Source organism: Neovison vison, chromosome 11, assembly GCF_020171115.1.
Source record: "Neovison vison isolate M4711 chromosome 11, ASM_NN_V1, whole genome shotgun sequence".
NCBI lineage: Eukaryota > Metazoa > Chordata > Mammalia > Carnivora > Mustelidae > Neogale > Neogale vison.
Window position 1 is genome coordinate 200,550,894 of NC_058101.1, and position 72,089 is coordinate 200,622,982.

The following is a 72,089-nucleotide window of genomic DNA, read 5'->3' on the forward strand; positions in this document are numbered from 1 at the left end:
CAGGCTCCAGGATTACTTAAGTCAGTAGCCGAAAGTCATCAGGGGATTTCTCTTTGCTTTGGTCTTGGCCATCTTCAGCAAGCTTCATCCTCAGACTGGTTCTCCTGTAGCTTGATCACAGACCATAGGTGCACATTTGTATATTTACATTCCAGAAAGAGAATAGAGAGAAGCCCACCTACTAACATGGATGAAAGGTCAAAGCTGTCCATTTTATTAGGCAAACTTAGACACAAAAGGTATCCTGGACTAATAAAAATAATGGGCAAAAAAATCAAGGTGGTGTCAAACAAAATTTACCCGAGGTTGGGTCAGGTGGGCGGTTGAACCAAGTTAGTTTCTATCAGGGAAGACGAGGGAGGGACAGTAGGTTGTGTAGGCAACCAGGAGGGCCCCCTCATGACCACACAGCAGAAGAGCTCACAACCGTTAGCAGCTAAAGGGGAATGATACACAGCAACTTGGTAACATTGTGCTTTTGTGTTTGGTTCTTTTAACTACTGTTCTGTGCGATTTGATCATGTTTCTATGCTAACAGAGCAGGTGAGGGAGGAAAACATCGACAGTAGAAAAAAAGACCCCAAGATCAAAGGAATAAAACCACGGAGACAACAGGCGCCAATGGGACTAACAGCACAAGACAGAGAGATGGGGGAACTGGTGGGTAGACCTGTTTGAGGTTTGGGGAAAAGCTGGGGAAACTGTATTCCTGAAGCTGAGAGTATCTTGACTCCCAGGGGCCTTTATATCTCCTGCAAAGTAGGAAAGGGCAGAGGGCATTTGGTAAGAATGACAGGTAAGTGAGCGTCATTGGGAGTTTGTAAGAGAAGTTCTCTTTTTTGCTTCTCCTTATAATTCTTTTTCGGGTTCTAAGTCAGAGCTTCTGTGTGGTGTCCTTCGCCCTCCTGAGGTGCTCTTTGACCCACCCTGTCTCATGCCTGAGCTCTCAGGTCACTTGGGTGCTATCCGTTTTAATCCCCTGCCCTTCTCTGTCTGCTTCTGCGCCTCTGACCACCCTAATTTCCTGCCCTTTGTCTCCCTTGCTTTTCCTCTGGTGCTTTCCACTCACATATATATTTCTCCACTGTCTTCTGCCATGACCTTCAACCCCGCTGTCTGAGAGAAAGCTAAAGATCCCACTTGAAGCGTATGAAAATAATCTTGTTTTATCCAAAATAGCTTATATCAAGGAAAAAGAAATACACAGAGACGGTGCTTCACAAAATAAAGCCAAAATGCCATAAGAATAATGTTTCTAATTTTTGTCGTGAATGTATTATTAGTGAGCGCTTGATGAATGTTGTATTTACATGAAAGAGTGGCAAGATATTAAACTATACAAATTAAACTATGAGGGTTAAAATTCACTTTCCAAAACTATCTCATCATAGTGTATTTGGTAATTATAGCTTTAGGTAATTGTCAAATGTTTTTATTTTTCTCATCGCTTTGTAACTTTGATTTATTCAAAATCAGTGGCAACCCATGCCAATGACGCCTTCACTTGCCAAGAAATTTGGCCACGGAACTGTAAACTACTTGTCTATTTTACATACTTTTCTTGTTTCATTTGTGCAAATACTACTGTTCAGTACATGACAGCAAGAGCTTGATTTTCGGTTATAGAGTGTTTTTGAAATAGACAAAAGGCTAAATTTTGGAGTGGGCCAATTTTGCTTTCCTTTTATAGGAAATGGATATAGACTTTTCTCCTTTCAGTAGTAGCATGACCTACATAAATTGTGTGTGGCTGTGATTTTCTCATTTTCTCCCACAAGAGGGAGAAATATCCCCTCCCCCGCTGCCCTCCTGCTGCCACAAAAGGGGAAAAAGTGATCACAGGAGCTTTGAATACAATTTTTGTTGAGCTTGGTTTTTTTCTTCACCTTAGGTGACCAGATCGATAGACAGTCCCGCAGCTGAGAAAGAGAAAAAAAAAAATCAGATGACTGGAATACAGCCAGAGGCAGTTCCTCTAGTGCAGCAAGGGTCCATTCTGATATTACAAAATTTAAAATAAATGCTATATAAGCAGACATTCATATCTCAATAAATTTACAAAGGGAAAACGCAGACATTAAAATGAGTCATAAGAATACTAATGTTAGAATCACTCTTCTAAAGTATCCAATATAATGAAACAGACTTTCCAAGGCTATCAGGGGTTTCCCACCTTTCAGAATCATGGGTCTTTACAGACAACAATTAATATACGATAACCACAATGTAGCCAACGCTACTCACTGGGCCGTGGGCTAAGATGGCTGCTCACACGGTAACATTTACAGGGAGCAGTTTGGGTGCCTGGGGATCTAATGGAACAACCAGCCTGAAAACCAGCTGTGCTTTCCGGGCAGTCTTCCCTCCCTGTCTCCACAAGGGATGTAGCTCCTGAAACTTGACTGGCTCTCAGAAAGGATGATGGGACTCATAGGTCAAAACTCATTTTCCGTTCCAGGGAATGTATCCGCTCAGACCTCTGTTCGCTCTGCTGAGCTCTCGTCCTGGGTAAGGCATCATAGAAATCAGCAAGCCACAAAAACTCAGCAAGGTGGGGGGTTTAGACTTTGCTCCCGGGCCCAGAATATGCTTCTGTATCTTAGTGACATGACTTGAACTAGTTCTACACCATTCAACTAAGTTCTTATCTTTTCTGGAAAATCTTACTTGACATCACTTGTCTGTCCTTCAGGAATGCGGAGACAAGTGTCTTTCTTGTGTGTCTTTCTGTTCTAATTTCTACTGCAATTTGTAAGGTAAATGACAAAGATAGTAGCTATACCAGTCAACATGGACTGTTTATTTTCTGAGATAAGCCCTTCCCCAGCTGCCTCAATACCACAGAATGTCCCAGGACTAATAAGCAGCTTTATCAAGGAGACTTCGGGTTATACCTTTCATGACCTCATCAATATCTAGAGAAAAATGGTTGACCAAGCTTTCTTATTCTTTGCAAATTGAAGTCAAACTCTACCTTCCTATTAATCTAAGGGTCTATGAGAATGATGCCATCTTACCTTTTTTGTCTGTTAAGCTCATTTACTTTAAAATAATTTTCCCAGTTTACTCAACTATTTTAATGAATCTTTATATTCCTCACCCAAGTATTTAAGGGCTCCGAGAAAGATGATCATAGTTGCCGAATACCAATTACATGAATTGAGTTATTCAAAACTCACAACTACCACTTCCATACATACTACCATCTTCATTTTATGTAAGAGGAAACTGAAGCACAGCGAGAAAAAATACCCCATTCAGAATTTACAACACAAAGTGATTGTGAATAGGACTGACAGACAGGCCATCTGATTCCTCAGGCTTCCTCTGCTTCCCCCACTCTACAAAACTCTGGGTAGATTTAAATGTCCTTCAGTGACGAACTTCAGTTGCATGCTGTGTCCAGACTTACCACATAAAGTAGGCAGCGACCAGTCCCATGACTTGCTGACCAATCCCCACAGTTCTGCACGCAGGGATTACTCCATAAACATCAATGACTTATGAGTGATGGTCAACAGTTTTTGTCCAACTTGCATGGATTTGTGTGGACAAAAATTCTAGAAAAGGAAAGGTGACACTTCCCAGAAATTCTTTAAGAATGTAACTCCAGTAATTTTTATGTATCAGTAAGAAAAGATTCTTTCTTCTTGTAAGGATTCAAATTTGAAGACAATTGAGCAGCTAGTCAAAAGTCTACGATAAGGAATTCTAAAATTCTATAGCAAAACCTAACTTTGCAAGCACTGGAAATTATATGTCTGTGCTCCCTATAAGGGGAAATATATGGCTTTCATGGATATATGATAAAGGTATTCCAAATTAGCATTGCAGAGGCACACATACCTACAATGAATGACTTAATAGTTACTAAAGCATAAAAGGAGCCCATTTTCCAATTTTGCCCATATTAAGTATTAAAACTTCTTTATTATATATGCATATAATATAGAGTATATTCTGTTTCAAAGGATAAGTCTATTTAAAATGTATACCCATTGTTACTGTAATGATCTTAAGTGGACAGTTATAGTGTTTTTTTAATCATAAAAATGATTTTAAAAATAACTTTACAATATGCAGTAATCACATGGTTTGAAATGTTGTTAATAAGCAATTGAAGTATCTTTGGTATTCAGATGCCAAATCCATTTGCTGAAGATATGCCCATCTTAGTGTTTTAACTTTTTTTTTTTTAATATCTTATTTATTTATTTGACAAAGAGAGAGAGAGATCACAAGTAGGCAGAGAGGCAGGCAGAGAGAGGGGGAAAGCAGGCTCTGTGCTGAGCAGAGAGCCCGATGTGGGGCTCGATCCCAGGATCCTGAGATCATGACCCGAGCTGAAGGCAGAGGACTCACCTGCCGAGGCGCTCAGGTGCCCCCTCAATCTTAATGTTTTAGAATACACATTATATCTACTTCATTCTTACTCTAGGAACTATGCAAAATTTATTTCTCTAAAGGTGGTGGGGATGTAAGAAGCACACATACTATCTTGAAAGAGAATAAAAAAGTTGCTGACATCTAAAAGAACAATTTTGTAAAAACTGGGGCTAACTTTTTAATCTTTAGTAATTCGAATACCTATCTTTAATCTCATGAAAATTCTAATGTGTTGTATTATATAAACACTGGATTTTTTATTGGACAAATTAGAAAAATATTGGAATTTTTGGCTTAAAACTTACAATAGACACAAATATAAATAAGTGGTAGTGGATTTTCATCACATAAATAATTTGGAAAAAAGTGCTCTCAGAAAATTTTTCTACTTAAATGTTACTCTCAACTGAATATCTAAAATTAGCCTTCTAAAAGGAACATTTCATAGTATGTATTGGAATTTTTAGGAGAAAAAGAACCCATAAATTCATGTTTAAATGACTTAAAACAATGTTAAATATCAATTCACTTTGATTCTATGATGAAAAAAATCCTAGTGTAATGAACCACTATTATTTATTTATTTCAAATGCAATTTATTAAAAATGTACTCATTGCCTTAAGGCCTTTGGGAATGCACATAAAAACAAAAAATTTATTAATTAAGTATATCAACAGCCCAACTCCTCATTAAAGAGAGTAACAGGTTTAACCAATGCCATACCATAAAGTTATAGTTCATATTTCATGTACATAGGATTTAACTATCATAGCTTATTTACCATCTAGGCTCTATGAAGACTGATAAAAAGGTTTAATTGAATTTTTATTTTTTATTTATGTTTATTTTTGTTTATGTATTTATTTCATTCTTTAGGTTAAGGAAAGCTAAGTAAGCACTTGGATCTGTTCAACTAATGAGGTGACTGTTGGGTAACATCCAATAGAAAATATGTCATGGAGCCTCTTTAGGACACAGGAAAGTCTTTTGGAGTTTCATCCACAGGCCAGATCCTGATCATGTCATGGTTTCTTAGCACAAGAGTCTAATTCTTTCTCTTCTCCCGCTATTTGCCTTGAGTTTGTTATACGTTCTATTAAAAGGCTGAAAATATGTCTCTAGAAAAGGTAAATTCTGTTAGTAGTCACTACGAATGGATACCTTTGTACTTTTTACTTAAGACATCACATGACCCCATCTGCCCTAAATATCTCCTCTGCTGGTGACACACAACACTTGAACTGTCAACTGTAAGCCCGAAAAAATAAACCCAAGGTGTAATTTCTGAAATAGGTAACTATGGGTTGTTGATATAATACACAGAAGTAAAGACAGTGAGCTAGCCTTTCCATTAGCAAAACTGTACAGATAAATTTATCAGATCAGCTGGCTTTCATGTTGGAAAGTAACAATATCCAGAGGGAACTGAATGGGAAGATTTTTGTTGTGCTGGTGGGCATGGGGCATGTGTAGAGAGAGCTTTCAGCTCTGGGCTGGTGGCTTCGAACAGTCGGAGCGCTGTCTAAAGTGGGAAAAAAAGAAGGTGCATCAGAAGGAAAGAAAAATGTTCAAGAAAAATCTCTTCCTGCTTCTTGGTTTTGCTTAAGGCTAGCTTTGACCTAATACCATATTGGTCTACTCACATACTATCTATATATTCATTCATTCATTCATTTATTCACTCACTTATTTTAAGCAGTAAAGCTCACATTGTTATTATTAAGGAATACTAATATTAATATATCGTACAATAATTTTGATAGTGCCTGAGAACCTGACAATAATTATCCAGCTAGTCTAGGTCACAAAGGCATCGCACTCACTCAGATGGGTCTGTCTACAGAAACCTGCCACTCCTTGAAGGAAGAAATGCAAATGCAGGATGCCCACAAATGGGCTTCATGAAGGTTGGGCTTGATTGGGAATAATAGCATTATAGAATCACAGAGTTTGTAGGAGTAATTTAAAGATCAATGATTCCAGAAATATATTCTGTGGACTTCCACAACATCTCTATGAAGATGTCATTGACTTGGTGGTTGAATGCTTTGCTGATTATTGAAATGTTAGGCAACTAAAGGAATGTCTCATCATCATCAGGCTCTTGCTTAGTCTCTAATGTTAACTTTTTTAGCTTAAAATATTGTTTTTTTGCTTCCTCTGATGTGCCATGCCAACCTTGTTGTTCCTCAAACATACTGAGCCTCAAGTCCTTTGCATTTGCTCATTCTCAGTCAGTGTTTAGAAAATATTTACTGAACCAAAGAATGGAAAGTACCACCACCCGATGACAACATCAGAAACTGGGGTGTGTTTTAAGCTCTATCCTCCATTTAAATGCCAACATCTAACCCATAACAAAGCCCCACTGATAATTTTTCTAAAAGAACACTCCACCTCTTCTCACTGTCCCTTCCTGGATCAATACAACTGCTTCTAACTTGCTACTTCAGGGCTAACTTCAGTAAATTTGTTTGTAATAATGCAGTTAGGTGATGTCTTTAAAATACAAATCTATCCTTCCCCTAACTTAAAAGTCTGCAGTGTTCATTTCCCTGCAGTGTCTGTAGTGTTCATTTCCCATGCTTCTAACATTTTTTTTTCAGCCTTGTCTTTTCCTGACTTCTTTATCTATTCAAAGTATCTGATTAGAGGGGCACCTGGGTGGCTGAGTTGGTTAAGAGTCCAACTCTTGATTTCACCTTAGGTACATGATCTTGGGGTCCTGGATACAAGCCCTGCATGGGCTCCCCAGCTCAGCAAGGAGTCTGGTTGTGATTCTCTCTCCCTCTGACATTCCTTCCATGTATGTATTCTCTCAAATAAATAGATCTTAAATAAATAAATAAATAAGTGACTACAGATACTTCTTCCAAGAAGTCTTTACCAATCTCCCCAAACTGCCCTGGGTGCTCCGGCTACAGAACTTTTAAAAATGTACTGCATTATATTTGCTTGCTTAATTCTATCTCTGCTCCTAATAGGATTCTAAGCACTCTCAAGTCAAAGAACATGTCTGTCTTATTCATTACTGGGCCTCCAAAGCCTAGCATAAGTAAATACTCAATTTAACATAAATTGTTAAAAGAAGGAAGGGGGGGCGCCTGGTTGGCACAGTGGATTAAAGCCTCTGCCTTCGGCTCAGGTCATGATCTCAGGGTCCTGGGATCGAGCCCTGCATTGGGCTCTCTGCTCAACAGGGAGCCTGCTTCCCTCCACCCCCCGTCTCTCTGCCTGCCTCTCTGCCTACTTGTGATCTGTCAAATAAATAAATAAGATCTTGCATAAATAAATAAATAAATAAATAAAATCTTGCATGAATGAATGAATGAATGAATAAATAAATAAATAAATAAAAGAAGGAAGGGATTCGACCGTGCATCTCAGGATGTCACCTCAATCTTAGATCGGACGTGTTGGTGTTGGTGTGGTTAGGGACAGAGGGGTTATTCGTCCGAGGTCTCTTGAATGTGTCAGGAGCAGTCTTCCAATAGTGGATGGGATCTGGATGATACAATTATGCTGTTGTACAGATTAAGCGAGGACTACTTCATTCAGCAGTTCTGTGCCGAGGCCCAACTAGAGGCCAAACACTCTTCCAGGTGCTGGTCAGAGCGGGGGTGGGGGGGTGGGGGGGGAAGGGGGTTGGATCTCACTCTGAGATCTCACTCTGAGCTTACATAGTCCTTAGGGAGACAATGAACAAGTACACACAGAAACAAAACAAAATAAAGTGAAACAACAAGAAGATCATTTCTGATGAGCAAAGGTCCTCTAAGGAAACTAAGACCGGCTATAATGATGGAGTATCTGGGAGAGGAACATTTCCATGGCGAAGGGTCAGGGAAGGCTTTTCCTGCCTGCGGAAGGAATGGAAGAACGGTGTTTGCGACCGGACAGCATGGATCGACACATGCAAATTTCTTCTTATTTTTCTTCCCCACGTGCAAATGTCAAAGGGGGAAGCGGTTTGCTTAAAGACTCACGTTGGTGAGTTCCAGGGGCAGAAAAGGTGGTCTTGACTGGAACACTGAGATATGAGGCAAGGGGCCAGATTACACAGGGCTCTATAACCACCGTGAGGGAGAGTCATTATACTTGAAGCTGAATGGGAAACCGTTGGCGCATAGCCATCACTTAGAAGACCAAAGTTCATCTACACAGAGTCCAATATATCTCCTAACTAATATACTGATTCATGTGGCACACATATTTGATACTGCTTCTGTTTAGTAACTCACAAATCATTGTAATTAGGAGGCTGGTGAAAATACCACACTCTCCCCGCCCTCTTCTCTGTTTTCTTTTCTTTTATTCAGCAAGCTCCAAAGTCACTAGCCCTGGGGGGAGATAAAGGGATGAATAACCTCATTCAGCTCAAAGAAACAACAACAAAAAAATCCCCATTGAAAGGTTCATTGCAAACAGGCAAAATGGTCATTGTGTAGCGGATGGGGTTTCCTCTCTTTAGAATCCAGGCAATGACTAATGATTTTCCTCCAAAGCTCCCACTTTTAAAAGAATGAATAAGCCCCAGAGGCCTCGGAGAGATGAGTATTACTTTCCTCCGGGTAGCTCAGCTAGTGACTGAGAGGGAAAAAGAAACTGGACAATATTTCAAAGCCAAGACCTCTGAAGGTGATCATAGATACTGCACCTCTGTCCTCCTGAATTGTTTGGTATCCAAATAGTGTTTACGCCGTTCTACGTTATTTTCTGCCTTATCCGTAAACTCACTGATCTGAGGTGGGCTTGCTTGGAATATGCTTCTGGGCTGTGTCCACATCAGCAACATCCCCTTGGTCCGCAGGGGAGCCCCATCGCTGGGACCCAACCCGGGGCTCAAAGACTCCTCTGAAACTGGATGATCAGTGGTCGTATTACACAAACACCAATGGTACCAAACTTAGGTATTGATTTGCATAATTTCATTTTCTAGGGACAAATTTCAAACAACACTAACAACAACAGACTACTACAAAATAATGACTTGCCTTTCGGAAGCAAAACGGCGCACGGAACGCTAATGTGAGGTTCAACGCATTGCTTTCATTCTCTCATCTCTATTACGAAAAATGTCACGGGTTAATATATTTGTGCCCCACTGAGAATTAAAGAGGAAACAAAATGCTTAGCGTTTGTAATGAGGTCGTGCATTAATGCAGGAAGGTCATGCCGGATCACGTATCATAGATATGGCAACATTATTTTCCACGGTAGCCAAAGGGGACTCAACTCAATGATAGGCAATGCTTTGAGAAATATTTATTTCTGATGTGAAAGGAAATAGAACCAGAGCATTCTGGTTGATGGAAGCCATAAATAAGATTTTCCCACAAAGGATTAGAAAGTGAAAATACTCTTCCCACAAGCTATATCACCTCAAAGTTCAAGGACCAGGTGAAAGGATCACAGTATTTTCTGATGGTGGTGTAATACATCGCCCAGATTTCATATGTTGAAATTGACTTTAGTTCTTGGGAGAAATTCTCAGATAAGAGGAACTAAACACTGGTGTTCGAGGCATTAAAAGAAAGTTATAGACAGCTAAAAACTTTAAATGGAGTACAATGTTGTATATTATAATTCATCGGCTAAAAATTAGCACGGGCTGTTTATAAAATCAATCTTACTGAAAAGTTTGGTTTCTTATAGGTTCCAGATCTATTTCAGAAAAAAAAAACAAAAAACAAAAAACAAAACACAACTTAGTTTGAGAATTTTAGAAGTGACAACATGTAAATAAGCACCTTTAGCACTCAGGTCGAAAACTGAACATACGGGTCGCCTGGGTGGCCCAGTTGGTTAAGAACCTGCCTTCAGCTCAGGTCATGATACCAGTGTCCTGGGATCAAGTCCTATATCGGGCCCCTTGCTTAGCAGGGAACCTGCTTCTCCCTCTGCCTCTGCCTGCCACTCTGTCTGCCTGTGCTTGCTCTCGCTCCTCTCTCTCTGACAAATAAATAAATCTTTAAAAAAAAAAAAAAAGAAAGAAAAAAGAAAACTGAATATATTGCACTTAAAAGAAAATGTAACAATTTCTCTGAGTCAGTTTTGAATTGGAATCTTTATATACTATTTCACATCTTGCAAGACTCATTACTATATACTGTTTTATATAATGAAAATTTTAGCAAATAAACATAGTATATTAACTATTTAAAGAAAAGGAAGGTTAACGCAAACAGGTAATTCACAAAAGAAGACATGTAAAGGACCATTAAATATAATGTTAAATATCAACAGTAATCAAGTAACGAGTAAAGAAATTACATCAGGTCCTCTCTGTTCAATAAACTGATTAAGATTAAGAATGAATATAGTGCAGTACAGAGGTTACTAGGAATCTAAAAATGTCTCATAACTGGGTTATTTTAAATACTTATGGGCATTTGCATGTTGGCTGCCACTCTGGAAGGAGAATTATGAATATTTAGCAGTCAGTGTCTAGTAATTAATCTTCATGAAATAATGAAGAAATGTAAAAATATACATATGAAGATACAGATCAGAATACTGTCTTTAGTCATAAATGTTTGGGAACAGCTGAAGTATTCCACAAGAAAGGATTAATTTAGACACCGACATTATATTTGCATACCAAAATACTACACAGCCATTAAAATCAGTGCTATATTTTTGTGGAGGTATCAGGGCAATTTCCATTCTTGGTCCTGTTTCCTTCCAGGTAATTTAATTAGCGGACACTCCTGCCTTCTCTACATCTTGTCACATCTCGTCATGGAGAAAGGACTGAATCTGATTTGTGAATTTGGGCACAGGGAAAGGGTATGAGGACCCTGCCATTTCCTCTTGGGAGTGAACTTTCCTGCAGGTAACATAAGCGGCAGCTTACTCTTACTTAAAATTATCTAGATAGGAGTATTGGAGACGGTGGGTATGCTGTTTAAATTTGGGGTCAGTATTAAAATGCACCCTTCTTATAAACTACATCTCCCAAACTCATCTATATCAATATTAAAGATGAAATTTTGGTCCTTTTCTTGGTCTTTGTCTTATGCTGCCATTTTCAGAAATTGGGCAAGGAAGAGAAGTGCTCTATATTGCCCCCCAACACCTCAACTTAACAGAAGAATATTTAAAATCATAGAAGTGTTCGCAATGTACTGCTAAATGGGAAAAAAGAGATACAAAAACTACAGAGTATAAAACACTACACAAGATATCTTAATATTTATCTCTGTGTAGAGATTGATGAGTGCTTCATATTTAATTTTTTCTATTTTAGTTTACATGTGTTTTCAGGATTTTCTGCAATTTGTGTGATCTTTCTAAGTAGATTTGCAGTGTTGCTTTGATAAATTATTGTAGAATTCTAGAATCTTCTTCCAAAAAGGCTGTTATACACAGAAGAGAAACACGTCTGTGAGTAATGACAGCCCTGATTCTCTGTGAAGACAAGCTACTAAGTTAGATGAACTCACTAGTCCATCCTGGAACTAGGACTAGTCCCCACATGTTTGATAACTCCGAGAGAACATAATTACTAGATTTTAAATTGCTTTCTCTGACAATTCTACCACGGAAAACCTGAACACCTATGTGAGCTTTTAATTTCCTAATGTATTCGTTATCTGACTGGAGCTGTGGGACAGGATAGCTTTGTAGTCAGATTTATCCAAGGACTGTTCCCTTTGCCTATCTGGATTTTCAGAGGTTCAATGGAATGCCTCAGATTTGTGTTAAAAGGTAGAGACTCTTCTCCAAAAAGCTATTTTTCAGAAATACATTTTGTTCATTAGCTACTTGAGAGGACTTTGAATGTTAACATTTTTTTTTTCTTTCATGAATGTATGCATGAAATTTCACAGCAGGGTCATAACTCCCGCCTGTAAAATCCTAAGTAACTCCTCAGGAAAAGTTGTCCCCACCCTGCTCAGCCCAGCCTAGCTCTGTCTGGTGATATACTCTCAGAAACACACATTTGCAACAACTTTAAATTTCAATAACTCTGGGTGCCCACATGTCAGAAACAAATTATAAGCATATCAAAGCATAATTAGCAAAGTGTAAAAACAGCACATTTTAAAATCTTCAAGCTGCCACAAAACTACCGTATTTTATGATATAGTCAATCCTATTTCCCAATTTGTTGAGGAATATTTCATTTGCTGCTGCATGATTTCTTGAAATTGCATTCATAATCTTAGTCCCGTGCTCTTCCAATATGTTTCGCTATAAGGAATAAATAGCAATTTACCATGCTTGTTTCCATAATAGTCTTCTTCATAGAAAACAGGCATTTAAACTTTAAAACATAAACATATTGCACAGGAACATTTACAACGTTCCTCCCTAGAAATATGGAAGTCTAATGACGCTTCTTATTGGAATCATGGATTTTTCTATTTGTCGTGCTTATCAGGTCCCTTAACATGCTCCAGAAGAGTTTCTGACGCCCCTCTACTTTACACTATATATGGGCACCACCAATGGATAGGCATTCAAATACACATTTAATTAAAAATGTCAGCAGTTAGACTGGGTCTCTCGGCCCTTTGACCAAGTAGATTTCAGGACTAAGCACACAGCTCTTCAGCTCATGCACAGAACAACTCAAGAGCACAGCTCCAGGGGGTACCACTCACATAGGGTATATGGTGGATCATATCGCCAGAGTCATTTCTATCTCTTCCATATGTATACCAGATGCCAGATTTAGCCCAAGAGGACAAATTTTATAGGCCAAAACCAGCAGAACCAAAGTCCAGAAGAAAAAAACATGGTGTTGAGGAGAATCTTATATGCCCAGAGAGGTCTTAGAATGCTGAAGAGTGATTGAGATCCCCAACCTTCCTGACAGCAGCATATCCCAGATTTAATTTGAACAGAATTATTAGTAGACGTGCAGACATTAAATAATGCATCTGGCCAGAGGATGCAAGACAAGAAGAAAAAAAAGAACAGGCATGAACAGAAGGTTCTTCTGGGTTGGTTACAGTTATAGGTGGTCAACACTTTGTTCTTATAACAACTTTACAGAAAATTTATTTAATTAGGTAACTTAGCTTTGTGGCTTGGATAATAATGGAAATAACAAAGTTCTTATTAAGTAATGCAAAGAAAGAAAATATGAAAAGAGAAAGAGGCAGCAAATAGAACACCAAAAACAAACAAACAAACAAAAAACAAAGTTCCTATCCCTAAACCAGCAAGTGGATAGGTTTAACTGCCATTAATATGAGTACAGATTGGTCAGAGATAAGTTTTTCTCGTTCCTACTGTTTTCAATTTCAGTGACCTGAAAAAATTAAACTTCCCCAAAATAATACAAATGATTGCCTTCTCACTAATGGGGAAATGCTCATTTGTTTAATATTGCTTTGTTGAAATATTCTTAGACATTCATTTTAATATATAATCAAAAGCAGACAGCGAAGAAAGAAGCAGTAACTCTCACATTACTTCTGCATTATTTTTTGCCATGGGGCCTCACATTTGAGGTTAAAAGAGTAATAGAACACAGGATTATCATTCATTCTTGCTGAAAACAACGCTAACCAAGGATCAAAGTGTGGAAAATGAAAAAGACTGCTTGCTTAATTTAGTCTCAGTATGTTCTAAAGGCCATTCAAGTACCCAACACCTTTACAGTTTCTCCCTTTTATATCTGCATCCATTTAGGAAGATTATTCTTAAGAAAATTTAGTTAACCGAGAAACAGATGGGCATGTTGTAATTCCTTCTCTCTGCACTTTCCCCCAGGTTCTTAATGACAAATGCATTTCAGTTACTTATTACAAATAGATTGAAGGTGTCAGTACGGTTCAATTCATAGCACTCTTCCACTTTTAAAATGTTTTGGGAACTGGGCTTCTTCCCAATGCTGACAATGCACACGGTTCACTTTCTGGGGGACTATATTCCTTAGGAGTACCTTTCTTTATGTTTATTACTTCAAAAAAATGAAGGTACCATCTGCTCTTGCCTTGTAGTTGTTTAAACTGTTTAGAACCTTGGGTCATAACGAGAATAACTCTGGTGTATTTTCACATAGTTAATTTCATCTGCAAATAATTAGCTAGGCAGCCCTATCTCTCCCATCCAAGTATTAACCAGGCCCGACCCTGCTTAGCTTCCGAGATCAGACGCGATCGGGCGCGTTCAGGGTGGTATGGCCATAGACGGCAGCCCTATCTCTTAGCCCTACCATAGATGACAATGAAAACAAAATGACCTGTAGAAGCAAGATGTTTTCTAGGATAGATAAACACTTGAGACACTCCAATTGGTCTGATGAAGTGACAGAGAAATAGTTATGATTTCACACCTCAGTGTCATAAATATGCATGTGCTACAGAAGGAAAATCTTTATGATTAATTTATACCACATGATGTTAGATAAATACCTGCACTTACAGACAATCTATTTAATCTTTCTTCTGAAATAGTTTAAGACAGGGAACAGACATAGGTCAACAGGCACATTATACAGACAAGATAATTATTGGAATGACTGAAAATTCACTTCATAAGAAACAAAATTATTAAAGTAAGTTTCATAGGAGTTATACAAACGCTAACACTCTTCTTAATAGCTAAACAATGCAAATGGGCAATAATACAGCATAGAAATGTGCAAAATGTTACATCAAAAATTAAATGTACTCTAGTTTTCTTAAACCTAGGATACGTGAACACCTTAAAATTATATGCAAAATTTTGAGGATCTTGTGCATTTATACATTTCTTTTTTTTTTTTTTAAAGATTTTATTTATTTATTTGTTAGAGAGAGAGATCACAAGTAGGCAGACAGGCAGGCAGAGAGAGAGGGGGAAGCAGGCTCCCCGCCAAGCAGAGAGTCCGATGTGGGGCTTGATTCCAGAACCCCGAGATCATGACCCAAGCCGAAGGCAGAGGCTTAATCCACTGAGCCACCCAGGCGCCCCCGTTTGTACATTTCTAAGAAAGGGTCCGTCCATAGGTTTTATCAGTTTGCCAAAAGGTCTAATCTGTAAGTATATAAATACAAAGCATTCTAATAAAATATTGTTTTTATTTTAGTCAGCTGTTCTAGTTTGTTTTTTTAAAAAAAGCACTGTTTAAATACACTAGGTACAGGAAAATAGACTCATAAAACATCTGTCATTTTTTAAAAAAGGGATGGTAAACTGCAAGGCAACACAGGGGATTTAATAAAGGGAGATTGTTAAAAGTGTTCAAACTGTTAGAAAAATAGACTAAATAAAGCCAAAGCTGAACATTTGCTACATGAATACTTCTCAGCAAGAAATGCACATCGAGTTCATAACTTTGGCATAGCAGTTATTCTTGTATTTTAAACAACAGGTTTGATTATATCATGTTGTATTTATTTATTTATCTATCTGGGGGAGGGCTGGGGCAGTGGAAGGAGGAGAGAGAATCTTAAGCTGACTCTGAGCTTAGCTTGGCACTGACGTGGGGCTCAAACTCACGACCCTCAGCTCACCACTGGTCAAAAGTCAGAAGCTTAACTAACTGTGCCACCCAGGTGCCTCTGTATCATGCTGTTTTTGAAGAGTTCCTGTGGAAATATTAGGCTGGTTATTCTATTAGGCATTGTTGTATATATACAAATTACTGCATAAAGACTGTGAAATGGAGTGTCTTATTTCCTTGTTTCCAACACGGTTTCTGTGGATGTTAAGTTTGCTTCACACCCATCAGTTAAATGATTTTGCCAGCCTAGGCAGCTTCTTTCATTTTTAAAGCACTTAAGATATTTTATTACAATTATATAACTCATTTCTCTGTTCTAACACTGCCTGTTCCGGTATATACTATTGAAAGAACCAATTTGTACCCTGTAACCCAACTGGTTTTCATATGTACAGTCTAATGCCACATAGTATAGCAGAGCTTCCAATGATTTGGGAAGACTCTAACAGGAACTAGTTTGAGGGGCGCCTGAGTGGCTCAGTCAGTTACGTGTCTGCCTTCGGCTCAGATCATGATTGCGGAGTCCTGAGATGGAGCCCGCATCAGGCTCTCTGCTCAGTGGGGAGCCTGCTTCTCCCTCTGCCTGCTACTCTGCCTGCTTGCACTTTCTCTCACTCTATCTCAAATAAATAAATAAAATCTTAAGGGAAAAAAAAAGTAGTAGTTTGAGTGCAGGTTGAACCCCAAATTCCCAAATTTAAAAGAGTGTTTTCACATAGAGATTTAAATAGATATCTAGATTACAAAATGCTATGGCTCTTCAGTTTATTATAATTCTTGTTCCAATTGTTACTGAGTACCGTTTATAACTCTAAACAACCAAAAACTAAATTTCACAAAATTTTAGAACCTTAATAGTTGCTTTAAATTTCTGTAGTCCAAGAGTTTTCCAAACATGTTTCATTAAAAAATGCCCCACAGGGCGAATATAGGTGGAAGAGTATAAAAAAAGAAGGAAGTCACAAGCGGAAAGGATCTAGTTTTGTAGGTTTTATAGATCCGTCTTCCCTGTCAGCTCTTCCTTGATTGACGAGTTTCACAGTCAATAATATTTTTAAAAGCATTGCTTTGTTCCAATTTCTTATACAAATGAGGCCAAAAGAAGTCAAATAATAGGGGTGCCTGGGTGGCTCAGGGTGTTAAAGCCTCAGCCTTCTGCTCAGGTAATGATCCCAGGGTCCTGGGATCAAGCCCTGCATCGGGCTCTCTGCTTGGCAAATGAATAAATAAAATCTTAAAAAAAAAAAAAGAAGTAAAATAATATACCCAAAGTCACATGATCTAAGTAGAAGAAATTTTTCCCTATGTCAAATCAGTTAATATTAGATTCCATGTCCTTACTTATCTTTTGTGACATTTATTTATTTTCAGTTTTATATATTGACATTTATTCATTACCGGACTAAAATATTGAATCAGAAGTTAACAATATTGTTGTTCTAGTAGCTCGTACCTGTGAACTTCCGTGTAAGGCACAAACTATGAAATCCAAGGAGTCCTATGCTGGTTTACTAAATCCGGAAGAACCAAAAAAAAACCAGGGACCTCATTCAGCCATGGGGAACTGTACCCCTCCACACTCGCACAAACCTCCTTCCAAGCAGGTCTGAATTTAGACTTTCCTGCTTCCTACTATGTCCCAGAGCTTGCTGGAAGATTTTAATTTATATAAGCTGCCCAAATATTTGATGGGTTTCCTGTGAGTTTACAGAGCTTGATACTGAGGATCAAGATGGAAATGAGTAGCCATGTGCCCTATCTGGAGGAGAAAGAAGGTGTTCAGGAAACAGAAAAGTATTTCAAAAGATATGGTTCACTGCTGGCTTGCTGAATCATGCATTATGTTGTCTGGTTATTAAAAAAATGCACACATTCAGTCATACTATACCATAAGCACAGTTGCCCTAACTAATTAGGCGATGGCATTCGCTACTTGGCATTCGATACATGGCATGTATCTACTTAAAGTTCTAAACTATTCTATTCTATTCTATTTTATAGAATAAAATTTCTATTCTATTTCTATTTAACTATTCTATTCTATTTTAAACTATTCTAAACTATTTTAAGTATCTCATCACTGTGCATCTTCTTTCCAGAAAAGTGTGTGCACAGGCACATGTTTGTTTCACCCTGAAACTGGCCGTGTGGTTTTTAATCAGCACCACCTCCGAAAAGACTCAGAACTCACATCCCTGCAATGCAACACTAGCTTCTTGCAAACCTCATCTGTCTAGAGATGCCAAATACGTACAATGGAAACCACTTTGCAAGCATTGTCTCATTTATTCTTTGCAATAACCTCAAGGTAAATCCTATGTTTATCCGATCATCCAAAGGAAGAAACTGGAGTGAGAGAACTTGAGTCACTGGGGTCTGGGTGGCTCAGTCAGTTAAGCTTCCGACTCCTGATTTCAGGTCAGGTCATGATCAGCTCAGGGTCCTGGGATCCAGCCCTGCATCGCGCTCCCCCCTCAGTGTGGGGTCTGCTTGTCCCTCTCCCTCTGCTCCTCATTACCCACCCCCTTGCTTGTGGTCTCTCTCTCTCTCTTTCTCAAAAAAATAAACAAACTTGAATAACTTGTTCAATGTCAAGAACAAGAACAAGAATAACTTGTTCAACGTCACAAAGTGTGTGAGTAAATGGAGTAGGATGTGAGTCTTCGCCTGTCTGGTACGAACATATTCCTGAAACGGATGCACTTTAATGTATCAACTGTTTGAATAATGATTCTTTTGCTAATGTGTGGACACATGTAAAAGCATGTAGTCCGATACCCTCTCACACTCCACACCTCCATTCTTACGTGCGGAAGTCATATTCAGGTTATAGCATTCGTCTTGAAGGTTATCATCAGGCGGATTTGCCTAATTCTCTCTTTTTTTAAAAAATGAATTTAACCATTTTTGAGTATATAAGTCAGTGACTTTAAGTATTCACAGTGTTGTGCAATCATCATATTAGATTTCCAGGTTTTTCTCAACATTCCAAACAGAAACATCGTCCAGGTTTAACAAGAACTCGTTTTTCTCCCCTGCCTCTGGCTCTTTTAACCTTTACTCCCCTTTGGTCTCTGCGGATTTGCCCATTATAGATATCTTGCACAAGTGGAATCATGGAGTATCTCTCCTTCTGTGTCTCTGATTTTACTCAGCATACTCTTTTCAAGGTTCCTCTCTATTGCAGCCTGTAGCAGAATCCCATTCTTTTTTAAGGCTGAATCATGCCCAGTAGTATGCAGAGACCACGTGTTATGGTTCCTTTCATCTGTTCGGTGGATATCTGGGTTGTTTCCACCCTTTAACCACTGGTACTGATACTGCTATAAACACTGATGTCCAAGAATCTGTTTCCATCCCTTCTTTCATTTTTCTGAGTATGCAACTAGAAGTGGGGTTGCTGGACCATATAGAAATTCTATTTATGTTTTAAAACTTCCTTCCTTTTTATCTTTCACTCTTCTCTGAATAAGGTATAAAGTATCCCCTTCCATCGCTGAAGCCTCTGCATTCCTTCTCATTTCTAATACTATTTAGAATATTCAACTCCTCCTACTAAAAATAACTTTAACATTGTTAGTACTTGCTATGTGTTATTTAATTTTTTTTTTTTAAACTCAACTACCAAATTCGCTAAGGTGATAATTGTCATAAAGTAAATCTGTAAGACATGATGATACACTAATACTTTCTGCCTGTATGTCTTGGGTTTCCTTCAGTGTGCTGTTTTAACCGGATCATTGTTTTAGACTGAAGAAATGAGGAACCAGCCCCAAAGGCACAAGTATATCTGATTCACTAGCTCCTCTGCTGTCATTGTAGATGCTTGGAAATTGGTGGACTGAAGGAAGAGAGGCATGTCATTCAGCTGATACACAACATGCATAGAAGATGTGACAGCTTTTTTCACAAGACATTTTTGTTTTAAAGATTTTATTTATTTATTTGACAGACAGAGATCACAAGTAGGCAGAGAGGCAGGCAGAGAGAGAGAGGAGGAAGCAGGCCCCTCATTGAGCAGAGAGCCCGATGCGGGACTCAATCCCAGGACCCTGGGATCATGACCTGAGCCGAAGGCAGAGGCTTTAACCCACTGAGCCACTCAGGCGCCCCAATTTTCACAAGACATTATAAAATCACCATAATATTGTATATTTTCAGTATACATTACACTTTCAGTATACTGTTTATTGTATAGTATGTAGTGTATAGCACGGGATGCATTTTTCCTAAACAATTTGTTTCTGTTGATTCATAGGATCGCAAGCTGTAATGATAGTATACTGAAGGAAAACCTATGGTAAGCATTGTTTCAAAGACAGGATGTGAAGCAGGAGAGAGGAAGTAAAGCAACACTGTCTGAACGTCTGTTTTCTGTCTGGCACTAGAGTAAACTAGCTCATTCATATGGGTCTTCCCAGGGACCCCATAGGGATCACAACCCACAGAAGCAGGAGCAGGTCCCTATTTTGAAGGTGTGGATATGGGGTTTCAAGAGGTTAGAGGTTGGACTAGGTCAACTGCTGCCTCGGGCAATGAAGAAAAACTAGAGCTTAAGGATAAGCCAGGCCATGGCATTGATAAAATAAAATCCCAGAGAAACTGTCTCATATTACTATACATCAGTGTTTTTGTTTTTCTTATAAAATATAAGTCATCTATTGGGTTTAAGGTATGTATTTTAGGAATTTTACTTGGAAACTGAGGTGACCAGACAGATGAGTAGAGCTCAGATCTGTAAATACATTTAACTAACCCAATTAGGAGTTAATAGGGTAAGAAAGAGATTTTTGTTTTCTTTGAAAACCATTAACAGTGAGTAGGTAACACATCACCTTTTAAAATGTATGCATCAAAGTTTATAACAACTTTGATAAAGCTTTTATCCAAGACAGGACCACTTTGAATCTGGATGAAACCTATAGGTTACTTGCAATTGGGTGATTAATAATGTCTTTAAGGGGAAAAAAAAAAAAAATATATATATATATATATAAATATATATAAGTATGTATAAATATAAATATATATAAAAGTATATATCAAAATATAAATATATTTTAAAAATTTACATATGTATATAAGGAACTATATTTCCTTATACATTACATGTAATTATATATATATTTTTCCTTATTTTTAAGGAAATAAATACATATACCTATATATGTATATATATATATATATATATATATAAAATAAGTGAGAGGCACAGTCTAATTTAAAGGTTACCCTCATACTCATGTAGTCTATTTTCAATTATAGATAGATTTATTATAATTATTTAAAAATCAGTTTTGATTGTGGCAAGTTGATCTTGAAGAAATGACAAATCCTACATTCCAGAGGAAAGAAATTCCATGTGAAGAGTAAAAGGTTGAATGAGAATAATTGATTCAGAAACTGTCTTCCACCCATTGACTCTACTACCGTATTGATAACTGGAGGCAAAAATTCAGTCCACATCTTAAAGGAAACTATAGAACAAAGAAAACTCCACCAACATTAAGGTACTATAAACTACAAAGAATAACTCTAGGAATGCTCCGATTTCCATACTTCAATTTGTGAAAGTACAGAGCTGGTATTTCTCTAATTAATGTAATGTTTTTTCTTATTAAATTCAAGCTTGCACAATAATCCATTCACAATTTTGAGTGCATATAATTAATGATATAGATTTATTGTGCCGGTAAACATTTTAGGGAGCATTTCTTTGATCACTGAAGCTGAGATGTTCATCCAAAACTTTTATGAAAGAAGTAGCTAGCACACGCATCACAAATGATATATAAATGTGATAGGTACCCTCACACACATAGATGCACCTATAAATACAACTAAGGTACATCTATTTCTAATAGTTTGATGCTCCTGTTTTAAGCTAAGTAATTTTACCCTCTCTGGACCTCACCCTTCATCCACGCTCCTGGAAAGTCCTTTCTACTCATCTTCAGAGCTCAGCTCCAAGAACATTTCTTTTCTAAAAGAGATTTCACATGTTACAAAATGTCTCAAGATTCACTAAATAAGGCAACAGATTACTACTAACCAAAGTTAACATTTTGTGATGTCTGCTTCAGTTTTCTGTTGTATACAATTTTGGAAATACAGATAAGGTCAAAGTCTGCGTGTCTTTCCTCTTTCCCCTGGGATCCCCATAGGTAGGAGCACCCTGGGCTGGAGTGTGCCACAAAGACACTGTCCTTGACCTAACGATAGTCAAGGTCCTTTCAACCCTCTTCTTAACTAGACCTCAGGCTTTGGATGTCTGTGTCTGTCTTTGCATGGCCCAATTTTCACAGAACTCCCACTGAATTAGTTCAGGCAGAATCCTCTACCCCCAATCTCTGATCAAAATGTCTCAGCCCTCATTATCTCTCAGGTGATGGCCCATTACCCCAGCCTGCCGTCTGCAAGAATCCTCACAGGCTGATTTCATCAGAACGCTCTGGATGTTTCCCTTTAGTAATTTTCCATCCACTGATCGTCACCTTGTTCCTTGGCTATGAACCCTCTGCCATCCATTTTGTGGGCAGAACAGGGCCCAGTTTGTATACTGAGGTCTCTTTTCTCCTAGAACTGTAGTTTCTGAATAAAATCTGGTTTTACCACTTTAAATCCTGTCAAGCTCTGGCTTTCTTTAATGTATACCATTACCTAACATGTTTTACTGTTGTTTTATTTATGTTTTCCTCTTATATACCCAGGATCAAAAATCACTCTGGTTTGCTTTTGAAAGTTTGCATATAGTATCGGGACATTTGTATCAAAATACCCTCTTACAGAACGTGTTTTTTCCTCAAAGCACTTGTAATATTTTATAAGTATAAGTACTTATTTAATAAGTCACTAAAGTAGGTTTTTTGAAGACAGTGGCCATATTTGTTTTGCTCATTGGTTATTCGTTCTTGAAAGTATTTGGCTGAAAGAACAGTACCTAGGGAAGAAAAGGGTTCTCAGATTAATGAGACATGGATCATTTGAATTCACATTTCGTCTAAGTTTAATAGCAGTGTTTGGGAAAACAGTATTTATTTTTGAGTCTGTGGCATTTCTCTTTCAGTAAGCATTTACCAGTGATCTATCCTGTGCCCTTGATGTGGGAAACAGAAGGAGTTGAAAAGCTATTAAATTTCCTTACTATCTAGAGCCCATTGACAAGTCCTTGGCACAGGCAGAGTGACATTCCTCTAGAGACTCAGCCGCCTCCACCTTAATATTTTGCTAAGGGCAAGAGGCAATCCTAGCCTGACCGCCTCCGCTACCCCAACCAGGATCCTGTAAGTCTACTTTAACATATAAAAATTCCTTTGGAAGCTTCCTTTATCTCTAAACCCTCCAAGATACGCGTTGGCAATCACCCTGGAGCATACGGCCCACTGATATACATCTGAAGGGTCTCATGACTAAGGTTTTATTAGGCGGTAATAATTGACCTTTTCCAAACAACAGCTAGGACCCACAAGGTCCTGGAAACCTCGCTTCTGAAATTCCTTAGAGACTTACCTTATCCCTGACCCCCTCCCAACTTGCAAGTTTAAATTGGAGCACTCCTCACAACCCCAGTGCGGCCCACGGGTCCTGTCCCTGTGCTTTAATAAACCACCATTTTGCACAAAAGATGGTTGAAGAATTCTTTCTTGATCATCGGCTCAGGACCTCACCCCACAGAACCTCACTTATATTCTAAACGTCATCACCCTGACATTTTATTAAATCGTACTGAGGTCAGAGTAAAAGACATACTCTAGGCCCTCAAGTAAACACACTTTCCAGGAGCACTCAGATACTCCCCTTTGAAACCATATTTGGCAGACTTTACCTAAAAAGCATCTTTCTTAGTATCTTTTGAATTGCTTGTAACTCAGGTCTTGTCATAAGGTCATCCCCACCACACGCTTAAGAGTGACTCACATTGACAAATTACAAATCTTAATCAGTACCTTTGAAAGGACTTTTTAAGTCACTCACTCCATGACCTGCCTTTATTTTTTTAAAATGCTGGTGACAAACATCAATGCTACCTTTGTGACTCTTTGTTAAGTCACAGAAAGCTTTCCAAATGTAATGATGATTCAGATCCCCTAAAGCATCGAATAGATTTTGATTTTGATTCAAGATAATGGCCCACATAGATGTGAAATTGGACATGTATGCAGAATGACAAGAAATCAAAGATAAATTAATGAGAATGCTTATAATTACATTTATGTATATTCCCCATAATAAACTTTCGAAATGAAAATGCATATCTGATTTGCCCAAATGCTTAATGAAGGAGAAAATTCAATCTAATTACCTTCCAGTTGAATATTTACTCCTAATAAAGTATCATTTTACTTTTTCAATATTTTAAAGGATAGTTAAAATAAACATAATATGTCAAACCAGGAAAAAAAAGCAATTTTCCTCAAGACTAAGAAAATGTTTTATTCCACACACATTATAATTTGCTAAATACAAATACGTTTTAAATTGAAGGTTCAATTATGTAATCCTATAAAAATGTACTCATGAACTCCTTACAGCTCCTTTTATAGAAATCACTAGAAAAATGCCTTTTAGAAGTAATAATCTGCTTAAAAATTAAACAATATATACTTTTAATATTTTTTGATAGTTGCATGTTGTTAGTAGAAGTATATTCACTTATTTGCATCTGGTCTTTTTATTCTGTGATTATGTCACTTTAGTCAATTATAAAGGGGTGGTAAATATTCTGTTTTCAGTTATAGATTATAATTTGTTAGATCATCATTCATATGATGAATTGAATATTTTATCAAACTTCAAAGCAAATAATTTATTTATCTAACTTTTATTTTCAATTTAAATTAAGTTTGTTTTCTCCACCTATTTATTAGTCTTCAAATTCTGTAACTACCAAGAAAAATATATGAATATGTGTGTTCAGATAAAAAAAAAATAGATATATGCATCTGGGACACTGGTAAACATATTTCTCTATACAGTTTAAACCTGATCAGGAATTTATTTTTAACCCCATATGAAGACAAAGCACATACCCACAGCTGGTTTGCATATCAATTGTGAGTCATTTTTCTCTCTGCCATATGCTATCTTTTCGAGGCAATATTGATGTGATTATAGAGAGGAATGTAACAGCAGACCAGATTCAGTTATAATGCACAACTGCTGCTCCCGATCACTTGGAATATCATTCTTCCTTTTCACTTTTAATTTTAAGAAGAAAATAAATGGGGAGGGGCAGAGAGGCCAAAAAAAAAAAAAAAAAAAATTTCAACTTGAGGGTGACATTGTTTCTGAAGAAAGGAAGTGCGGATTTTAGATACCCTGGTCTCTTTCTGAGGATGGCATTCCCGGTCAAGGCTGTGAGTGCAAAGGTGTTTAGCATGAATACATTTAGACAAAATGACATTGGCTGGTATTATGGACTGTACTTTTCTGTGCTGCCAAAATTCCTATGTAGAAGCCCTGATTCCCTACAGGATGGTATTAGCAGGAGGATAACTAGGTTTATGTGAGGTCAGGAGGGCGTGGCCCACATGATGGGATTAGTGCACTTAAAAAAAATAATAATAAAGTCCGTTACTGTCAGTTAAATATCTGGTTATGGCATTTGCTAATCATCTTTTAAAAAGAGCTTTTGGAATCACAGCTGTGATTCTGAATTGTTTTTTTCTAGGGTTTCCCACGACCACAATTTTCTCTGGGTTTGTTTCCAAAGTGAGCCAGGAGAAAATTTTGTATCTTGTCTTCTTAATCAGGCAACCCCAGATCAATGGACTAAGGACAAAAACAAAGTAAACGAAGAAACCCTGTTGCACACAAGCACACACGAACACACGTTAGTAAGAACAGGAATTACTGCCATTAACACCTGCACAGCCCCTTCCTCTGAGTCAGGCACTTTATCCTCCCTGTGCAGCCCCTTCCTCTGAGTCAGGCACTTTATCCTCCCTCATTTCATGCTCAAAACAACCCTTTGAATTAGATATTACCATCCCCACCTGACAGATAAAGGAACTCAAGCATCAAAAGGTGATTAATTTGCCCAAGGTCATACACATAGGAAGTGGTAAGTCCGGCACTAAAATCTAAAAAACGATCTAGGCTGAAATTTCTCGCTTTTGAACTGACACATTTAGTTTCTAAAGGATCTAAAGAATGAAAGTTTAAAGTAGTCAAGGATAAAAATTTAAGTATGCAGAGGGTAAAAATACTTAATTGTTTATTGCTATTAGAACCAAATGTGTGCATCTATAAATAACTCTGAGCATGCAAGTTTTCTTTTTTAATTTACTCTTTTCATTAGATTTTTGATTTTTAAAGTATTTTTTGAAGTAGGAAATTTAGAAAATAAATAATGAAAAAGGAATGTAAATATTCGCTATACGTCCTTCCCCTAGTTACCGTTTCAGCTTTTTTTCCCCCCTAATAATGGAATCACATCTTTCAAAATTTGGATGAAACATTATTTACTTAAAGCATGAAGGTGAGGGCGCTTGGGTGGCTCAGTGGGTTAAGCTGCTGCCTTCGGCTCAGGTCGTGATCTCAGGGTCCTGGGATCGAGTCCCGCATCGGGCTCTCTGCTCAGCAGGGAGCCTGCTTCCCTCTCTCTCTCTGCCTGCCTCTCCATCTACTTGTGATTTCTGTCAAATAAATAAAATCTTTAAAAAAAAAAAAAGCATGCAGGTGATACATTTTTTTTCCTAATTTCATATGGAAAGCTTCATGTGAGCAAGTCCTGCCCTTTCTGACATTAAAAGCAATTTAAAGTAGTTAATCTCCCCATGAAACTATTCAGTATATGGTTTTTTGATGTGTTACAACTCTAAGTTGCATGATCTGATTCAATAAATAAGAATAAACTCACTAATGAATTAGCAACTTTCTTTTTGATAGTTTTGTATATGGTCAGGAGAATGTCTGTATTTCATTCAGGTCTTCAGTGATGGTTGCCAGAGAAAACACAGGATGCCCATTTAAATTTAAATAACAGATAAACAACAATTTTTTTTTCAGTAAAACTATGTCCTATATAATATATATTTTCATTTGCAAAATCTGGCAACCCGGGGCGCCTGGGTGGCTCAGTGGGTTAAAGCCCCTGCCTTCGGCTCAGGTCATGATCTAAGGGTCCTAGGATCGAGCCCCGCATCTGGGATCTCTGCTCAGCAGGGAGCCTGCTTCCTCCTCTCTCTCTGCCTCCTCCTCTGGCTACTTGTGATCTTTGTCTGTCAAATAAATAATAAAATTAAAAAAAAAAAAAAAGAAAGAAAGAAATCTGGTAACCCTATGTGTATACTTTATCACTAAACATATGAAGTATCTTCTTTAGACCTTTTTGCTCTGGATGCCAAGGCTTTTATTCTGTAAAGTTTCATAGTTTAACAATAGTAGCACTTTGAAAAAAATTCCAAAGGCCTAGGAATGGAGCTTCAGATTAAGATCTGATTTAAAAAATCAAGGTAACACTTTGAGTATAAGACTGGAACTGAAAAGGCAGAGCAAAGTAAAATAATGAAAATCATGGAGTTTGGTAAGTATTCTATGAGTCCAATAGCTGGTATTAGAAATAAATAAAATTATATAAATAAAATTCTATGTGCACAGAGCAGGAAAGCCTGTGAAATACAAAGAGTAAAAATGTAGTAAGTCTTCAAGAAGCCACTCCTCCTCCTTCCCTCCCTACACGTGCAACAACCCGAATGGATTCAGGTTCTTGTAGTTGGCCGGTCCTCAGCTCCTGTTCACTACTCGTGCATGGAAACTGCTACTACTAAGGCTTCCTTAAGATTTGTTAAAGACCCTCAACTCAACAACAGTCAACTGAAGCTTTTTCCCAGAAACCATGAGAAAGAACAGTAGGGGAAAATCTTTTTACACTAACTTCTGTATTAGTAATAAATTTTCCTATGTGCAAGTATTTCCAGAAATGTGTGAATAGAGAAAGGTTAGCCAGTAATTGAGGGTAGAACCATATTGTTCAGTTGGACTATATTTAATAGTATTTTCACACTTATTATTGAAACATAGGAATTTTAGAGAATAGTGGTTTAGGATACAGCACATAACCCATTTTCTACTTAAAATAGCTTCCAGAGAGGTCAGATTTAGAAATGATGCAAATTTTTCATGTCAGTTTTATTTTTAATTTCTTTTTTTAGCCTTAGCATTTAGCACCTTGACCAAAACAAAACAGGTGCCAATAAATGGCTGTTAAACACATGCTAATTCACTATTTCACCAAATGTCTTGGTTTCTAGTAGTTCCCTGAACCTGACATATACATTCCTCCATGCTCAATGAGGTGTTTCTTTTTTTGTTTTTTAATTTTTTATTAACATATAATGTTTTATTAGCCCCAGGGGTACAGGTCTGTGAATCTCCAGGTTTGCACACTTCATAGCACTCACCATAGCACATACCCTCCCCAATGTCCATAACCCCACCCTCACTATTGACCCCCCTCCCCCTGCAACTCTCAGTTTGTTTCAAGAGATTAAGAGTCTCTTTTGGTTTGTCTCCCTCCCGATCCCATCTTGTTTCATTTATTCTTTTCCTACCCCCAAAACCTCCCATGTTGCCTCTCAACTTCCTCATATCAGGGAGATCATATGATAGTTGTTTTTCTCTGATTGACTTACTTTGCTAAGTCTAATACCCTCTAGTTCCATCTACATCTTTGCAAATGGAAAGATTTCATTTCTTTTGATGGCTGCATAGTATTCCATTGTGTATATATACCACATCTTCTTTATCCACTCATCTGCTGATGGACATCTAGGTTCTTTCCATAGTTTGGCTATTGTGGACATTGCCACTATAGACGTTTGGGTGCACATGCCCCTTTGGATCACTACATTTGTATCTTTAGGGTAAATACCCAGTAGTGTGATTGCTGGGTCGTAGGGTAGCTCTATTTTCAACTTTCCGAGGAATTTCCATGCTGTTTTCCAGAGTGGTTGCACCAGCTTGCATTCCCACCAACAGTGTAGGAGGGTTCCCCTTTCTCCGCATAAAGCAATCTATACTTTTAATGCAATCGCTATCAAAATCTCATCAATTTTTTTTCAAAGAAATGGAACAAATAATCCTAAAATTTATGCGGAATCAATGAGACTTGCTCCAAAGTTAAAAATGTTAGCTGGATCCAAACTATTTTGTCCATAGCTCAAAAGAAGTTGATCCTGTTTAAACAGGTGTTTTTAAATCACCAGCAAATGGTACAGTGTCTAAAACATAGTAAGTCACCAACACCTGTCTCTAGGATGATGGCTAAATGAATGATCGAATAAATGGATATAAACACACTCCATGTTGCTCATTTAGGCTTTACTGCCCTGTGCATATGCTGGAAATTTCCTCTGATTAAGTCACAAAAGTTAGTCTATTTTCAAAGGGAAATGAGAGAGTATTGTAGGAAAAAAGAAAATGAAATGCTAAGTGGGAAGACATATTTTGAGGTAGAGTCTCTCTTCCATTCTGGATGAGAGAACTCTGGCAGATCTGTTATCTCACCTATGAGGGCATTAACAATTCCTCCTCATAGTAGATGCAAAAGTATAAACTGAGAAGAAGAACTGCCAATTGGAAACATTCAGCAATGAACTCATAGTTGAACAAATGCATATGGTTCCCAATTCTTTCACACTCAGAAGTGTCATGGTGAACCAGTACCTACAACTACTAATAAAAGAGGAGTCATAGCCATGCAATGAGGGTTAGGCTTGCTCTATCTAAAAGTTACATGGAACCAGAAAATGCAATTGAAAAATTGCCAAATATGGAGTATGTCTTATATACAGATAGCCAGGTTGTTCCACTGTCAGTAAAAAATGGGTTTTTAAGTTTTTAAAATAATTCATCGCCCAGAATTAACCCATACTCTTTAACCCAACCTCCCATGAAACTTTTACCAAGGCTGGGTTTGGATTCTGGACCACACAAGTATGGGAATGCACCAAATCATTCAAGAATGAACCCCTTGCAACCCTGCAACATTACTACTCACACAAGCCACAAAGTCAGATGCTCAATCAATTCCAGGAGGCTAGTTCTATTTCCACAATAAGGAACTGATTATCTAACTAGGCAAGAGTATACCGACTGTTCTTTAACAGTTCATTCACGGTATTTCAGAAAGCTAGCTTATCAAGCAGAGTAATTTTAATGAATATAAATTGCAGTGATCCCAAATAGAGCTTCGTCTGACTTTCTCATTTTTACTGTACGGCTAATTCCATTATTGTTCTCATTTAGGATTTCCTTTATCTATTATGGAATATTGACAAGTAATCTATTCCATGCTTATGCTACAAATTGAATATAAAATTTCCCAGAGATGAATTTAAGTCCTAGGCTTGATAGGATATGTTTGAACACTACAAGTTCTAGGTCTTTTTTTCTTCTCCATTTTTTAAAAGCTTTCAACTCCAGTGAAAGTACACAGGTCTTACGAGTGATTTGGCCACACAAAGCAGATGCCTCAGAGTTGGTAGACTTGTTTTGTGATTATTAAAATTTCCCCAGCGAGGTACAACCTCCACTTGCAAATTCTAACTTTGACACTTCATTTCTGACATATGAGGAGATGCACTTTCTGTTCAAATAAGCAAACACAACCCCAAAGAGAAAAAGCAAAAATATGTGGCAGTGGGTCCAGATTCTGGGACTCGAACTATAAAAATTATTTTTTTCTCTACAGTTAAATTGCTTGCCTACTTGATAAAACTTGAAAGAGAGCATCATTAGCATAACAGCAGCAAAATCTATTCTTGTCTTAATTTCTGCCACACAGCTTTGGCATTAGAGACTGTGATGTCAGGAAATCATGAAAGGATGTGTCAAGTTCTAAAAAAAAAAAAAATAAAAGTTCAAGGAAGTTCATAGTTTCACACAAACACAGGGAAAATTTTTCAGTCTCCAGTGTGAAGAGATTGAAGAAGTTGATAGTGTTGCCTGGACATTTGCTTTCTTTGTGTTCTCTCTCATCAGGTGAGGAAGCTGAACCCTCTTCCTTCTCAACAACCTCATATTAAACTTCCATCTCTACTTGGTCCTTTTGGACACATGCCCCAACTGGGCACTGGATGAGAAATGTCTCCAATGGAGCACACATGAGCTACAATGTAATTAGGACTTGACCTATGCTTGACCTCATTTATTACACATGGTGACTTTGCTTACATTGTTACAAGTTTTCTCCTTACCCACTCACCCCTCTCTGCCTCAATGAGGCAGAACACTCAACTTCCTTAGTCCCTCTTTGTATGGTAAACCTAACCTTGAGTCAACAATTTCGACAAATATAATTACAAAAGAACCTAGTTTCTCCTTCTTATCCTTATAAGTCATTCCTCCGTATATCTTTACAATTTTTAAAAATCTTATCAAAATCTTCACATGAAATTACAAGTACTATGTATTTAGTTAAAACCTGTTAAGATTTGGAACTCTTCCAATATATTTACAAAATAAGATGAAAGTTAAAATAAATAAATATATATATATATATATATATATATATAGTTAAACAGCCACACAGAAAGTAGAATATAAAGAATGACGGACAAAGTCTGCAAGCCTGTGCTCTGATAAAATATTTTCTTTTCATTTGGGATCAAACAGGCACACAAATATGCATATTACTTGCATACTATTACATAAATCCCTCGATTGCAATGTTATAAATATATTCATTAAATATACGTTTGATTATTTATACTTCACCTACTTAAAAATATTTGAGGCAATTATATGAAACGATAATAGCAATTTTTAAATATAATATTGTCTTTATATTAAAGTGTGAAAATATTAAAAATATATTCCGTCATATGCATATTCTGAAACATTATTTGCATATTTAATGTATTATCCATGTGGTGCTTTCTCTCTATCTCTGAGACTTGACATCTGTATGAGTTTCTGTAATTTTGGAATGTATTTTTTATTATCTTAGTGATTGTTATTTTATGAGACCATCAGGATTTTGTCTCTCCTCCTTTCTTATTCTTCTTATTAACGCCTGGGTGGGGAGGGGGTGTTGAAATGTATAATGAAATATCATCTTTCCCTTATTAGGACTGCTTTTGGAGTTTCTAGATTGTCTGTAGTTTGTTGACTTAGCCAAGGCACTATAGTTATCGCTTGGCTGGTATTTGATATGATTTGGCTTTCAACCATTGTTTGTTTGGTTGTTTGTTTAACCACTGATTTTAGGGAAGGTTTCCTTGCCTTTTTGTCCTTAGTTACTTTTCTATCCAGTTCTCAAAGTCGACAATTCCTCATTTGTAATTTGTGTTTTGCTACTTTCATTGCTTCTTCTGTGTGCATACCTAACTAGACAGGGACAACGCCAAACCCTTACAAATTCAAAACACTATAGCCTTAGTCAAAGCTTAAGGCAGGTTAGTATTCAGTCTTTAAATACTCCAATTAAAATAAGTCAATGATTTCGACCCAGTGAAATACAGTAAAGAGAAACCCTGCTACCTTGCAACTCCTCATTTTAAAAATATAGACACAGATGTCACATTTGGTTAATGTTCAGTATGTTTTCAGAATAATTTAATCCGAAAAGCATCGCTCAGACTCTCATTTCCTATGCAGGATGATCCTGTGAGGCAGATGGGGTTCCCATGAGCAAGGACCACCCAGCTACATTGATCTACTGTATTCCACTTGGTTGCTCTGTGTCTCTAGGAACCAAATCTCTCTGACCACTCAAAGCTGCACTTGGTAAACTTTCTCACCCTGCATTGTTTTTTATGTTATAATCCAGCATGACGTTGAAAAAGAGTCTCTTTTTTGTGTGTGTGTTTGTACCTGAATAAAGTATTTTAAAATTATATAAGAAAACTGGCCCACTATTTAAGTCTGCACACAACTGTCCCTATACACTCGGATTTTCCCACATATTAACTATAGGAGCAATTTTCACCCTTTGCTACTCCAGTTGGCAAAAAATAGCATACAAACTGAGTTAGAGAGCTATCAAGTACTATAGGTTCCCATGCCTTATGTTATCTACTGCTACTGGATGTGGCTATGTGAACTGACCAAAAAAAAAAAAAGTAAATATGATTGATCTTCTCTCATAATGACAGAATTCATGTAAGTGGAATAGTGGAGGTAATATCTACTGTTTAAAATTACTTTCTCAATTGAAACTTTGTGTTACAAAAGAATATCCTAATTGCATCTCTTCTTCAAATGCTTACCGGGGGGGTGGGAGGTTGGAGGGGGTTTGTGACGACACAGGTAGTGTACTTGGGATTAGATTCAATGTAAACATTTAAGTGAAACTTCAGATCTGCCACCTTTGTCAAGGTTGCATAGCTATGCATTGCTCCTCAATTCTTTTTTTTTTTTAAGATTTTATTTATTTATTTGACAGACAGATATCACAAGTAGGCAGAGAGGCAGACAGAGAGAGGGGGAAAGCAGGCTCCCTGCCGAGCAGAGAGCCGATGCGGGGCTCGAACCCAGGACCCTGGGACCATGACCTGAGCTGAAGGCAGAGGCTTTAACCGACTAAGCCACCCAGGTGCCCCTGCTCCTCAATTCTTAAGAGTCCTTAGCTCTAAGAAATATCATCCATGGTTAGTAAACAAGAAAATATAACTGCGTAAGCAGGTTTCATGATAGCTTGGCTGAGCCAAAACAAATAGATTACAGAACTTTAAAAAAAAAGAAAAATCAAATCCATTCTATAAATCAAGAATTGTCACAGTCACCTTCCGTAATTGCATGGCTCTGATGCAGGATTAACAAATATGAATCTCAATGACCTTGTATATAATCATCCCCCAATAGCCCCTCTCCTTTTATAATAGGGACTGAGTAGGAACTCTGAGATGTCAGGCACATGAATTTTTTTGCTGACCTGCATTCCTGCCTTAGCTGGATATAATAGAGACCTCAGAAGTCCCTCCAGTGCAGAGCAAGATGGCCTCTCCAGTGATCTCCACCTTCCCAGCAGCGATAGGGCAGATACCCCAGAACTCTGTCCCCTCTTTATAGGCCCCTAACTCGCCTTTCCTTCACATCACTCACAGCCTTGGCCCTCCAAAGTGACTGAGAACTAGGGGGCTCATCTCATTCTGCCCTATGCTATTCATTAGACTCTCACCAAACAAAGCCCTGGTCATCTGGTTTAATTCCCTTTGGTGAACATCATCTCTCGCCAACCTCCAATTCTGAAACTTCCCATGAGTCCTCTGAATTCACAGTATGTCACTAATGAAACACCTGCACTCTCATCTTCTCCGATCATTCTTGTCACTCTCTTGCTCTTCCCTGTAGACATGATTTCCTTTGCAGCTCTGTTGCGTTTTAGTGTGGGTTCCCTTCGGCCCCCACATACCTACATATCACTTGGTTTCTCAGGGAGCTGGTTATCTTATTTGCTCTTTTGACTCTTCCAAATCATTCTGCCTTCTTCCTTCCTGAAAAATGTCAGAGTAGACTCATGGCACCCAAATTCCATCTCTACCCTTGGTTGGGGATCATCCACCAACATTTGGCTCACTCTCCCTCCATACGTGAATTAGACATTCTGGTATCACCAGACCTCCCCCTCAACACTGGTTTTTCCATAACTCTCCATGGCTGTTATAGCTACAGAGCTGATGTGTTCCCTGATCTGTAGTGAACTTCCACAGCCCTTATCCCATCCCCTTCTCTGTTTCTCTAAGGCTTGCTCCAGCACTTTCTCTCCCATCACTTCTTCAGTATCAAGGGTCCTTTACTTATGTTTTCCTTTCCATAACTCCATTTCCATTGCCACATAAGCATCCTATTATCACTCCCATATTTGGGGGGAAAAAATCTCTTCACTTGACTTCCCTCCGGACATTGCCCCATTTTTGTCCTTCCCCTGAGGATAAAACTTCTTGGAAATGTTGTCTCGCCTAATTCTTTGTGATCTTTCTCTTTTTAGTCCCCCTCTAAGTCTTGATTTTAAGCAACAAATGTCTTGGGAAAGAGATACATCTTAAGGCAATCAACAGAATTCCATCTGACTTCATGGACTACTTATCAATTTTATAGAAGCAGTTTGTACAAATACTTGAGAAAAAGGTCTGTTTCAGGGTCAGTATAAAATAACTCTCCAATCAACAATTCTACTGAAACTGCTTTCCTGATGGTCACCAGTGACCCCTCACCTCACTAAAATCCATGGTGAATAATCTATCCTAACCTTACTTGTCCTATCATCTTTTGACCATTGGTCTTTCTTCTTTGAATCATTTTCTTGACTGGGTTTCCAGGACACCATAACTTTCCTGCCCTTCAGTCCACTTTTCTGGTCTCTTTCTCTTGTTCTCCTTTGCTCTTTCTCTGCATCTTTCCTTCTCAAGGGTTGCAATCCCCCAGTGCTCACTATGAAGATCCCTTCTGTTTTCTCTCTATTTTTAGGTATCTCATTCATTGTCAGATTTTACACAACACCTGGGACATACGGGCAGGAAGAACAATAAGACACACTCTTTAAAATACTGTAAAACTGTGTGTTGGGCACATTTCCATCCCATCTTGCTCTTATATTCTATAATGATTATTCAAACATTCATGTTCCTGATAGACAAGAGTTTTATTTTATCCATTATCCTCCCCAAGGTACACCACCAGGTTTATCTTCCTTGATCACTCCCAAATGTTGATGTTTTTCAATTCCCTCTTTCCTTCAGCATACATGACCTGAATTACTGGAAGAGACTTTTGATATAGCACTCCTCTCCTTTAAACTGTTGGGGAAATAAAGGTGTAAAAAAGTTCAAACTCTCAGTCAGCTAGGATGTATTTCCTGGCCTCTTCATTCCCCAACCCATTCTTATTCTTTTGCACTATGTTGAGTGAGCCTCAAGCTACTGTACTCTGAGACAGCAGATGACTTATCTAATATATTAATATATATGAAAATAAGCTAAAATGTTTGAGATTGAATTGATGAATTTTGCTTTCAGCAAAATTGTTCCGGGAGCTCTGCTCCTTTACCATGAATGCCCCTCTATCAGTTTCCTATAGCTGCTGTAACAAATTATCATGAAATTAAAATATATTTATTCTCTTATAATTCTGGATGCCAGAAATCTGAAATTAGTCTCCCTGGGCTAGAGCAAGGTGTTTTCAGGGCCATCCTCCCTCTAGGGGCTAGGAAAATTTATTTTTTGACTCTTCCAGCTTCTAGTGGTGGTTCCTGGCATTCCTTGGCCTGTAGCCACATCACTCTGACCTGTGCCTCCAAGATCATATTGTCTTTTCCTGTGTGTGCTTGTAAAATCTCTTTTTGCCTCCCTCTCATAAAGATACCTATGATTGTATTTAGGGTTCACTTGGAAAATCAGTGCTAAACTTCCCATCTCAAGGTCCTTAATTTTATTTATTTATTTATTTATTTATTTGACAGAGAAAGGTCACAAGAAGGCAGAGAGACAGGCAGAGACAGAGAGGAGGAAGCAGGCTCCCTTCTGAGCAGAGAGCCCGATGTGGGACTCGATCCCAGGATCTCAAGGTCCTTAATTTAATCATACCTGCAAAGTGTGTCTATCTTCTGTCTGTCTATCTATCTCTAAAGATTTTATTTATTTATTTGACAGAGAGAAATCACAAGTAGATGGAGAGTAAGGTAATATTCACAGATTTCAGTCCAGGTGTTAGGACATGGATATCTTTTGGGAACCCCTTATTCAGGCTTTCATGTCCCCTAATCTCTTATACAAAGGCCAAGAACTACCTGCAAATGCTATAAATTATGTGAAAAGAAAAATTAACTTATTTAGTAATCAGCCACCTTTGCCATAGTTTCATTTATTTCAAACTTTGGATTGCTAAGTCTCTATGATTTATATCATCTATGCTTTGTTTTGCCTATATATAATTCAAATTATAATTCATTAATGAGGAAAGAAGAAATGTGTAAAACCTACAGCTTTGAAATATACATTTGTTGTTTTTCTATTTTGTATGTATGGCTTCTTTTTCATAAGCATCAGAGCACAATTCTAAAATTTTAATGAAAATGGACAAATACCATTACTCTATTTCAACTCTACGGTCTTGTATGAAAAATAATTTGCACAGTATTTTCAATTCCGTTATTACAATTTTTGCCACAAGAATGAGGTGTCAGATTTTTATTGTCTGATATATATTGAGAATTAGAATTGCTTGCCCTACCACCCTGACCTTTATCCAGAGACTGCATTTTGATTGGCTAACCTTTCTACTTCTTCTTCCTATTTATAGCTTTACTAAACTAAGAGGAACAGGTGAAATGTCCAGTCAGTAAACAGAAAGAATAGCAGAAGGTCAAGCTGAGAGAGAAAATGGTTAAATTTCACATAGGATGTGTAACATTCCAATGCCAAGACCTCATTCTCAAGTAAAAATTTATATAAGAATGTAAAATAGCATAACTGAACCCATTCTCTAAAAATGAACAAAAGAAATGTGGCACATTTAGCCCATTCTACATAGTGTTTCAATTTCCTGAACTTCCACGAAATATCCTTGAAAGATTTCTTGAGGTCACAAAGTCAGTTTTCATTATCACTAAAATGATGCATACATATATTTGTATCTTAAGCCCTGTGTAAGGAAAGCTATTTCAGATCTGTCATCTCTTGGTTGATACAAAATCACAGATTGATTATGACTTCCTTCAGCCCTTTTCTGACAGGATGTGTTCTGATGACTCTAGGAGAAAACTACAGTTCGCAACTAATAAAGACTTAACCATTTTATTCCAAATACCTAGATAACCGAACTTTTTTTTTTTCACACTTTCTTTTGAACTTGATGTTTTATTTCACTTACAAGAACACATCCAGCAAGGGTAATTCAGATGTGCTACTTGTTTTTTTTTTTTTAAATTAGTATTCTTAATATATTTATAATTAGAAGAGAGTGCCAAAGTACTACCCAAGTTTAGAAGAAACTATCTTTTGAAAATTGGACACTAATGAAATATTCACTTTAAAACTAAATCTAAATTTGCCTTAGATTTTAAAATACAGCAATTAAGATTATGATTTTATATGTATATTTCAATAAATAAAAAAACTTCTAACAGATTTCCTTACAAATGTTGCTTTAAATGCAATTTTAAAAGAGTGAATTAAACAAATCAATTAACAAATAGTAAAGACTCCTTAAGATTTCTTCTACACCTTGATTCAGTATGCCTGATACTTTTGTCCAAGGGAAGTTACTAGAGTATAAACTAATTATGTCCTTAAGTTTTCCAATGCTTTCCCAAAACATAGACATATTCTCTCTTTGAAGAGTCTCTATTTTCTGAAAAATACGTACATAGCAAAAATATTAAAGCATAAACATATTTTGCCTTGCCACAGTTTAAATCTCATCATCCTAGCATAATAGAGCTTTTATGTACCAAAAACAATCCTTTTACAGGTAAAGAAATTTATCTCAGAGATTAGTCCCACAACTGGATAAGTATCTTCCATCAATTCGAAAGACAACTAAGATAGCAAAATTAAGTTTGAAACAGAAAAAGAAAAAACAGTGCTTCTTTCCATTATTAATACTATGCATAATTTTAAATTTTTATTCCATCAAGATAAATTTTATCAACACTTTGGCTCATAACACAAAATAATCTCTAGTATTTGGTATGCCATATATCCAGAATAGTATATAGTAGCAATATGGATATGCTATATATTTGCATAATAAAAGATATCATATGATACATACAGTGTATCATACATCTCCTGAGAGATACAGACATAGTTACGGTTAGTTGGAGGGGTGTGGATATGAGAGACTGAACAAATACTTCTGTTGTTTTTATTTATTGTGTCATATTGTTTTAAAAATACTTTAAATCTACTGGGAATAATCCACGAGAATAAGTAGAGGTTGGACATAAAGAGAAAGGAGACAATTAGAGTAGAAATTTCTTTAGAGTACAAAAGGGTTTATAACTGAGGCATATGAGAAGGATGTGGTCATGAACTGAGGGCATCGTAAAGGATGGGGAGGATCTGTATGGAAGTTTAGAAGACTGACTTTTTTCAATAAAATCATGAGTAGTGAAAGCTTATTGAAGAAACATAAGTAAAGGTAGACAGACCTGATAAAAATAGAAGAGTCCATGAGAACAGCATTCTAAGAACATAAAGCAAAATCAGAACCAGGCATCACTCAATATTTGACAAGTAAGCTAGAAGGAAAGCATGATGTAGTTAGGGAACACGACAATGGCTCTAGCTATCTGGGTGATGGAGTGACTACAGAAAATGACAGAACTCTGGGCAGGCACTGAGAAGATGGTACCTACTTTGTGGTAAGTTACCTTTCTGACCATCCAAAATTCTGCCATGGAAGTTGTGACTCTTGCCTAAAATCTAAAGTTTCAAATTTTATGATTAAAATTTATTTTTCTATTTTTATTTTTTTAAAGATTTTATTTATTTATTTGTCAGAGAGATAAGAGAGAGTACAGGCAGGCAGAGAGGCAAGGAGAGGGAGGGAGAAGCAGGCTCCCCGCAGAGCACGAAGACTGATGTGGGACTCGATCCCAGGACACTGGGATCATGACCTGAGCCGAAGGCAGCCACTTAACTGACTAAGCCACCCAGGCGCCCCTATGATTAAAATTTATCTCATGATATATTAGTGCACAATGGACAATGACCTATGTATTTTAAGGTATGAAGAGCTAGTGAAAACAGAAAAATAAAGACTAGTCTTTATTAAAGACTACATATGTACTGCACTGTAAAAATAAACAAGTGAATGAAAAACAAAAATAGGAAAAAAAAAAATGTAGGAAAGAACTAGTGAACCAAGTTCTCCAGTCTGTCTTTCACAAAAAGGAGCTGGTTACTGGAGAAAAAAGAGATTTTTAGTTATAAGGGTTCTGATTTTTAGAACTAGAAGTAATTTGACCTCCTAATCAACAAATACAAGATTATTCCAGGCAAAATGTCATCACATATTATTAGTTTTCCTTTTTTTAACTAGCATTATAGTTTAAATAGTATCCTAACATTTGTTTTAACACACTAGTGTGCCCTTAGTTACAGAATTCTAGCAGGACCACTGAAAAAAGTAATAATAATGAAACAAAACTTTAAAAGTACATTTGAAATTCTTAAGCCTTTATTTCACACAAATCAGAGCCTGAAACATGGTTTGAAAGATAATTTTCCGAGTATACTTGAAATACAATTGGGGCGCCTGGGTGGCTCAGTGGGTAAAGTGTTCAACTCTTGGTTTTGGCTTAAGTCATGATCTCAGGGTCACAAGATCGAGCCCCACATTGGGTCTTGTGCTCAGCACGGAGTCTGCTCACTCTCTCTCTCTATCCCCCCCCCACTTCCACGTGTTCTCTCTCTAAAATAAATAAAATTTAAAAAAGTAATATCATCAAATTACTAATCCTTGATTTCTATAAATATATTAGAACAATCTAATATAAAGTGGGAAAACATACTCAAATTTACATCAATATTATTTATTTACTTTTATATAGAAATATGGTCAGTATAAACCATAGAAATTTTTCTAAGATCTAGAAACCTAAGTTTTAGAAAGCTCTACATTTGATTGATTGTTGACAGCTATGTTAGTCATGGAGCCAACATGATTACTACAGTAAATTGGCATCACTCGTCCATTGACTGATTTAAAGCTGAATCACTATCATTTGTCCTGGTCTAACTTCCAAACAGCACAGTCACAAGTAGGAGAGCAAAACGATATTGACACAACATAGCCTCACTATGGTTAGACTATCTTATTCAGGACAGAAATTTCAGACTCTGGAAGGGATTATTAATAAATTCATAGTTTATATTATTAAGGAATACAAACCAGACTAATAAAGTAAAGCTGTAATGAAGGAACTGTTTCCTTAAATGGGTGAATAAAATACTTCAAGAGTTTTATATACATATGTAGATTTTAAATTCTATAGTTTCTCAGAATATAGCAAGACCACAAGATCACTAACCAAATAATAAATATGAATCCTCAGTTGGCCAATGAGTTAAATAAACTATTTTGTAAATCTTGTTTCCAAGTACTTACAGATAATGTTTATTTTTAAAAAATCAATATTCTATACTTTCAGGTAAGACATAACTTATTTCCTAAATCCCAAACTCTGACTGACATTGATAAAGAATTTAAAGCAATCAAAATGGAAATAATTTAACATAAGAATAGAAAACTAATAAAAAGTCATATGATATATAAATATAAATAAGCAAATAGATAAGTAGAACACTATCATAAAGGAATATCAGATAGGAAAAAAAAATAAGACCAAACAGGTATGAGTTTAGTACCTAAAACTACAAGCCCTAAAGCCTTTTCCCGTAACTCTGAGGGAGTTAAAACTTTGGTTCAAGTCTTCATAAGTGTCAAGAGGAGAGGAAATCACAGAAAGTTGCTGGGGCTGAGGTATCAACAAAACCAAAAGCAGACCATTGGTTGGGAGTAGAACCTACACTCTGGGAATGAGACTCAGGAGTACTTCCTTTCCTACCCAGTTTTTCTCCAGTGAACAGTTGTCCTGAAAACTAAAGTAATACCTGAATCTATGTTTTGTTGATAACATGCTCTATATTGACCTGTCCTGAATGTCTGATACACACAACCTTATTTTGATTCTTATAACCTCTTGTAAGTAATAATTTAAAGAATTTATACGACTCAACACCAAAAATCAATGAATGAATCAATCAATCCAATTAAAAAACAGACAGAAGAACCTGAAAGACATTTTTCCAAAGAAGACACAGAGACAGTCAACAGAGTTATGCAAGGGTGCTTATTAACACTAATCTTTAGGGAAATGAGATATCACCTCACTCTAGTCCAGAATGGCTAGTATCAAAAGGACAGCAAATAACAAGTGTTGACAAAGATGTGGAGAAAAGGAAACTTTTGTGCACTGTTGGTGGGAATGCAAACTGGTGCAGCCACTGTAGAAAACAATATGGGGATTCCTTAAAAAATTAAAAACAGAATACCACATAACCCAGTAATTCCACTTCTAGATATTGACCAATAACAACACAAAAAGCACTGATTCGAAAAGATACATGCACCCCTATGTTCACTGCAGCATTATTTACAACATCCAAGATACAAAAGCAACCTAGGTATCAACAGATGAATGGTAAAGATAAGGCATATATACACAAAGGAATAGTACTCAGCCATAAAAAGAATGGTCATTCCAAACAACATGGATGGGTTTAGAGGCTATGATGGTAAGAAACACAGGTCAGACAGAGAAAGACAAATGCTATATAATTCCAGAATTATATAGTAAAATCTAGAATCTAGAAAAAAGGAAAAACAAAACAAAACAAAACAAGCAAAAAGAAATGGACACATAAATACAGAGACCAAAGTGGTGGTTGCCAGAGGTAAGGGGCTGGGGGATGGGCACCACAGGTGAAAGGGATTAAGAGTTACTGACTTCCAGTTATAAAAATAAATAAAGTCACATAGATGAAAAGTAACACATAAGGACTATAGTCAATGATATTATAATAAATTCGTATAGTGACAGGTGGTGATTATACTTACTGTGGGAGGTACTATGTAACACATGCAATTATAGAATTACTGTGTTGTACACCTGAATGTAATATAATATTGCATGCCAACTATACTTCAATAAAAATAATAATTAGTGTTAATAAGAATAGGAAAGTGATATGAAGATCAAAGGGTTTACTTAGCTTTACCAATTTGTGTAATTTTAGAAATTAACACAGACAAGATTAAAAACCAGGTATGTCTGACTCCAATCCTCTGTTCTTAACCAGTATCTACATAATAAATATTGAATTCAATTTTAATTAAATTATTTCTTTTAGATACACACGAAACATTTGTTTCACACCAAGGCGTAATTCACTGTGCTTGGAGAGTGGAGAGCAGGAAATGACACACAATTATGAGATCCAGCTAGTGATTGTCAAGAATAATCTCTTCATCTTTTTGTTTCATTTGTGTGTTTTTAATTGGAAGGAAGGGATATGTATAAACATATTTTTTTGTTTTGTTTTGTGGTGGTGTTTTGGGGTGTTTTTTTAACCCCCCTCTTTAAGCAGATGGATTTCATTAAGAGATAACATTCCTTAAAGAGTATGGGATAAGGCTGATTGATGCTGTCAGTTAAAATCAGATCCATGTGCCTGCCCAGTCCGCAGACACCACTCCTGAAAACTGAGAACACCATCAAGGACAACGTCTGAAGACATGGCCAAGCTTCCTCACACCATGCTGCCTACCCCCCTCACCCCCCCACCCCCCAGTCTCTGGGCAGCTGCCTCCCCTACTTTGGCTTCCATTCCATTCCATCAGCAGAGTTCTCCTTTCCTCCTGATTCACTAGGTAGAATTTCCTTTTTTTGACCCAATGACCAAGCTCCAGGATAGTCCTAATTCTGATTTTTCATTTTATCACCTTTTGACCAGACACATTTCTAGTTCAGCCTACCTCGATGAAAAACAGTTTCTGCCTTATCCTAGCCAGTAATTCTGCCTGCTTCTATGACCTACAAGGGTACATTCCACTAAGTGACAAATAGTATAAAATTCCCTAATTCAAACAACTGAAGCATTTATATTCTGTTCTTTTAAATAGTAAAAGTTTTTAAAACACCTCCCATAAAACAAAATGAAACAAAAATGAAAATCCACAAAACAAGACAAAAAAAAAAAAAAAAACCTAATAAAGTTTCAAATGAGCCATTTCAACTCAGCAGTACATTCAGGGGAAAATAAAATTGGTTTCAATTTAAAGTTGTACTTCAGACTAATGACTATAAAATCAAATTCGTACAATTCTCACAAATTCTGAATCTAATTAATTTCCACACCTGAATTGTCATTTTTTAGAAATGATCATAGTTGCTTAATATACTATAAATAAGGTGAGCAAACACAGGCAACAGAAATTTGCCTATGTACATACAGTAGCTTATTTTTTTTTCTAAATTCATATCCTGGGTAAAATTTTAGGTAACTGTATCTAGTCAAAATCTATCTTTGCCATTCTCCCTCTTCATGTTTTAGAAATCCCTCAGGATTTTCTTTTTTTTTCTTTTTTTAGTTATTTGATAGACAGAGATCACAGGCAGGCAGAGAGAGGGGGAAGCAGGCTCCCCACTGAGCAGAGAGCCCGATGTGGGGCTTGATCCCAGGACTCTGGGATCATGACCTGAGCTGAAGGCAGAGGCTTTAACCCACTGAGCCACCCAGGCGCCCCCTCCCCTCAAGATTTTCAATAGCTAATAGAAGGCACTCTTCATCCTCATTTTATCTCCTACATGAAGTCTCCTACCACCCCAAATTTTTGTCATTATTCTATCACAATTTGGCTATCCTTGGCTTCATTCCATGAGGATCATTTATACATGAAGTGACAGTGGAAAATAAAATTGCACGAGGTAAGTTATTTGTATGGGATAGCGGAATAATCTACTGCACCTCCTAGGTACACACTCAGAACACACTGATGTGATCATTAGGAAGGTCAAACACTTATATTTCTTCTAAAGATGTTGCTAAAGAAGATATTTTTTGGTTAGAAAGGCCTTTAAGTAACTCTCCTGTTTCTCAAGTTCTTTTTAAACATAAAAGTTGATCCCTCCAGATATCTCCCTCAAGATATCTTAATGAATACAATTATGAATAAAATATGTTGTTTTTCATTTTCATTGAATGAAATGTGTATTATAGACACACAAATGACCATATTAGTTACTTCAGCTAATGTAATATTTATAGGCAGAGAAGTTAAAACCCATTCCTTAAAGGTAACTACCTGAACACAGTAATGTTATTTTAGAAGCTGGCTTGATCTTTACACACGCAGGGTATCAACATTTATGGTGATCTTCTAGGTCTTTATGATCTTATAGGTCTTTAGCGATTCTGAGAAGAAAATCCAATGCCCCAGCATTTTGGAGCACAATGAGAAAGGACAATAATATTTTGCTTATTCTCTCCATATCACATCTAAGGTCAGCACGAGCCAGTGAGTTGATCAAAACACGCAGTTCAAGGTACTTGTTCTTTGAATTCTCAATCAGCAGAAACTTAAGAGTGCATCCTCGCCAGTACGATCTTGCAAGTTTATTCCATGACAGTTGTCCTCAAGCAAGCAAGGAGGACATGACTAACGGACGTAAATAAGTATTATTCATTTCATCTCATTTTGAGAGTGGTCACAAGGGAGCATACGGGGATGTACCAAATGAATAAACTGTATGGAAAGTGAAAAATATTGGGTGGAATTTAAACCATGAAAGCCTGAGTCTATTTGGGAAAAGTCACATGAATGCTAAAGGGCCGAGGCTGGAGGAAACAGGGAGGCTGGGGCAGGCAGCTGGAGGTGTGTATGCCCTGACCTGTTGGGGGGGAGCCGAAACAGGGGCAAACAGCCGATAGCAAGTCACTTAATTTAAGTGTCCCTATTGTAGGGACAGATGGGAAGGGTTCTGAATGCAAAGCTAAAGACAAAACTTTATTTTGTGGGATCAGTGTCCACTGTAAAGGATTGTGAGGGAAAAAAGAAAAAAAAAAAAGAGGTATGATGAAAACAATGCCTTAGACTCATCTGCAAGGAAGAAGGAAAGTATATAGTCAAGGAGACCAATCATGAAGCTATTTTTGACAGAGGAGAATGGAAATTCATTTTACAATGTCAAAGTTGAAGAGGCAAACGCACTGATAAACTTCTGGGGGACAGAATGAAGTACAGATTTGCTTTTTATGTGGGTGGGTGTCGGGGGAGGGAGGGAGGCGTGTGTGTTTGCAGTGTTAGACCAGTAAGCAAAGGCAAACAGCTTCCAGTCAGTAAATAATATCATGGGGAGGATCCTGTGAAAAACAGGCGGGTTCTGCAGCTACAAATTAACTCACTTCTTCACAGCTCCCTTTCCTCCCCTGGTTCCAACTGATTTTTTCCCCCTGGATAGCTCATCTGCAAATAACGGTAAAGGAAGATCAAGTGATCTGTTTATAGTCACCCTTCTATCAGGTGGGAAACATCCCTTCACTTACAGACCACCTGTAATGAACTCAGGTTGTGTATAATTAGAATCGAGAGCAAACTGGCCTTTCCCTGCGCAACCAGAGTATATTTCCCTCAGAAATTAAAGATTCCACCACTTAGAAACACGATTATTAAAAACAGTTATTTCAGATTTTCTCTCTCATACATTCAAAGAGGTCAGAGGTGGCAGATTGTATTTTACATGGTGAGCCCTGGAAATGGCAAATCTAGTTGAGATTCTGTTATCCCAAATGTTATCATCTTTTAGTGAGGACAGACATCAGTAGGTTTTATTAATGAATTTAAAGATGGAAATTGAGATGCTGAAGAAGCATTAAGAAAATAAGACACGTTGAGAAAATTGTCTTGCTCTGCAGTGGCCCCTTTGACTTATTACCACAAGCTTTTTGTCAGTTCTGTAAGAGGCAGGGTACTTTTTAGTTATGCTCCTCAGTGATGGAAAAGGAAAAAAAAAAATCCTTCAAATATAAACTTGAGGATTTAGAATTTTCTCATTCTATTAAAATTCAGATGTTATTCATCAGGCTGACTGATTATGGGCTAAGAATATAATTAAGTCTCTCTATTTCTAAAAGTTTTAGAAGGGTATACATGTTAAATGCATTTAGTTATGTATTTGCTTTTGTGATTCAAAACAGCATTTTTTCACCAGCACTTTGAGAATCTAGAACGGCTTTGTCAGATGGGACTTTTGGCAACAGACGTGCTGTCCAATAGGGCAGCTTCTTACTACATTGGGTGCTTGAGCACTTGAAATATGGTGAGTGCAAATGGGGGACAAAATTTATGAATTCATTTAATTTAACTTAATTTTAACTTTAATAGTCATATGAGGTTAGTGGCTACTGTATTGGACAGTATGTCAAGGAGAGAAAATAATCCATGGCCATGATAGCCAACTGGTTCTGTCTGGGTTCTGAGCTGGGCACTCTATCCACACCTGGTGCCTCCTAGGAACTAAGAAGACTCCAGTACCCGAAATCAGGCAACATCCTTGTGTTCCTGCAACTCTTTATCTTAGCATTAGCCTTTCTTCTCCCGCAACCCACTCCCGGGCTTCCCAGTCAATAACCATCCTATAGATTTCCTTCCTCAAGCAGGACAGTAACCTCAAATAAACAACGTGGTCTCCACTGTTCAGAGTGGGAGTTTTCCAGGCTCTGGCTCGACCCACAAAGCCTCCACTTTGAAAAGTCAGCCATCACTTATTTCTTGCGATGACTGCTACAATTTCCCAACTGGTTTCCCTATTTCCATTGCTGCTGTCCCTTTTCCAGCTCTCCTAATCCTTCTTCAAAAATGCTGCTCTATTGATAATTCCAAAATACAACTCCAGTGCCCCTTACGGTTGTAAAATCCAGTAGGGCGACCTTTTATTTCCTGGGAGATATCCTGATGAAATGTAAACCTCTCGTACAGTCGCGGATGTAATTTTATGCTCTAGTTCCCTCATTTCTGGCACTTGGCAACTTTTATTCTGTGTTCCCTGAGCATGTACACTCTCTGTTCACTCTGATTTTACTTTCTCCTGTATATATATAACCTTCCTTCCTACAGAGCCTGGAATGATTCTTATGGTCTCCTCATCCTTACCCCCTACACCCTGTCCAAAACCCACATTTTGGAACACACACACACACACACACACACACACCCCGACCACCACCAACACTACCACCACCACCTCCTCTTAGCTGGACACAACTACTGTGCTTCTAGAACTACCTTCTCCAGAAAAAAACTGCTTTAGGTCTCCAGGATGACCTGGGTCCTTATCTCCTGACTTCCCAATCATTGTATCATGATTCCTATCATAGTTCCCACCACAGCGAATTAAATTTGTTAAATTTTCATAAATTCTCCAGGAGCCCGTGGGCAAGTAATAGACAGGAACTTAATCTTTCCTTCCTAAACCACCAGTGTCTACGATCACACATCCAGCTACCCAAGAGTTCGTCAATGCATGGGTGAAGGAAAGAGTAAGAACAGACCAGGACTGAAGATTTAGAGATAAAATCATTTAGAAGAATCCAAAGAGAAATAAAAAGTCTATGTGTGTATTCAAATATTCTCATTTAAGGATCCTAAGAAAATATGATTTTGCTCACATGTGTGTGCATAACATATATTTATGCACTTGTATAAATACATATTTTTATTTACACATATCCATATTTATTTTTTATTGTTTCTAGAAAGTATGTAGATGTGACTTAAAGATAAAAAATATTAGAACATCTATGGAAAAGAGAGTTTGAACCAATCGGGTTATCACGTTATAAAATATGCGGTTCTTCTGCTAATGAGGGCCACTTGGTTATAAGGAAGTAGACATGCTCCACGTCTCATGTATGAAGACATTTTCTTTGCCCTTCGTCCTCTTTATTTTACACGGTAAGAAGGAGAAATAGTTTGAGTCATTTCAACAGTCATTTTTTTTTACCACATTTAGGCTATCACAAAGCTAGTACCAGTTAATGCTTTCTTAGGATCCACAGAACCTTTTCTCCAAAGCCTGTATCTACGACTATTTTAATAAACAAGTGAAAATGGAATGCCCCCAATAGAGAATGATTTCTTCTATAATACAGCAAGTTCCTGAATGAGCCTTGTGGGGATTTAGTAAGTCTAATCATTCCCTATTCCATGAAATAACAATATTTAATTCATCGTATTCAAGGAAGACACTGTAATTGCCTGAGGTAGCTTAGTCAAATTGAAGATCACTGGACAGGAGTAACCCCGAACAGCTCAGGTTTAGGCAAAGAGATACCCGGGGACCGGTTATCAGTAAGGATCAAAAGCCAGGTCACAGCCCAGATAACACCACACACCAAAAATCTATCCGAGCACATAAGATGCAGTATCTGAACTAGTTAGAAAATCAAGAATTCAGAATTTCAAGAGCGTTTCTGTCTCTCCAGAGGCTTTCCGGCGACAGATACCTCTGGCAGTGAATTATGTCTTCTCCTTACAAATAGAGTTTCCATTTAAAACCTCATATCTTAAATTACTTTAATTCCTCGATGAGCACAGAGCCTGCAGCAGGCTGATATTTCCCTATTCAATTTGGAATAGAGATAATTCCCAGGTAATTACATTAATGTAAAGAAAGGCACAAGATAACCCTGGATGGCAGGTAAAACAAAAGTTACTTATGCTCACATTTGAAATAAACACAGATTTAAACCATTATGAAAATCCATTGCAGAAAAACAGGAACTTAATCTTAACTTAACTTAAGGAACTTAAACAGGAGAAGTTGCTCCGTCCCACTTTACCGTTAACTTTATTTGGGAGAAAGATGCCCCTCTCCCACCTTTTGTGGGATTAATACAAGACTTAGTGACTCGTATTTGTATGAAAGTATTTGTATGAAATACCGCATCACAAAAAATGAATTCGAATTGCTCCAAAAGATGTTATAAATGCAAAATAAATGTCCCACAATCCAAAATTTGAAAACCAATATTCAAATAATTGCCCATAGAAAACAGACTGTCTCTAAATCAGCTAAGCAAAGAGATGTCATAAAAGCAGAAACAAACTTTATACAGCCAAACAGAACAAACACGTTGGACTAAATGTAAAGACACAGTCATGGATCTATATTCTCCATTATGAAAATGATCTGCCAACAATCTTTTAAAACTCTCTGCCAAATACCACCAGAGTGAGTACAGTTTATCAAAATTATAAAATGGGAGGCTAAATTTAAATAATCATACTAACTTTTTTCATGCATTTAAGCATAATGGAGTTCCAAATATTGAGATGTTGTGGTTTTTAAAAAGTTATTGCATACACATAAGCACTTACTGTTATTTCATTGCAGCAAAAATCTATATCCACGACAAGAGCTTGAAGTTATTGCCTGTTAAAAAGTCACAAAAACATGAATATGTTAATTTAAAATACAATAAAGTCTAAATTGCAATAGTTAATAGGATTCCTTTACATTAATAAATAAGAAATAGTATAACTATAATCTCCTGGTTTTAGTTTATTTTCATGAATTAAAATCTGCAAAAGACAAGGGAAAATTATTTCTCAATGCACACCATAAATTAAAAACACTACTGAAAAAGGAAAAAAAAATTTCAATTACGCAGAAACGAAAGCATCCTAGTTAGAGTAAATAATGCATTCATTTCCCCTACCCTGTAATGTTCATAGGTAATCTGATCATTGGTTTCTGTTGAGTGAATGAAGAATAGTTTGAGTTATATACTGATTAGAAACTTATGTTTCACCAGTTATCTGAAATTTTCTTTGATTGAACCAATCTTTGTTAATCCATCAAACAAATTGGAAAACAACAATACGAAAAAAGATCTAATCAAATTAGAGAGCCACTGCTTCTGAACAATTAAAGAATAAAATACGGCAATACATGGGTAAATTACACTTTCACTTATCTTTGATAAAAAAATAAAACAAATCATCTTTATCATATGCTTGATATTGAGTAGTATCTGAATTTTCAACCTGAAATAGAGAATTTAAGTAATTATCTAAATCACTCAGGCCAAAAGACCAATTTACAAAAATTACCCAGCTCACTGGGGCAAATATTATTGGAGGAGTCCTTTCCTTGAATTATTTCTTAAACACTCATTTTAATTTTCATGGTCGAATGTTGCCAAACACAGAAAGAAACGTAACATGGTTTGAATTAGATGTACATAATCACAAGTAAAATCAACTGAAAATAAAGGATTAAAAAACAAATTCTTTAATCTTAAAAGAGGTAACATTTTTCTTTCTCTGAAGATATTTAAAATATGCTCTATACTGAAACTTGACTTGGACTTAAGTATTATTTCATTGTAATTATGCATTTCCATTTTAGCTCTTTATCCATTTTAATTTCTTTTCCTTTTCCAGCCACTGTTAAAAGCACAAGGCAACTTTCAAAGTCTTTTTCCAGTAAAACACTCAATGTTAATTTTAAAAGCTGTAGCTTGCCAAAGTATTTCCTGCTTTATACAGAAGTTACATTTAATAAAAAAATTAGAAACATGTTCTTTTAATATGTTTTTTCCAAATAACCAAAATCTGCTGACATAATGTAACCTAAAACGTCTTTTTATATAGTTCTCTACTATGATAAGAATTAAGAAAAAATGGATTTGGAGAAAACAGAGTTTTTAAAAATAAGATGTATTAAAATTTCTACAGTAAATTTAAGAAATAATTTTCTATTATATAAGGGAAAACTTAAGGCAATAAGTTATTTCCTCAAGAAAATATCAAGATAAATAATAACCTAAACCATTTACCGTCCAACATCATTGAAAAAGCTATTTAATAGCACTCAACTTAAGGGTAAATATCAAGAACTTTAATGAAAATAACAATCTATGACTTCCTGCCCTTTCATTTGCTAGGAAGTATTAGCATTTTGACATCTTATCTTATAAATCTCAAACTCTATTTTCATTAATGTAGGACAGATCTTTACAATGCACTGGTATAAATTTATCTTTGAATTTTAAAATTAATTTTATATCTTATTAGGATACAAGTTATAGTTTTTATTTAATGTAAGGATAATTCTATATTGACTGAAAACATATTTATGACTAAAAAGTAACTTATTTTCTATGAAATTTATTTTCTAGCCATAGGAATTTTTGAGATAAACATATTTCTTTGGGACAACAACAGAGACATCATTTGTGGTTGTTGTTTGCTTGTTCACATCTTTACCCTTTCATATTATTTTATTGTACCTCTCAATGGAAATACGCTAGAACTACTACATGCCTTGCTCTTGTTGTGATGGCAGAAGGTATGAAATCATGCTAGAGTTTTTTTGGGGAGAGGAGCTCCTGTTAAATGGGAAGAAATGATGAGTTCCAGATTTTTTTGTTGCCATTGCACTTGAGGTGGGTGAAGAAGGGTGGGGAACACCTGGGGGGCTCAGTCGGTTAAGTGTTGCACTCTCGATCTCAGCTCAGGTCTTGGTCTCAGGGTTGTGTGTTCGAGCCACGTGTTGGGTTCCCCGAAAAAGGTGGTTAAAGGAAGATTTATTATGGGATAAAACTCACACAATAAACTTCGACTTCCAACGCTTGTAAATTTTTTTTTTTTCCAACGCTTGTAATTTTCAGTGGGATTGCTTTCATTTTGACAAATGCCCTACTTGGATACAGTCTACCTGATAGCTTTGTGGGTCCTATCACTGTGGAGATATTTATGTCATGGAAATCTTTCTGCACATGGAATATTACTTGAAAACTGCTGTCATGGAAGTTGGAATAAAAACCCTAGAGCCCTTCTGCTCCCTGTGTTTTCTCCCTCACCTACAGCTCAGAGGCTGCCTCTGGTAAACCTCTAGGTTTTCAGGGAGCAAAGTCTGAAATCCACTTCTCCATCACCATATTCTTCCCTTTTATTTCAAAAAGCAAAACAAAACTATAGAAAAACAGTGGGAGAAGAGACATGGGTTTTCTGGGAAAGAAAAGAGAAATAAATGCAAGATAAGAAACAATATACAGAATTTGGGTAAGAGGGGTGCCTGGGTGGCTCAGTGGGTTAAAGCCTCTGCCTTCGGCTCAGGTCATGATCCCAGGGTCCTGGGATCGAGCCCTGCATCGTGATCTCTGGTCAGTGGGGAGCCTGCTTCCCCCCTCTCTCTCTGCCTGCCTCTCTGCCTACTTGTTGTCTCTGTCTGCCAAATAAACAAAATCTTAAAAAAAAAAAAAGAATTTGGGTAAGAATAAGGGAAACAGAGACAAAGACAATGTTTTGGGAAGTTTGCATTGCTTGTGCCTAAGTTTTAGGAAACTGTTTGGGAAATAACATCCCTGAAAGAAAGAAAAAAAAATACTACAAATGAATGAAACTTTATAGACAACTTGTACATCTTCATTCTCCCAGATACTTTGTATACATATCATTGAAATCTTTGATTTTCTGATATTTCAGGTGATTTACAACATAATCTGCATGACACATTTTGAGAAAGATTTCAATGTAGTTATCTTCCAAAGACAAAAATATAAAATGCAGGCTCATTCCTAAGCAACCAAGGACATTTGATCACCTTTACATTATGCTAGTTGCCTTAAAATTCAGCCACATCTTAAATCACAGATGTCCATATAGTATAGGAATTGACTTATAAGAGAGAACTCTTCCCTAAAATGTGGTCTCATTACCCTTCTGGTATGCTCTTTATTGTTAAACCGATTAATATCTAATTACATTTGGGAAAAAAATAAAAGGAAGAAACAAGAAAAGTAGCTCATATTCAAGTAGCTGCTTTAGGATTCACACCTGAAAACCTGGAGAGTTTGCACAAGGATTTTGGCTTACTCTGATGTTAATTCCCTCCTTTAGAATGTTTGGAGGCTCAGCACCAGACCCTGGTCCCCAGCTTGCCAAAAGACATGCTGGTTTCTTGGTATGGTTTTCTAGCTCTTTTGCTATTAGTGCATAATTTGACAGTATGCTGCCACGGTAACAGAATTCATTAAGAGCTTTCAGTTTTGTTCTGCCAATGAGGATTTTTGGCTGCATGTAGTGCTGGCCTCTGAAGATTGATCCATAATATTTGTCTTATAAAGCCTTGTCATCTCATAGCATGACTGATGCTACAAAATAATCCATAATGAGCCAAGGTCTCCCAGCATGAGTTACTCCCTGAGGGTAAGTTAGACACTACTGGAAACCACATTAACTTCTTTATCATCAAACTTGGGTGCTTAAAATAGACTGCACGACAGTGGATACATTATGCTGTCCCATCTTGCAGCAACTGGAGTTGTGGAATGGATTAGGAATGTAATCCTTAATGTTCATTCTCTACAATACCCCATTATAGGGAAAAAAAAAAAAACAAACTTCCATATTCTGACAATTTTCTTTGTATTGTCATTTTTGCAGGCAAGTTGCTGGAAAGAACGATGTGGTTGATACAGTGAAGGAACAAATTGTCTTCGTGTTTTTAACCAATATTTTCCCGTATGATTTCAGTAAAAAAAATACTTTTTATTATTTTAGCTCTATTTTTTAATACATTGTAATTTTTTTGGTGTTTTTTTTATTTTTAATACCATATAAATTATATGTTGATCACTTGTTCTGCTTTTAACCATTGGATTGTTTATGAACTCTCTATGTGCATGTGGGTGTGAATGCACATGCCTGGTCCTAAGAATTTGAAATTGCTGTGAAATCTTTCTGTGCTAATGAGACCAAAGTCACCGGGCTAATCGCCTTAGGGACTGGATGGCTCCAGAATGAAGAACGAAATTGCCGTTGTATTCATTTCTCCTATTTGTGGATGTGGTACCAGTGAGAGCTTGAGAATGGATCACGGCAAGCCCAGTAATTACACTGATATATGAATCAAGGTGTATCATTGGATGAAGAGAAGAAGTAAGCAGAATCTTTATCTAGGGCCTTGCTTCTCAATCAGGGGCACTTTTGCCCTTCAAAGAACATTCAGCAACGTTTGCTGATGCTTTCAGGGGCCACAACTGAGCGACGATGCTGTAATTAAGCAGGTAGAAGTCACAGAAGCCACCGAACATCTTACAATGCACATGACAGCCCTCCCCTCTCCTGTGTATATCCACACAAAATCATTTGGTCCAAAATGTCAATAGTGTTACAGTTGAGATAGCCTGGTTTAGGGGAGGCTCGAAAAGAACAGGAGAATAGGAATCTTGTTTTGTCTGTTGGCTGTAGGCTTTGGGGAGACAGGGTTTCCATGGTCTCAGGCTCTCAGGAGAGGAAAATCCATTTCTTCTCTCCAGTAGATGGGGAAAAAAGAGCCTCCACACCACCAGCACATTTTGCATTGGGGTGATTGGTGGCACTTGGAAAAGAGCAAGGCACAAATAACAACCTTACTAATTGACAGGCCTCGCTGACAACTGAGAAAGGTAAAGAATCCACGGCCCTATGGGTTCTTTATGTCCAGAGTCATTTCTCGACATCTTTTTTCCCCCCTTTTAATTGACTACTTCTGTTTCTTATACTATCACTTATCATGTCTTCATATTTTGATACACTACTTAGTTTATTTAATGTCTCTTTCTGGGCGTCTTTGTGTTCTTACGAATTTTTCACACCCCAAAATTTACAGAACTTTTTAAGAGATGTTTAATACATACATATTTTTTTTTTTTTCATTTAGCTGGTTCTTGGTTCCTTTTCCTAATCTGAAAGGAACTAATTTTAGCCTTTGCATGGCTACTGACAGGAGTTGAAAGCTCAGCAAAATGGGACTCTTTCCTGCTAAAAACGACACGTGTAACGTAATAGCGTTCCACTAGGGGTATGTGGCAGTCATCCTTCAGCGAGTATCACCGTCTCACACTCTCTCTCCCTTCCCTCACCCCTCCGCTCTTTCCCCTTCTCCCCTTCTTTCCTAATTCTCATCACACTTACTGAAGGCCTGCCCTGTGCTAAGTTGCTAAAACACAGAAAGAAACAAGGCATGACCCCAATCCAACAGACATGGAAAGCCGGCATGAACAGAATGCAGTACATCAACTGAGAGAACACGAGTAATCCAGTTTGTCAAATTTATTTAACAACAGAACACTTTTTGTTTTTGTTTTCTCTAAGAATTGGGTAGAAACTGATAAATGTTATTGTTTTATCTTTTTTGTTGTTATTCTCCTGTGCAATATGAATTCTTAGGTAATATACATTAACTGTACATGGACATCGGAAAATAAATAATTAGTATTTGAGGAAAATCCTGAAACTATGACTTCACCATGTGATAGTATATGTTATTTACAACGCCAAAAGCATGACAAAATATTATTTGTGATAAGCATCTTGAGATGTAGGTAAAAGAGAGGCCAGATGACAGTGGCGATCTCCAGTCTAGGAAAAGTTGGGTGTAGATCTCCAGAAATGACCAGCTCTCAACCAACTGCCATGGGCGGTCACATGGGCAAGTGTCCAGTCAAGAAGAACAAGAAAATGCGAGAAAGTTCTTTTCTTTTAAATGCTCCCGAGACACTTAGATTACTTCAACTGGTGACATATTACCTTGTATTGAAGTTTGAAAAATGTAGCAAATAAAACATTTAATAACTTCCAGTGCATCTGAAGATAAGCAATGTTTCTCATCACTTCAAATGCCCTTCTAATAACTTATACAATATAAATCCTGAAAATGGCATAATGTTTTATCAAGTGAATGGAATCAAAATGAATAATTATAAAATAATAGAATACCTTTAGCAATTTAACATGATTTTAGTAGTGTGTAAACTTTCATCAGAAAGGATGAATACCCAACTTTTTTTGTACTGGAGGAGATTACGTTGAGTGAAATAAATCAAGCAGAGAGAGTCAATTATCACTACTTCCTTTCTCTTACCTTTATGGATCAAAAAGCAAAAATTATATGAACTTAAAAATATGAAAAGAATGTTTCGGAGTGTATTATCTAACACTGACTATTCAAAATAAATTTTAAATAAAACTATATGACAATGGGGAGCCTGGGTATCTCAGTCATTATGCATCTGCCTTTGGCTCAGGTCATGATCCTAGGGTCCTGGGATCGAGCCCTGCATCGAGCTCCCTGCTCAGCAGGAACCCTGCTTGCTTCTCCCTCTCCCACTCCCCCTACATGTGTTCCCCCTCTTGCTACGTCTCTGTCAAATAAATAAATAAAATCTTAAAAAAAAAAAAAGAAACTAAACAATAATGGGAAACAATAGAACTTTGGCAAACTAATTTCACAGTAGTATAGGAGCCATTTTTTCTCTAATGAAATAAATGTAGAGGTTGGCCACCAAACAAACAAAACTAAGAAATGGGACAGTGTGTATTGATTTGTACAACATTTTCTACTCGTGAAGTCATCTGCCATTTAGAGACATCAGTAACATTTGTAAAGTATTAAAAAATTAATATAATAGTCATGATGACATCAAAATAGTCACAATATCTATATAAGGGAATATAACGCAATGGAATATTAAGTACTATATTCGAGTAAAACATAAAAATGTAAATTAATGTAAAACAAATGCCATTTTATAATAATTTTGCTTTAGGTTATAAAGAAAAATAACCCCTCTAACTTTTTTATTATTTTTAAAGATTTTATTTATTTATTTGACACAGAGAGAGAGAGAGAGAAAGCACAAGCAGGGTGAGGGAGATGCAGGCTTCCCTCTGAGTAGGGAGCCAGATGCAGCACTGGATCCCAGGACCCTGGAATCATGACCTGAGCTGAAGACAGATGTTTACCTGACTGAGTCACCCAGGCACCCTAACTCCTCAGTCTTTTAATTAAAAATATCCACAGAGTTTAATACTTATTAATGACACTATATTAAGATAATTTTAGAATGTCTAGAATCAAAACAAATGAGGTGCCAGTGGCCCGTGCTATCTGATGACAAATATCATTATTTACCCAGGAGGTAGGATGGTCAAACACTAATGACATGGACTCTAGAATAAGAGTCAGGGTTCACTGCAATTGCACTACTGGGTATTTACCCGAAAGATACAGATGTGGTGAAAAAAGAAGGGCCATCTCTACCCCAATGTTCATAGTAGCAATGGCCACCGTTGCCAAACTGTGGAAAGAACCAAGATGCCCTTCAATGGATGAAAGGATAAGGAAGATGTGGTCCATAAATACAATGGAGTATTATGCCTCCATCAGAAAGGATGAATACCCAACTTTCGTATCAACATGGATGGGACTGGAGGAGATTATGCTGAGTGAAATAAGTCAAGCAGAGAGAGTCAATTATCATATGGTTTCAATTACTTGTGGAGCATAAGGAATAACATGGAAGACATGGGGAGCCGGAGAGGAGAAATGAATTGGGGGAAATCGGAGGGGGAGACGAACCATGAGAGACTGTGGACTCTGAGAAACAAATTGAAGGTTTTGGAGGGGAGGGGGTTGGGGGGATGGGTGAGCCTGGTGGTGGGTATTAAGGAGGGCACGTATTGCAGGGAGCACTGGGTGTGGTGCATAAACAATGAATTCTGGAACAGTGAAAAGAAATTTAAAAAAATAGATAAATATTTTAAAAAAAGAATCAGTGTTCAAATTATTGGTCTGCTACTTCCCACCTTCACAAATGTAGGCAAGATCATCTTCATTATCATCAGACTCAGAGATAAAACAGCCCCAGCCCTTCTGATCCTTATGGGAATTAAGTGAGAACAAACATGTAAAACATGTAGCATAGATTCTGCACAGATTCGCTATTTGCTGAATGTCTTTAGATTTCCTACACACACACACACACACACACATACATATGTTTAAATCATCCCAATTTTCTATAAAAAACTCAACCTAAGAGTTGGTACCACTAGTTCACCCAGAGTAGCAGAGATTAACTCACTGTCCCTGAGCCACATGGCACCTCACAGGAACAAAGGCCCTGTCTCGACCATAAGCAAATCTAATTACACTTTCTTGAATTCAAGTGTATCACCTACATATATTTATTTTTAAGATTATATTTATTTATTTTGAGAGAGAGTGTGTGTGTACATGAGTGGGAGGAGAGGGACAGAGAGAGAATCCCAAGCAGACTCCCCGCTGAGCATGGACACCCCCCCAACCTCCCGCAAACACACACACACAAGATCCTGAGATCCTGACCTGAACGAAATCAAAAGTCCCAGATTTTTAACTGACTGAGCCATCCAGGTGCCCCGAGCACACCTCCTTAGCATTAAGAAGATTGAAGTGAATGTTGTACATAACAGTAAGCTTCTGGAAGGTAGGCAGTTCTAGTCTAGATTTTTAAAAAATATTTACTGATTTATTTTAGAGAGGGGCAAGGGGTGGGGAGGGACAGAGGGAGAGAGAGGCTTACGCAGACTCTGAGCTGTGTACACCTGGGCTCTGGGCTCCATCTCAAGACCATGAGATCATGACCTGAACCAAAACCAAGAGTCAGACACTTAACTGACTGTGCCACCCAGGTGTCCAAAGTGGGCAGTTTTACAATTTTTCTTTTTTTGAATTTCAAATCAAACCTGTTTGCCTGGGACGCCTGGGTGGCTCAGTTGGTTGGACGACTACCTTCGGCTCAGGGCGTGATCCTGGAGTCCCGGGATCGAGTCCCACATCAGGCTCCCAGCTCCATGGGGAGTCTGCTTTGCTCTCTGACCTTCTCCTCGCTCATGCGCTCTCTCACTGTCTCTCTCTCTCAAATAAATAAATAAAATCTTTAAAAAAAAAAAAAAACCTGTTTGCCTAGGTTTTGATATGATTACCATATTCCGTAACAAAGTACATGTATCTTTAAGTCTACCACATGCTACACGGTGCCGGGTACATAACCAAGACCTAAAACAGTAAGCAGCTTACCACAGCGAGTCAGCAAACTAGTTGCACTTTCAGGCAGAACCTCCAAAATATTTTCCAGACTTGAAACTGTGTGGTGTGTGTGTGAGTGTGTGTGTGTGTGTGTGTTTTAATCACATTTTCCCAATGAGACTGAGTGTATAACAACTTTTATAAATGATTTAAAGTAAAAGAAGCCTAATGTATATTTTTGTGGCATATAGACTTTAAAAAAATAAACAGTAACAAACAGTGGTGGCCACACATTTAAGATAAGCATGCACTTAAGGCTCCATGCACTTTGATTTGGGATATAACCAAATGGAGTACGAGGATCATATCAAAATCAAGCCAAAAAGCTCTGATTTGAAATTTAAAAAAAAAAAAGATACAAAATTCAAGAAAATTTCTTGAATTATCTTGACTAGGACACTGAATTATTTCTGATATCGCTAAGATCATATAAATTGTTTAAGAAAATAAACAGGAACCAAATAAGATAAAATAAAACAAACAGGAACCAGACTGTGTCAGAATGAATGTCTCTATTGTATGTCAGCATCCAGTATCCTCAATCCACTCAGAAATTTTGAGCCTGTACAGCTTTAAAATGCAAAGATAACTTCCACTTAAGCCCCCAATGGGAACGATTTGATTATGGGCAAGACAGAGTTCTGAGTTCTGTTCTTTTTCTATCACTGCCAATAGCGAATGACATATTATAACACCTACTCTGAGTTGTGATCTCAAAAGGTAATACTATTTTCCAAAGCCAATACAGCTGTTGGAGAAGGATATACCCACTCTTGCCGCCAAAGAAATACTTCCTAGGACAGAGAAACTCTGCCTGGATATAGACATGATGACATTAAACATTGTTGGGACATCTTAATGAATCATAGCACAACAAGTCCGTAGAGACTGTCTCTGGGACGAGAGGAGTACCCTTATGGCATTACAGAGGATTCCTGTTCCATTTGGCTCTTCCAGCAGGCTCCTTCCTTCAAATCCGTAGCTGTATCCATTTCTGATGAAACCCATCCAAATTCCTCAGCTTGATCATCTTTACCAAGGAATTCACATCTGAACCTCTCCAACATCACCCTACATGAATTCATGGAAGGTGACACGGAGGTGAAGGGCAACTCTGGGTAGATTCAGTTTTCCTCTCTCTAGACAAGATGACTCTGAAATAAGCCAAAATAAATGGCTACTGTTTTAAAAACTCAAGGAAATATTACATAAACTCTCACAGTAATCTATGAAAAGGGCCTTTTAGTTAGAAAACCTGTTCATATATCTTATTTAATGGCTCTTGCTTTAATTAAAAAAACCTTCCTGTCACTGTGAAGTCATAGGAACTGAATGACTGGGCTCCGGTGTACAAGGCAATCACGTGTTTCATTAATTACGGCAGACGGGGGTGTATTGGCAAAGACAATGAATCATGAGAACCCATCCAGGCTTGACCGCTTCACAACCGAGAGGCCTTGGACAGACCCCGTAACCCTCCCGGCTCTCAGCTCTTTCGGTGGCAAAATGAATATTGATAACTACCTTCCTCTCTTTCGTCGTGAGGATTAGAGATAAAAGACATAAGCAAAACCCACGTTTCAGGGCAAACCACATAGAAGGTGTTTAGCGCCTGGAGGTGAGTACTAGCGGCAGTCATAATTGCAATAAATAATTCAGAACGGTAGCAATTATTAATAGTAATAACTTTAATAATCTTCTGGGGGGGGGAATCCCCCCTGCAAATACCTGGGAAGAAAAATGGACAACAGCCTTATGACAGCAGTGTATGAAGAGACACAGCGCCCTGAGGGACCATCACCGTGAGAGGCATTTTTGTGTGTCAGTGTGACTGAACGATGGTGTTCCGATATTTGGTCAAACACTATTCTAGATGCTTCTGTGAAGATGTTTTTGATGAGATTAACACTTAAATCCGTGGGCTTTGACAAAGCAGGTTATCCTTCATAATGTGGACTGGCCTCATCTAGTCAGTTGAAGGCCTCTGAAACAAAAACCCATCTCCCCCACCTCCCCACCAAGAAGGCATTCTGCCATCAGACAGCTTTAGACTCACTGCAACTCTTTCTTGGTGTCCAGTCTGTCAGCCTTCCCTGAAGATTTTGGATTGACCAAGCCTGTGTCATCACATGAACCAGTTGCCCAAAATCAATCAATCAATCAATCAATCAATCAATTTCTCTGTACAAACACAGATACACACACACACAGACACACACACACATACACACACCCCTCCTGTTTTTATTTCTCTGGGAACCCTGACCTAAGGGTTACAGCAAATGTGACACAGAAGAGTAATAATCATGACCTCCAATGTAAAAACCCGCAGAACTCTGTAAATGTGACATCTCAGCATTGCATCTGATGTGTAATTTAAAAATCAATTGCATCATTCACTTGTCTTTCAAAGTTAGGTAAAAGACGTGCAATACTTAAAATTTTGATCTTTGGTATTTATCACTAACAAATAATGGGGGAAAAATTAACAGCTGAACATCAATTCTCTAGAATGAGAAAAGATTAAAAAAACCCTTTTTAATATGAATGTGGTATCTTTAGAGCAGAGTTCTCAATAGAAAAATAAATCTGAATAATTTGTCTCTTTTAAAGAATGTAAAAAGCACATAGTGCATAGCCATTAGCATAAAAAAATGGAAATAAGCAGAAGGTAAATGTTATAGTAAATCTTCCATTTTATGTTCACACAAAGACATATTTTTAATTATGAAACAGAATTCTACAAAATAAAGCAGTATTACAAAAAATGTCTTCACTTGCCCTTTTTAATTTGCATTTTTACATAAATTTCACTTGTCGGTTATTCCTATATTAAAGATTTATAAACAAGGCATAGGGAAGGAAAGATTAAAAAAATAACTACAATTAATGCTTTCAAATGTGTTCTTAGATACTCTGATGCATCTAAGACCACATGATGAGAAAAACTAAAAAGAAAAAAACATAATAACCATAAATCCCCAATGAAACCTTTAATTTTCTAAAAAAATTCAAATAAAGCACTTGATGGGAGGAAGAAGGAGAAGATGCTTAGCTAAGTTATGGGTAGTTGTAATGTTTAGGGAATAGGATGGAGACTTACAAGTCTATTCCGACACAGTGCCTTGCTTCAGGGAAACCTCTTAGCCAGGTTCATTGGCTACTTTATATATATTATAAACTCCTTAGCCTTTTATTTTAAAAATAAGTATTTCAGTCATTTTTATCGAGTTTATTTTTGCATAGAATCATCATTTTGTACATATTTAATGGTTTTTTATAGCAAGTATAATTACTGTGCACTATCAGAGAATACAAACATGGGGAAGATATGGGCACCCCCCTGGAAATTTAATCAGGCATGCCGACTTTTCTTTCATAGCTTCCATATCTTTACCGTCATGGGCTCTTGTGAATTCCTTTTTGACCTAAATTTCCTATTTCTTGAGTTGGCTCTTCCTCTCGGCCCTGAGTTCCCTGCAGTCTCTCTCCGTTGAATGCATCTCATCTCATTGCTTTAACTTCCACCCAACTAGAGAACTCACCCACTTCCAATGTGCACATCTGCAAATTAAAATACATTTGCAGGGGAGTTGACAGTTACTAGGCAAAGGTGACAGATTCCTTCCAACTACACCTAAGAAAAGAAAAATGCTGTGTCAGTGTATTGGGGGATATACCTTCAGCAGTATTTTCTAGAAGTCTCCTTCAAGAAAGCTGTAAGCTAAGCCTTTTGTTCACAGCACGTACTTGGCATCAAACGACTCTCCTTAAAATAGATGTCATTCCAATTTTAGTCAAAATAAATGATTTTTTTTTAGTTTTAAATGCACTCGGTACTCTTTTTTTTTTTTTTTTTTTTGGTTTGGGTTTACAATTTTGTTTACTTGAAATGTTTTTCCCTTCTGATTGCCACTCTCACTTTTGGAGTCCTACCATCTTCCAAGCCATAGCTCGATTACGACGTCTTCCAAGAATCATACACTTCCCTCATCACCCACAGAGCTGCTATCTCTCCTTCATTAACCCCATAGTGCTTCCTTCCACCTTCTCATTGCACTAATAGTTTGCCTTTCTTTGTACATTTACAATCTTCTCTGATTATCATCGTGGCAGAGACATAGGCAGCTCTCACAGAACATCAGCCAGTTCAACCAACAAATCTCATGCTTTCAAAGTGTGTGCAACAACAGTAGCTCTTGACTCTCCTGATTTTATTAGAACCCTACTACTGAATCTCCTTTCTGTTCTAGTCATTACTATTACACCTTAGATACTGAACAGTGAGTTGCCTTGGGTCCCTGAACTGCTACAAACAAGTGGCTCTACAGAGGAGCTATCAAATTTGATCCTTTGGACATGTATAGCAAAGTCATGCCCACCCCCACCCACTGGGGTTTAGAAACCCAAATGGCAATCGCAGTTCTTTTTATAGATCCCGTTGACCCAAAATTTCAGGAATTTTCAAATTTCAGATCCCGTTGACCCAAAATTTCAGATCCCTGGGAACTTCTATCCAGTCCATTTATTGTGAAAAAAGAAATTTTTGTTGTTGCTGTTGTTGTTAACTAAAATGCCAAAAGGAGAAAATGATATACTCAAATATTGCCTCCTACTAAAAAAATTCTTCATTTTAATGAACTTTGACAATGTTCTTCCTGACTCCTCTCCAATCCTGTACTAAGAAAGTTTATCTTCTCAGTCCTTCTGCTCACTCTGTTCTGTGATGTGATTTGTGACTTCTAGAACTTACATCTTGCACGCAACACTCTCCCCATGGCTCCCTATAAGACATCATTCTCTTTCCCGCTACAGGGTTGTCGCTTATGCCCTTACCTCTTTGTCTCTCAAACTCTCTTCTTCTCCCTTTGCAGTTTCTGTTAACACTTCAAATCCCAATATAGATGTCACTGCCCGATGGGCAGTGCCTGCCCCACTCACACCCTTAAACTCTTCATTTTGTGCCTTTTTAAAAAAATATATTTTATTTATTTATTTCACAGAGATCATAAGTAGGCAGAGAGGCAGGCAGAGAGAGGGGGAAAGCAGGCTCCCTGCTCAGCAGAGAGCCCGATGCGGGGCTCGAACCCAGGACCCTGAGCTCATGACCTGAGCCGAAGGCAGAGGCTTCAACCCACTGAGCCACCCAGGCACCCCCATTTTGTGCTTTTTTAAAGAACTGTCTTACTTTCATTATTTGGGATGAACTCAGTGCAAAATTACACATTTATTGGTATGATAATGTGAGTAATGTCCTGCTCCACCAAAGGGAAGAGCTCCCTTTGAATTAATTAGCTCAGGATCACTCTCTTTTTTCCTTCATTAAATAATCTGGACCCAGCACAAGTTCATACTCCTAACAGGCACACCATACATGCTAATGGAATGAATTCATGAACCAAAGCACTTTGGATCCTCAACATGACATATAACTTACATATACTACTTGACTCTAAGTATACTTGCACAATATGAGAGACGAAGAATAAAGGTTCTCAAATTTCTCTTCCATAATATTTTCTGAAAAGAATAAAGGCATTTTTTTCTAAAGCAAGCAAACAAATAAAATGAGCCACAGCAACACTGGTACTTTTGCTCTGTTGTGTCTTTCTCTATTACAGCCTTTCAACTGGCCGCTCTCTTACCGGTCGCAGTTCATGTCACTTACAGCTTCAGCATTGTTTCCTTCTTATTTATCCCATAGAAATCCTGAGGTTTCCTTTTGTGCCTGTCTTCTGTTTTGTTCTTTACTCTCCTCTGGGTCCTCATCATGCAAATCTAGATTCCTACAAAGGATTCTAATTGGGCCTCTCATTCTAGATTGAAATCCTTACTTTATTTTTTTTTTTTTTAAAGATTTTATTTATTTATTTGACAGACAGCGATCACAAGCAGGCAGAGAGGCAGGCAGAGAGAGAGGAGGAAGCAGGCTCCCTGCTGAGCAGAGAGCCCAATGCGGGGCTCGATCCCAGGACTCTGAGATCATGACCTGAGCCGAAGGCAGTGGCTTAACCCACTGAGCCACCCAGGCGCCCCTGAAATCCTTACTTTAAACACGCCATTCAATATATTATTCTGATCCTCAAATGTTATTGTCTTTAAAAACACAAAATATAACTCATTTAATTTGTTTCAATGTCTTTAGTTAGTCAATATTGTCCCTCCCATCAAATGTATTTTCCTTACTACCCCGTCTTTCCACACGTGTATGTTATGGCTTGCCACTCTATCCTTTTTTTTTTTTTTTTTAAATTTTTTTTTTTTTTTTTTTTTTTTTTAAGGAACTTGTGAACTAGGAATATTTTGAAGTAGTTACCTAGGAAATAAGCACAGGATTTAAGAGGAACAGAAAATGGTCAAACTAATTTGGTCTCCTTAAGTTCTCAATATTTTTTATTAGCTGTCTTGGAATTTCTAAATAGCCTCAATCTCACAAACCATATCATCTTCTCCCACCAGGATATTTGGAGGTTGAGATCCCATTTAACTCTTTAACAACACACTCACGATATCCCTACTAAAGCTCATTTTTACATTATAGCAGTGGGTATATTGATATATATTATTAATATACTTATATTACTTAGTAAGATCCTAACTTCTAAGCAATGTTTACAGAGTATAAGAATTATGTTTCCAAAAGCAAAAGAAAATACTTATGTATTTTCACAAAATTTTCATCAAATTCACTTCATGAGGCCAGCACTACCCTAACACCAAAACCAGACAATGGGATATAAGGATAAAAAATTAATGGCCAATACCCCTGATACATATAGATGCAAAAATCTTCAACAATATTAACAAGCCAAATTCAATAATGCATTAAAAAGTTCACTCACCACAGTCAAGTGAAATTTATTCCAAGGATGGTTCATACCCACAAATCAAGCAATATGAACTACACCTTAACAAAATGAAAGATAAAAATCCTGTCATCTCAATAGTTGCAGAGAAAGGATCTGACTACATTCAACACCCATATCTGATAAAAATGAAACGAAGTGGACATAAAGGGAATGTACCTTAACACAATAAAGGTCACATACGACACCCTCACAGCTAACATCATACTCAACATTTAGAAGCTAAAAGCTTTCCTTTAAGATAAGAAACAAGACAATGATACCCATGCTTGCCACTGTTCTTCGACATAGTACTAGAAGGCTTAGTCCCAGAGCAATTAGGTAAAAAAAATAAAAGGCATTCAAAGTGGAAAGATAGATAAATAAATAAATAAACAAACAAACCTGTCTCTATTTTCAGATGACATGATATTACATATAGGAAGCAAAAAGCTCCTCCAAAAACCTGTTAGAACTAATAAACAAATTCAGTAAAGTTGCAGAATACAATATCAAGATGTAAAGAATCCGTCATGTTTCCATATGCTAATAATACACTGAATGAGACACTAAGAAAACAATCCCAATTTCATTTGAATCAAAAAGAATACCACAGGGTAGATTTAGCCAAAAAGGGGAAAGAAGTGTGCACTGAAAACTAGAAAGCATTGATGAAAGGAATTGAAAAAGACACAAATAAATGAAAAGTTATCCCATGCTCAAGGGTTGGAAAGTATTAAAATTTTTTAAATGTCATACTCGTTGAAGAAATACATATTAAAATTCAGGGCAATCCATATTAAAATTCCAATGGCATTTTCCACAGAAATAGAACAAATAGCCCTAAAAATTGTGTGTAACCATGAGAGACCCTATATAACCAAAACAATCTTGAAAAAGAAGAACGCTGCAGGTATCATGTTCCCCAATTTCAAACTATATTACAAATCTATAGTACTCAAAACATATGGTATTGGCATAGGAACAGACGCATGCACCCATAGAATAGAATAGAGTCCAACACATATACAGTCAATCAAGTCATGACAAAGGAGTCAAGAATATTCGGTGGGGAAGGCAGTCTCTTCAATAAATGGTACAGGGAAAACTGGACAGCCACACACAAAAGAATGAAACTCAAGCACTATCTCATACCATGTGCAAAAAATAAAACAAAGTGGGTTAAAGCATAAGACCTGAAACCATTAAACTCACTGAAGAAAACAGGTGCAAGCTCCTTGGCATAGGTCTTGGCAATGAGTTTTTAGATTTGACACCAAAAGCAAAGGCAACAAAACCAAAACAAAAATAAACACGTGGGGGCTACATTAAATTAAAAAGCTTATGCGCAGCAAAGGAAGTCATCAGCAAAACAAAAGGGCAACTTAACAAATGGGAGAAAATATTTGCAAAACATTTATCTACTAAAAAGTTAAACTCCAAAATATGTAAAGAACTCACACAAGTCTAGAGCACAACTCAATAAACATTTCCATGAAGAAATGGGCAAATGACCTCAATAGACATTACGACAAAGAGGACATATGGATTGCCAACAGGTACCTACAGTGGTACTCACCGTGAGAAATCGTCAGGGAAATGCAAACCAAAACCACAATGAGAAATCTCCCCCACCTGTTAGAATGGCTAGTGTAAAACAGATGAGAAGTAGCAAGTGTTGGTAAGAATGTGGAGAAAAGGGAACACTTGCGCACTGTCAGTGGGACCGTACGTTGGCTCAGCCTCTATGGAAAACAGTACGGCAGTTCCTCAAAAATTAAAAGTAGAACAACCACATGACTCAGCAATTCCACTTCTGGGTATTTTCCAAAGAAAATAAAAACACTATCTCAAAAAGGTATCTGTTCTCCCATGCTCATTGCAGCATTATTTACGATAGCCGGTCTAAGTGCCGATGGATGGATGAATTATAAAAAAAAGGTAAAACATGCACATATGCATACACAGATGACAGAATATCATTCAGTCACAAAAAGGAAGGAACTCTTGCCATTTGGAAGAACACAGATGAACCCTGAAGGTATTATGCTAAGTGAAATAAGCCAGAGAAGGATAAATACTGGATAATCTCACTTACATGTGGAACCTAAAGTGAACAAACAAATCCAAGTTCATCAATACAGAGAACAAACTGGAGGTTGTCAGAGTTGGGTGAAATCAGTGACGGGGGTCAAAAGGTACAAACTTCATTTTATAAAATATGTAAGTCACAGGATGTAATAAAAAAAATACGATGACTCATAAGTTAATGATACTGTATAGGACATTTGGAAGTTGATCAAAGAATAAATCTTCCAAGTTCTCATTAAGAACAAGAAAAAAATTTGTAACTATTCATGAAGAGCTTATTAATAGACTTATTTTGCAATATATACAAATATTGAATCCTTTTGTTGTACACTGGAAACAAATATGTTACATGTCAATTATACCTCAATTAAAAAATGATTTATGTTTATATATGTCAAAAGTTAAATTTAGTTTATAAGGTATCATTTGAAAGAGAGCTTATGTTTGGAGTGAAAAATCATTTTTCAATCAATACTTTCCCTGTGAGCCTGAGAACTTTCAGAGCCTCTAACTCTACAGAAATTTATCAGGAGGTAAATGCCACAGTAGAAACTTCTCTAAAATGATTAATCAATTCTTCAGCACTAAATGCCCCTATGAACAGATAGGATGGACCTACCTAGCCTAAAATAATTACAGAGCAAAATTTTAAGATATTCCCCGAGAATGAATACAGATCAGATTCAACAACCACTCTAAATGGCACAAAATGACAGAAAAGAAATCTATTGCATGACTCTATAAAAATATTGTATGCGAATTCAAAAATAACTATAATTCTCCTCAAAAGAAGCATTGTGCAGATTTGTATGGTTCAGATTTACCATTAAAAAAAAATAAAGAAGTTCATTTTCTCTCAGTGATTCATTTTTAAAATAAGTTTTTAGTCCCTTAGGTAACAGCATTGTCTTAAAGTCTAACATAAATTTCTAATTAAAAAAATAATTGGTGGAGATTCTTTATACTTTGAAGTGCTCATAATGATGCTTTTGTAAACAAAGTACTATAACAAATGGAGACTGTTTTATTGCCTTAGGATTATTTTTTATCTACTATTGCACAGATATGCTGCCAAGTAGCAACTACGCAAGGATAGAAGCAAAATTAAATGCCTACAATTGCCATCAGCAATTGCAAAAAATTATTAATCTGTCTGGAAGAAACTAATGGACATGATTAGAGAAAGCAAAAGTCTTCATCTTATGGAAATCAATACCCTAGATGTACTTCCATCAGATAATGAATTACAGATTTGTGAGCTGAGATTAAGTATGCTTCGTATATATTCTGCCCACACCTATCAATCCGTTGTCTTTGTCCTCAATATGGTTTGTACAAACACTGTATCATACCCAACTACTTTTTTGTTTTAAAAAAATGATAGTTATTCAGATACTTCAGAAAAGAGACAGGAAAGTAAATCTAGGTTTTATTTATTTAGAGCTTATAAGCCAAATCAACAACAAAGAAATTATAGTCATTTCAAATCAAATCGGGTGATTGGCAAATGAACTTTTTAAAATATCTAAGCCATTTTTATGTATGTGGAGTTATATTAGCTTAAAGTGAAAGATTTGTCATTATAATGTTCTGTAGATTATCCACAAATGCATATAAATAAACAGAACCAAGGCATAGTCTGAGAACCTCATAATAAATCTTATTTCATGGAATAACAAAATTGATCGGTTGTTTCCAACCTATTCGTAAATATGGATGTAACTTACATACCAATAGACACATTGAATAAACTCAACTTGTGTGCAAACTGTCCTTTATTAAATATCTACTGGAGTCTGGTTAGTTGAGATTAAAACTTAATTGAAAATCTTTTATAGTATGCATATTTTATGTCAGAAGAGACATATACTAAAAATTTACTCTAAAACGATTTGCATTAAGACCAGAATTCTGGGAGAGAGAGAGAGGGAAGGGGACAGAGTATCTTGGACCCCATTCAAGGATATTCAATTACAGACGAAGGAAAAGACTATTGTTCTAGGGAATTACTTATGTGGTTTTATCTATAAGGTGGTTTTAAAGTAGGATTCCTGTGTGCTTTTAAGAATAGTAAAGTTCTACCAGCTCTATCTTTCCCAGGGGAAGACAGACGCCTAAAAGACACTGATGTGAACTCCAGTTTCTCATGCAGATCCCAGGAAGGGTGATTTGCTTACACATGTTGCAAAGTGTTGGCTTTAATTAATATAAAATCTACCTATGAATCCAGGGTCAGAATTTTTTTTTTTTTTTTTTTTTTTTGGTGCTGAAATCCAAGAGCTGAGTGCGTAGTGACAGCACAGTAGGAGACTGGAAGCGGACACGCACCATCAGAATCCACAACACTGGCCAAGTCCACTCACGTGGTCACGACACTGTGACGGTGAGAGTCGCTGTTGGGAGTTGCTCTCCATCTTATCTCAAAGACACCTTAACGAGCTCCCTTTAAAGAGACACAGGGTCATAGCTGAAGGAGCCAGGGATGGGACAAAAATCCATCTGTAGCTCTTAGTTACTGTGTTTCCACTGTCTCCTCTCCCTCGGTGTCAGTTACCCCTTCTGTAGAATAGGGATAACACAACTTGCTATGTCCCCAAGGTTCTGTTCTAAAATGAAGTATGAAGTAATAAGTAAAGAAAATAAGAAGACAGAGGCCCAGACACACAAGAGTAGCAAATATTGTTGCTTAATGCAAAAAAAACAAAACAGACAAACCCAAAAAATAAAAAACAAAAAACAAACCAACAACAACAAAACAAAACAAAACAAAACAAAACAAAAGCCCCTACCATTCTTAGCATGTTTGGAACTCCATTCACCGAGTTCCCTTCAGCTAACACCGTCAGCCCTGTGTCATATAATTCTGTTTGCTGACACACTAAAGAACCAGCCTTCACAGCCCCGTTATGGTGGTGGTGATGTCCGCTTCTGCAACGTGACAGAATCTTTGCTGAAGGTGAGGTAAGAACAATGGTCAGCACCTACCACCAAAGAACTCAATCAGCCTAAGATTCCTTCTGTGAGCACCATGGACAGAAGCTAATGGTGTGCACAGAGACAGAGTTTGCACCTCATGAACACTTGTGAGGTTATTTTCAAGGCTATCAGCCTTCTGTGCTCAGATGGTGATCGCTGTCAAACAACTCCTATCATTACAATTTTGATTCGAAATACTGCAGTAGGAAAACATCTCCCACATTTATCCTATGGCAAACTTTTTGCAAAATTCACATAAGGAGAGCAAAACCGGAGCAGGAGACCATCTCCTCAATGACCCATCGTTCTGGGCTCTAAGTACTCTTTCATCCTTGAGAGTATCTCTCAGAATATTTTAAGTGGAATGGCTAAGCTGAAAATCAGAACTGGATTCAGTGTATCTTATCATATTGTGCTCTGTACTATAAAATGGGATTAATGCATATACCACAAATTCACATTATTCTACCAAGGCTTGCCTCTATCGCTGACCCTTACATGTTTAATAACTGTATTCTCACAACTGTATATGTGTCCCAGTCATTTAAAAAAAAAAAAAGTCCATGGGGTGCCTGGGTGGCTCAGTGGGTTAAGCCTCTGCCTTCAGGCTCAGGTCATGATCTCAGTGTCCTGGAATCAAGCCCCACATCAGGCTCCCTGCTTCCCCCCTTCTCTCTCTGCCTGCCTCTCTGCCTACTTGTGATCTCTGTCTGTCAAATAAATAAATAAAGTCTTACCAAACTTACATCTTAAAATCTCCAAGTGTAGATCTAACTTATTTACTGACAGACATTTGAAGCATTAACTAAACACTGCACATCTCCCTTCTTAGAATCTACCCACTTCCTCCTTACAACTCTGTCACTAGTCTATAAGGCCTTTATGCCAGTGAAAAACAGTATTATCCATAAAAATGTGTATTGCCATCTGCCCCAA